This window comes from Lacerta agilis, chromosome Z (genome assembly GCF_009819535.1).
Source record: "Lacerta agilis isolate rLacAgi1 chromosome Z, rLacAgi1.pri, whole genome shotgun sequence".
In the NCBI taxonomy this organism is placed as follows: Eukaryota; Metazoa; Chordata; class Lepidosauria; order Squamata; family Lacertidae; genus Lacerta; species Lacerta agilis.
Window position 1 is genome coordinate 11,627,648 of NC_046331.1, and position 58,053 is coordinate 11,685,700.

At 46.2% G+C, this 58,053-nt stretch overlaps 2 protein-coding genes across 8 annotated transcripts; one reads left to right on the forward strand and one right to left on the reverse strand.

Annotated features, from left to right (window-relative positions):
• Positions 1-2,470: 2,470 nt before the first annotated feature.
• FKBP15 (FKBP prolyl isomerase 15) lies at positions 2,471-32,396 on the reverse strand. 5 transcript variants are annotated; one of them, XM_033137572.1, is made up of 26 exons: positions 32,272-32,395; positions 25,695-25,804; positions 25,196-25,328; positions 24,811-24,880; positions 23,329-23,403; positions 22,220-22,318; positions 21,811-21,960; positions 20,868-20,936; positions 19,857-20,000; positions 19,563-19,702; positions 18,976-19,024; positions 17,362-17,481; positions 16,629-16,710; positions 15,606-15,691; positions 14,370-14,460; positions 13,557-13,684; positions 12,439-12,546; positions 11,529-11,623; positions 10,870-10,972; positions 8,820-8,991; positions 7,635-7,771; positions 6,993-7,076; positions 6,121-6,228; positions 4,418-5,013; positions 3,521-3,617; positions 2,471-2,998 (listed from the first exon to the last, which is right to left on the reverse strand). In XM_033137572.1, the coding sequence occupies exons 1-26, from the start codon at positions 32,322-32,324 to the stop codon at positions 2,921-2,923; spliced, it is 3,177 nt and encodes a 1,058-aa protein (XP_032993463.1). In that variant the 5' UTR covers positions 32,325-32,395; the 3' UTR covers positions 2,471-2,920. The 5 variants fall into 5 exon arrangements, with proteins under 5 accessions (XP_032993463.1, XP_032993465.1, XP_032993461.1 ...); XM_033137574.1 differs by having other exon boundaries at positions 13,557-13,666; positions 32,272-32,388; XM_033137570.1 differs by lacking the exon at positions 2,471-2,998 and having other exon boundaries at positions 3,385-3,617; positions 32,272-32,396.
• Positions 32,397-32,659: 263 nt separating this feature from the next.
• On the forward strand, positions 32,660-57,190 carry SLC31A1 (solute carrier family 31 member 1). Of its 3 annotated transcripts, XM_033137423.1 has the most exons (7): positions 32,678-32,759; positions 36,307-36,477; positions 51,081-51,255; positions 52,130-52,132; positions 53,922-53,994; positions 54,468-54,636; positions 56,136-57,190. In XM_033137423.1, exons 3-7 carry the CDS (start codon positions 51,124-51,126, stop codon positions 56,335-56,337), a joined length of 579 nt encoding a protein of 192 aa, XP_032993314.1. In that variant the 5' UTR covers positions 32,678-32,759; positions 36,307-36,477; positions 51,081-51,123; the 3' UTR covers positions 56,338-57,190. The 3 variants fall into 3 exon arrangements, with proteins under 3 accessions (XP_032993312.1, XP_032993313.1, XP_032993314.1); XM_033137421.1 differs by lacking the exon at positions 36,307-36,477 and having other exon boundaries at positions 32,660-32,759; XM_033137422.1 differs by lacking the exons at positions 36,307-36,477; positions 52,130-52,132 and having other exon boundaries at positions 32,660-32,759; positions 56,136-56,337.
• The last annotated feature ends 863 nt before the right edge of the window (positions 57,191-58,053 follow it).

Here is a 58,053-nt window from a genome sequence, read left to right on the forward strand (position 1 = left end):
CTGGGTGCCTTGGAGCTGCCTCTCAGTGACTCAGTCCTCACTCTGGACGTGGAGTTCAACTACCAGACCGGCAATCCCATCTTCACTGTCAGTGGCATTGTGCCGGCGTATCCAGCAACGGGTTTCCATTCAGGGCCGGGCTTCCAGAGCTGGTTCCATCTGCAGGAAGTGCAGAACCCTGTCTTGGTGGAGCTTCCCCACAGAGCCTCCTCCCGAGACTCTGAGGCTCCTGCGTCTGTGGAGAACTTGAGACTTTGCTTCGCCGTGACCATCATTCTCCTCATTGTCTCAGTCTTCTTTGCGCTGGTCTTCTTTAAGTAGGGAGGCTGGGAAGGCAGCCTGGGGAAGACGAGTTCTCTGCCAAGAGGAAGAGGCACTTTGTGGGTCTTAGTACACACAGACAGTTCTCCCCAGAGATGCCTGCATGGCACCATATTTACATCTCTTCAGGTGCCAGGCAAAAACGTTTCTTTTTAACCAGGCCTTTGTCTTTTAACTATCAATGGCTTGATAGTTTAATGTACTGTATTTTTCTTCCCACCTAGGTTTAACATATGTATAGGGTCCTGAAGTTGAGGCTCCAGTACTTTGGCCACCTCATGAGAAGACTCCCCGGAAAAGACGATGTTGGGAAAGATGGAGGGCACAAGTAGAAGGGGGTGACAGAGGATGAGGTGGTTGGACAGTTTTCTCGAAGCGACTAGCATGAGTTTGGCCAAACTGCGGGAGGCAGTGGAGGATAGGGGTGCCTGGCGTGCTCTGGTCCATGGGGTCACGAAGAGTTGGATACGACTGAACAACAAATAGGGTTTTAATGCAAGTCATTTTCTAAGCTGCTCCGAGTTGCAAAAGGAGAGGGATACATTTAATTAACAAAAATAAAAATAGTAATTTAGGCATCTGTATGCAGCTTTCCAGCAACATTTTTTTTTAAATCTAATGCTTTCTCAGGATTGTGGCTTGGACTTAATTGGGAGGTTTTGAGAAGTTTTATCCAACAGCCCCATCCCTAATGGTTTTACTCAAAACGAGCCCTGTTGGTTCACCATACATTAGGTGCTGTCAGTACACTTCGGATTGCAGACTTTATTTGCGATGGACCAAGGTGCTGCCAGCAAACCCAGCTTCAATCTAGCTGCATGGGTCATGCAAGGCATATTGTAGAGCCCAGCTGGCTTCCAAAGTGCTTTGCTTTCATCTATCCAAGAAGCAAAGGCAGACAGCTATTGAAGGAAAATATTGAGTGAATGGGCAGCATCATAATCCTGGACATTCCAAGCAGTGCTGGTTTGCCCATGAGGCAAAGTGAGGCAACCGCTTAGGGCATCCACAGAGGCAGCAGATTCAGCCTACAAGGAATGCATCTCCCACTGCTGCTGCTGGGGTGAGAGCAACAGATGTGGCTCACTCCTTCCTGCTCTCTGGCGTCTCCTGCACTCTGCACCCAGCCAACGCAATTCAGAAAGTGTCCCTTTCCCGCCCATGATGGCCTTTGAGTCCCACTTCAACAGTTGGGTAAGGTTGGTTTGACTCTCCCCACACCCTTGTTCCAAAGGTAGATCTTTATTCCACTTCTTATTCCTAATGCAGAACTTCACTCACCCCTTCTTCCCTGGCCAGGGGGTGGCACTATTTGTAGATGCCAAAATGTCTTGGGCTGGCCCCAATTCCAAGATACAGCATAGCCAACAAGAAAAGGTGGTCTGGGTTTAGTGCTCTTTTGCATTTTATGAAATCTTTCACATGATGTAAAAGCTGCTTTGCGGAATCTACCTAAACTTCAGGGCTCATTCCAGGCAGGCAAACAAAATCCCAGCTCAGTGAAGGTGTGAAGAAGAGCTAGTGAGGGGTGTGTGTGTGTACTGAGATTCATGGGGGTCAGAAGGAGGGCTGCAGGTAGCCCCTGGGGGACAGAGCTTCCCCATCAATCACAGAAGCTGCAGCAGATTGGTTCTGGTTGTTCCAGAAGGAAAGACTAGAGCCAGCGATCAGAGGTAGGAGACAGCTTACAGCCAAACATTGGGAGAATCTTAATGTTGTATTAGCTGTTCAGTGGTGGGACTACCTGCCCCAGGATGGGGTGGGCTCTCCTTCACGGGAAATCTTTATGCAGAGGCTGGATTGTTGGAGAGATTGCAGTGGTCATGGCTTCCTGCATTGCAGGTGCTACATTGATGGCCTCCAAGTCGAGATGAGGACCAAGGCACCGCCTTCTGCCTATCATGAGTTCACCATTCAACCTTTAGGCAAGTCACTCTCTGTTTCAGACTCCCCATCTGCAGTACGAAGAGATTATTAATTCTGGCCTCCCTCGCAGGACTGGTGTTAATTCTTACCATATCAGGTGTATGTATGTGAAACACCTAAGGTGCCCTAAAAGTGATGAGTGGGTTTTTGGCATACATAACCACACAAATACCCCTCCCGTTCTTGCCTTGCTAAAGAGAAAGAACTGAGGCAACAGGGTTCATTTATTTTAATTGCACTTTATTATTATTATTATTATTTTCAAGATCCGGTTTTGCCAAGGTTCAAAACTGGAGGTGAACTATGGCAATAGGTTAAGTTTGGTTTCCACAGAGAAGAGCTGTTTAAGGTGATACCCACTGCTACTCCCAACAGCAGCTGGCTCAAAAGGGTGTAGGGTACAGGTGTGTTTGGCAGTGGTGAATTAAACAGTCAGGACTTGGGAGCTAGACAAAGTCCCCAAATGACATTTGCTACCGAGAGAGAGAGAGAGTTAGTCACCCCTCTTCCTGCCAGCAGCCTCAAAAACCGCACGTTAAGGCCATCTCAGCCCAAATGAGCAATCTGGGGAGGCCCACAGGAAAAACCCCAGCTCCATCCATCTCAGCCCCAGATCAGCAATCACTGAAGCTCTTCAGAGAAGAAAGTATTGTCATGGCATTTGCCAGGCCGCTCATCCCAGTAGGTACAGGTCATCATCGTCATCATCATCATCAAAGAGTGGGGTGGGGGGAGGCCGACCCTTAAGGCTCTGAAACCGAGAGAATGAAAAGCAGGGTTAGGTCACTGCTGCTTGGCAGAGCAGGCTCTGACTCGGGTGGCCAGCTGAGCAGGACCATCAGCAAGGCAAGCGGGAGAAGGAAGCCAAGGATGTGGGCTCTAGCTTTCTCCTAGTAAGTCTCAGGGTTGCCCCTTGTGGGACTCAGCAGGGAGGAAGAGGGCAAAACTGGAAATAGTTGTCTCTGCTGCCTGTCAGTGACTGTGGCTCCAGTGGCCATTGACCCTAATAAAATGATTGGACTGATTGGACTTGTTAGTCACTTGTTACTCAAAGGCCATAGCAGCTGAAACCACGCTTGAAACATAAACATGAACATGCCATAAAACCATAACAATACAGCGCCCATAACAGCCACAGGGAAAATTGGTGGTGCCCTGGTAACAAAACACCACCACTTTAGTTCATCAAACACCTATTGAGGGCATCTATGCCTTCCACCTTAAGCCGCCCCAAATGGCACCATACACCACTGCACCCCCTCAAAGCTCTTACCACCTCTTCCTCTTCCTCGTCTTCTGCCAATAGAGTTCCCAATGCAGGTGGCTTGGGAGTGGCAACTTTGAAGGAACTACCCTTGTCCTCAAGAAGACTGCAAAAGAAAAAGACAGAAGGAAAAGGAGAGTCGGCGTGATGCAGTGGTTAACAGACCAGAAAGAACCCTGGGAGACCAGGGTTCAAATCCCTACTCAGTCCTGAAGCTCAATGGGTAGTGCCTACCTCACAGGAGACCAGGGGAATGAATCCCAGGTGACGCTGCAGTTGGGGGGAGGCACCAGGCCTTGGCGTTACCACCCAACAAGGGGGAGCCAGGCAGGGGCAAACTGCCCCGGGTGCACATGAGCTGCACAGTGGTTTGATGGCGGCGGCGCTCCAGAGCCGTACGGATGGTGCCAGGAACCTCTGCTTGCAGCTGCAGCCGTGAGCGGAAAATCCTCCATTCGGGGCTGTAGCGGTGATGGAGGGATCCAATCGCCGTCCGTACGGTGCTTGAGCACTGCCACTGGCAAATTGCTATGTACAGCACATGTGCAGTGGCGCTACGTACAGCGCATGCACGTGACGCTGCACATGTGCTGTACATAGTGGTTTGCCGCCGGTGCCAGGATCCTCTGCTCACGGCTGCAGCTGTGAACGGAGGATTGTTCACATGCGGCGGCAGCGTCTTGATGGTTGCTCGCGCCACCACAAGCCCCCGCAGGGTGCCTTCTTGTCACCCCCCAGACGTAGCACCCGGGGTTAACCGCCCCCACCCCCCGTTGTGATGCCAATGGAGCCAGGCTCTTCCTTTGTGCCTTAAACCCCATGCTATTAGGGATGGGGGGAAGGCACAGAAAGGCAAGAGACTCATTATGGGTACCGTTCTTGTTCCCCTCCCGCCCTAGCACTGACCTGGAATCCGCTTGCATAGGGCTGGACGCTGGTTTTGAATGTGAGGCTCCAGCCGAGTCCTGCTGCTTGTCGGCTAGAGCAGCTTGAGGGGTGGGGCCAGCGGTGTGCTGACTTGCCCCTCTCTCCTCCTCGCCCTCTGGACCCGTTGTGGGCCCCTCCATTGCAGATGCCATCTCACCCGCCACTGGTTTGGGAGGTGCCAGAATGGCAGCGTCTGTTGTGTCCATTTCCCCCTGAGTGCTTGGCTTCTCCTTCTCAATACTGGCGGAGAGCCTTAGAGGCAGCTTTGCAGTTTGAGCAGAGGCTGCAGGAGTTTGTTCACCCGGTGCTTCCGAAGAATGAGCCTTGGGAGCTGCAGAAAACAGTCTGTCTTGGGCTCCTTCGAGAGCAGTGAATGGAGGACTGCTTGAGCTTTCCTTCCGAGTAGTCAAAGGAGCGGGGGATGCCACTGTTGCTGGTTCTCGGACAGAGTTGCTCTGGGGATCCCCATAAAGGGGTGCGGCACTTGTCTGCTTCCTTTCCGTAGGTCCTTCCTCCTTGGTGCTGCTGCTCCCCCTTTGTTCCTCCTGACTCTCCAGCAGCTGCAGAGTTGTTGTCTAGGAACAAGTAGAGAGGAGGGGAGATTATTTGCCACAAAAAGACTGCAGCCTCTGATGAAAGTACTGTGTAATGGTTGGTCTCTAACCAGGTACTCAGGAGATAAGGGTTTGAATCTCTACTCAGCCACAGTCACAGCTAAGTGACTTTCACTTTGTAGTACATTAGATACAACCTGTTATTTCTAGAGAGCTGGGCTTCACCCTCTTTGCTACTCCCATGATTAGTACGGTGCAAGATTCCAGGGGCCTTGGCACTTACCCATAGTCTGTGTTTCCTTTGGAAATGAGGCACAGTGTAGACTGTGGTGTCATAATGATATATAGTTTATTTACACCTGAGCCTACAATGGAGGGCCCCTCCAGCATTACACTCCAAGCATTACACCCCTCCAGCATTACACTCTGTTTTTCTCATTGCTGCAACCTCTAATTCAAACTGTCAGTCCACATTGTGCTCTGATCCTGCCTCTCCAGCTTGCTGCATTTAACAGACTGAAAGCCTTTTTTCTTTTGATCACACTATAGCCAACTGAAATCCTAAAACTTCCTCCTAACCAAAACTTTGGCACTGTCTTCAAACTCACTATCTCAAAACTCTGGGTGGGGCTTCACCCACCTGCTGGTTGGTGGAGTGTCTGTCTTGCTGATGGCTCATCTCTCTGTCTGCAGCACATACTGTATATTAAAATTGGATTGATAAAGAGGTTAGTATGGCCTCTGCAAATTCATGAAGTGTTCCATTTTTAAAATATGTTTAATGTTTGGCTATGTTTTATGTATGTGTTGGAAGCCACCCAGAGTGGCTGGGTATAAATAAAATTATCATCATCATCATCATCATCATCATTATTATTAGTTCTCTAATGGCCCAACTCTCAAGCTATCTCAACACAGGAAGCTGAGTCCAGCTATTAAGCGTCTGACTTTCAGTTTCACTCTCCAAGCTCTCATTAAATTCTAACACTTACTAAACCCAGTAGTTATGGGCATCTTGCACCCCATACTCATGACATTTGGAACCATACAAAAAGGAAGAGAAATGATAGACCAGTTCACTCAATTTGCATCTTATTCAGGTGTCAGTCCATCTGCCCTGGGCTGTACCTTGATGGTGTTCAGGACGATACCCAGGACCTCCTGGCCGGTATAGGACTCTTCCAAGTTGAACTGGCTCCGCAGGGACTGGAAGACCTCATTCATGATCTTCTTCACCTGGGGCAGGATGATGCCAAAGAGTCAGAAGGCAGGGAAGCTACACCAGCAAGGGCAGTGGGCTTTGAAGAGCTTCTGGATAGCCAAATGTGGTTGTTGTTGTTGATTTCATTTATTCATTTATTTTACAACCAATACATTATCTGGATAGCATCCACATGCCAAGAGATGGATGACATTGTATTGTGCTGTTCAGACTAACAGGTAACAAGTTACAGAAGTCTGGTTTGCCATTGCTTTTGCTGAACGTGACTAAGTTTTCTCCCCGCTGTTTGTCCCCCCAACCCCCCGGGCTTTCCTTAACACTTCTTATTTCAGGAGCACCTCAGGGGTTATTACAGAGAGAGGAACACATCTGTGTATATTTTTAGGATATGCCTTATTTGTGAGACTGTAAACTGTTTGAAAAAGGGTTTGACTGCTGTTGCCTCTGCCAACATGGTGCCCTTCCAAATGTTTGGGACCAATTAGGCAAGCCACATTTCACACTGTACTGTGGAACGGGAGTCCTGTTTGTCTCTCTACAAATTGTATACAAGGTAAAATCCCACCCAACTGCCTGCATAGAATTTTTCAGGTCCTCCAGCCTTTGACAACATGCAATTTATGAGTTGCTTTTTCAGATAACGCTAAGCTCCATATACATTTGCACCAAGCAGTTCAGTCTCTGCATCACTACACACAGCACAGATATGTAACAAGCCCATGGAGCGCATTAGAACGGCAGACCCTCCATCAAGACGTTTTAAGGGAGCCTCACTGACCTTGCCTTTCACAGGCTCTGGCTGCTCCTGCTGTGGTGACAGCTTCTCGTTCTCTGAGCTTCTTGTGGTTTTAAGCAGGGAAAGCTAGAAGGAAACCAGCATTAACTAAGTGGTGCTCCGCAGACAACAGTTCAGGAGCCCCCGTAATAAACAGTAAGCAGAGAGGCCTATGGCAGACATGAGAACCCAGCAGAGCGAGCAGAGGTGTTCCAAGGACTGGTGGCTCCTGCCCACTGAGGTGGGTGGGGCAGAAGGCAAGGAGCCCAATGACAGGCAGAGCCACATCCTGATTGGCTGTAAGGAAGAAAGCAAGGAAGTGGTGGCTGGGTGAAGGCAGTGCCCCGTTTGCCTAACAGACTAGCCTCCACTGACTATCACCTCTTGGGGGCTGCTTGCCAGTAGTAAAAGTAGGCGGAGCAACACACGTTAATTTCCCCACTTGTCCCTTTCAATCCTTCATTTAAGAATGAAAGAAGCATGATCAGAGTTCAAGGGCATCTCCCAGGCAAGGAGGCAAAGAACAGTCAAGGGTGCACATCGGGTGTGTGTGTGTGGCACTGGGATAATCCTAAGGGTCAGATAGAGGTTTCCAGGGAGCCACTTCTGCCCTCGGTGAAGACTTTTGCCACCCCTGGGCACTACCTTCTCCAGATTCTCCTTCTTAATGCGGATATCAGCCAGCTCCTCTTCCAGGGCTGCCACCTTCTCATCCAACTGCTTCCCGCTCAGCTTCTCCTCCTGGTATCTGCTTTTCATGTCGTCAGATGACTTCTGAAGTTCTGTGGAGGTGGGGCACAGAGCCGGTGACAGATGAAGCCTCTGCCACAGTGCATGTCCTTGTTTCCATCCACTGCTGTAGCTAAGCCAGGCATAGGTAAACATGACCCTCCAAATATTTTTGGGACTACAATTCCCATCATCCCTGACCACTGGTCCTGTTAGCTAGGGATCATGGGAGTTGTATTTCCAAAAACATCTGGAGGGCCGAGTTTGCCTATGCCTGTGCTAAGCCTACCGGTAAGTACAGCCCCATCTGCACTATATGCTTTAAACACAGCTTCCCACAAAAAACTCTGGGAATGGGAATATTCCGTTAAGGGTGCTGAGAGGTGGTGGGACACCCCGGTCTGCCACCACCCCCGGCTACAATTCCCAGACTGTTAAAACTATGCTGAAAACGGCTGCTTCAGCAGGGCTCGCCACTTCAGCACAACTATTGGCAGCCGGAACAAACCACATTTCCCAGGATTCCTTGGGAGAAAGCCATGACTGACTGCAGTGGTATGAAAACGCTAGATAGTGTGCACGGGGCCTCCGTGTAACTTTATAGACATATTACATGTTTTTTCTCACTCTTACACTGCTCTACTCTTGCATGCAGGGCAAGGAAGGTCCAAAATCTGAACAAACCCATTTTCTATTATGTTACATTATGTTATTGTTATTTATTGTTTGTAAGCTGGGGATTCATTTCAACAAAAAGCAACACAGAAATACAATCAAGTTTGTAGAGATCAGAAGCTTGCCTATTTTAAACGGATGGAATTAAAGTCAAGAGTCTTCGAAGGAGATTTTGTGTCTGAGTTTTTAACAGCTACACTGCAGGAGGCCCTAAGGAGCAGGACCTCCAGAGGTTGCTGGATTCCAACTCCCATCATCCCTGGCTACACTTGCTGGGGCTCATGGGAGTGAAGGCCAGTAATACTTGGGAGGGCCACAGGCTCCCTACCCGCAACCTAAAGAATTTCCTAGGGTGACAAAACTACTCTGCACATGCTTGGATAGTGCTCTTCTGCCATTTCAGCGCCTCCCCTCAGCTTCCCTTACCAGCCAGCTGTGCATGCAGTTGGGTGACCTGGGCTTTTTGCCTCTCCGACTCTGTTAGGGCTTCATTCAGTTGGGAGTGGAGATCCATCTCCTGCTTCCGATGACGGGTCAGCTCCAGCTGGAGCTGGGAGATCTGTGCCGTGGCTTCCGCTAGCTCCTTGCTGACCATGACCTGCAACGCAAAGGAGCAGAAGAGACAGGAGAACATATGGGGAAGGAGAGCGCACAAGACCTTTCCTGGGAGGATGCAAGAGCTGTGCTTTTGGAGGCTCCTAAATGCTAAGAATGAGTCTCCCAGGAAACACCATGCAGGACTGGTCTACTGGCAAGGCTATGAGGAGCGGGGGGGCGGCACAAGCCTTGGGCTTTTTAGTTAGTTCAGTTAGTTCAGTTCCTTTTGGGACATCTGGTTGTGAGAATAAGACAGGCTTTTGGCCTGCTCCAGCCAGGCAAAAGCACTCAAGGAGGGTGCAAAGTAGAACTGGTGAAGGTGTGTGGCTTGGAAGGAGTTCTGAGGGCCAGACACATAGGCCTGGAAGGTGGCCTTTGGTCCAGGGGCCTGGAGTCCCCCACCCCACCCCGATTAAGCGAAACCCATTGTCACTGAAGCTGGGATGCCAAGGCACAGAGAGGCATTGCAACGAGAGACACCTGCAGGAGGCGTGGGGTTTTAACCTGCTGAAAGTATGAAATGGTGACCTGGAAAAGTATGATGGGAGGAAGGAAGTGCTCATGTAATCAGGACACCCAAGGACAACGCCTCACCTGGTCCCACCCCCGATCCAGTGGCAGCATGTGCTAGAGAGAAAAGCGGCAACAAGGAGAGGAAAGTTAACACCACCAGAAGCAAAAGCAGCAAGAGGGGAGAAAGAGTTATCAAAAGAGGCAATGGCATTCTGGGATTAAGCGCACTCTGCTTATTCTGTGGTCCAAGGGCTGATTATATCACTGAAAATCCCAGTGGCCTCAGGGTAAGATGCATGCAAGATCCCCTAATGGCAGGGTTTGCACACTGATGCCCAAGCAAGAACAGGCCACAGCAAACCTTGACTTCCATGCTCTCCCCTTACATCTCCTCCTCTCATGCGGACAGGAACCCTGACACTTATGTTTAGCCATGGTTTGCTGTGTTGCCCGGTACAACGAGCTGCAGTTAACATCAACTATAGCTAATATCAAACACACCAACTTCAAATGTTTGTTTCAATAAGCTAACTTCAGAAACTAATTCTACTTAACATTAATGGCTACTCTCAGTTCAGACAACAGAGGAAGCAACGGTTACCTAGAGGAGGAAACTCTCACACCCTTCTTCCTGGCTGCATAGGAGCAGGTGAGGGTGACGCTGATCGTGCTTGCTCACGTCATGCCAACCCCCAGTTTAGCATGGCATGTGAATGCAGCCAACAAGATCTTACTGTAGCCCAATGTGGTGCATTTATTTTCTTAGCCATTCTGTTAGATCAGGCACGTCCAACAGGTAGATCGTGATCTACCGGTAGATCACTGGACGTCTGTGGTAGATCACTGGTAGATTACTGGCTCCTCCAAAGAAGCTCAACAAATTTGTCTCCCCTAAGAAAAGCTCAACATTTTTCCCCTGAACCCCTAAAAAACTGGGCTTTCCTCCTCCCAAAAAATACCTCAACAAATTTGACTTGAACCCCCCAAAACAGGGGGTAGATCACTGCCAGTTTTTAACTCTGTGAGTAGATCGCAGTCTCTTGGGAGTTGGCCACACCTGTGTTAGATTTTAAAAGGACATTCTGTTGTTCTCTCATATTCAACCTGAGGTGCTTTTCAAAGGATTACCTGAAGCTTATGAATCTTTTTCCTGTATGTGCATGTATACCTAGACAGTCGTTTTTTTCTATTTTGTTGCTGCTGCTGCTCAGAAACGTAACTTATTTCTGGCCTGCAGGCAAAGGGGAATTGTGACCTGCATTAGCGATTGTGAACTCAAGGACTGGATCCTGGGATAGCACTTGCCCTCCCCACAGCCTCAGTCACTTGCCCTTTGAGTTGTAGCTGTCACGCTGCCAGGGCTTACCTTCTCCTGTTCAGCATGTAGGACCCTTGCCTGGGTGTGCTCCATGGTCCTCTGCAGTGAGGTGTTGTTCTGCTCAGATAACAGGTTGCTCTGCTCCACATAGCTGGTGGGAAAATTGTTTTTTACACACGTGAATGTTTGCATGATTTGATACTTTCCATCCTCTCATGTAAAAAAAAAAAAAAATCAAGGCAGTATCATATATAGATCTAACTTTTCAAAAGCCACCCTAAGAGAGCTTCTATACTTTATATCAGAATCGTAATAGTTGTTCTTATTATTTTTTCTTTATGTTCCATCTTTCCTCCAAGGAGCTCAAAGTGGTTTTACATAGCTCTCCCTTTTTTATCTTCACAACAACCCTGTGAGGTAGGTTGGGCTGAGAGAGAGTGACTCGCCTAAGGTCACCTTCATGGCAGAGTGGGGAATGGAACCCTGGTCTCCCAGATCTTACTCTGACAGACACTCTTAACTGCTACCCCACACTGGCTATATTCCTGTATTCCTCTATTTGTCCATCCAGCCCAGTACTGTCCACTTTGACTGGCGGCAGCCTTGGGGTACCTGGGGATTGAGCCAGACCACCTGAGCTTTAGCCTTCAGCCACAAATACCAGCTGTTTCATAGAGCATTAAAAGTGAGCAAGAGTCTCCCCTCACCGTTGGTTGCGGTCAATCAGTTCACCAATCTTCTTGTTCTGCTCCTCAATGCGGCTGCTCTTCTCAACGATCTCCTGTTTCAACCTCTCATTTTCCTGTGGCACAAAGAGCAAAACGGAATGTGTCAGAGCCAATCACAAACTCTGATACAATAAACCCATCTATTCTACTCAACTTTAAAAAAACAACACCATTTCAGCAGGTATAAAACTTGATCTTCATAAGTGACACCTCAGGAAGGAAAGCCCTCCAAAGCAAGCATGCTTTCAAGAGTCATCTAAATAGCATCACACTAAGCCCTGGTCTGATCTGGGATGGAAACTGATTCTTGATGTCTGGAGGTGCGATACTAAATGCCCAATTGCTAGTGCAGCCTTAGAGGAACTGGGACAGAGGAAGTTCCCTTAGCTCAAGCCAGATAGTTGTGTGTGTCCAGCTCAGTGCAGCCTACAACAGGGGCAAAGAACCTCTGCCAATCCAAAGGCTGCCTTGCCTCAGGATCAACTGTCCAGGAGTGGGCGGGGCTAGGGACAAAAGTGGGTGGAGCAACAGATGTGGCTATAATACAGGAGACAAGAAGTCTCTACACCGATTGCTCCACATCCAGGCTAGCAAGGGGCAACAGTTCACAAAGACACTTCCAGCTGGCCAAAAGAACTCAAGGAGGGTGCAGAGCAGGAACAGGGAAGGATAGGGCAGCATTTGTGCCCAAGGCTCCCCACTGAATGGCAGAGTCTCCTCCAGGGTTTCAGGCACGGGGTCTCTCTCAGTCCTGCCAGGAGACGCCACTGGGGATTGTACCCAGGATCTGTTGCCTGCGAATCATATGCTCTGCCACTTAGCTGTGACCCTTCACCTGAAGGTAAAGCAAGGTTCTAGTCCTCATGCTCTCAAGCACACAGCTCGTTACCTGCAGGATACGCTGGATGTTACTCATGATCATAGAGGTTTCCATGGTAACAGAAGAGACGCCTGACAGCAAACCGGGGCCAGAGTTTTGCTTCCGCAGTTCCTCCAGCTGCAAGGGTGTGGGGAGAGAAAGGAAAAACAAATAGGAGGTGCAGTTTGACGCATCAGCATGCGGGAGAGAAGAAGTCAGATCAGGCCTGGGCCCTTTGTGCTGCTCACTTGTTTGCCAAGGAGAGAAACTGCTGGGAGCACAGGAACCTTGCTCAGTATCACACCACAGGGTCCATCTAGCTCAGTGCTGTCTACACTGGTGGGCAGCATCTCCCTGGGTTTTCAGAATGGGAAGTTGCCCAGTCCTACCTGGAGACGTTAGGGAGCTAACACGGAACCTTCTGCATGCAAAGAGGTGCTCCACCACCTAGCTGAAGCAACTTCCCTAGTCCCAAACCTCCCCCACCATCAGAGATTAAAAAGACAATTTACAAGCTTACTATAAAAGCAGCTAGATACAGTTCTCCAAACAGTATGAAACAGAACCAAAACCTGAAGAACAGGTAGATTGATTTATTATTTCAGAAAATGTATATACTGCTTGATTTTTTATTTATTTTTTATGGACACTAAACCCCAAAGCTGTTTAAAATCCTTAAAACAGTTGAACAACCATCAGTATCAGGCAGGCACCTTCACTGTACAGGCAACTCCCCATCTGTGTGCGATGGGTGGGCACACCATTTTTGGCCCTGCAGGGGTGCGGGGCAGGCTGATATGCACAGTGCCCCAGAACACAGCCCCCATGTAAATAGGGAACTGCCTGTACCCTTTTCGGCACATGCTTCTTTACATCTCTAGAATGCTGATACGTTTCTAGTTTAATTTTTTGAATATTTAAATAATTTTTACTAATCATTCTATTGTTTTATTCTTTTTGTAAAGTGCTTTGTTTTGTTTTTTTAATGAAATAAAATAATCAACAATACAAAAGCAGCACCTCAGGGGTGGGAGCTTTTCAGCCCACTGGAAAAGCCTGTTGCAAGAAAAACACCTTCCTATTGTTTCCAGAAAGTGCTAGCAAGGCAGTTCTTAAGTAGCTTCCTATCCCGAAAGTTCTGTTATTACCTTGACTGACAGCTGGTCCATCTTGTCAGCCACCTTCCCAACGGCCAGGCGGATCTCTGTGTTCTGCTGCCGGGTCTCTGTCAGCAGGAATGAACCGATGTCTCCAGCTGCTGTGACAGGAAAGAAAACTTTGCAAGGTTGTGTTTGTTACTGTTGTTGTTTCAAAGTGAGGCTGCCAGCAGAAGCAAATAGAAGTGGACGGGGTGGGAAGAGAGGGGTCACACCAATCAGAAAGGGCAGGGAGAAAAGAACACAGTTGTCCTTGAGCATCTTAACAAGCAGCCGTGAATCTTCTAGGGTGGGGGACTTTAAGGCAAGTTAGCTGCCTAGTCCCAGCTTTTAACCGGCTGGAATAAGGCAAAAGGAAATGCTTCTTTACACAGTGCAGACGTAAACTGTGCATCTCTCTTCTGCAGGAGGCAGTGATAGCCACTTGGATGACTTTAAAAGAGGATTGGACAAATTCACAGAGGAGGAGAAGGCTATCAATGGCAACTAGCCATGATGTCCATGTTCTGACTACACAATTGGGGGCGTTAAATGCCTCTGAATACCAGCTGCTGAAAAGCACAGGATGGGAAAGGTGCTCAGATCCTGTTTGTGGGTTTGGGAAATATGGATGTCTTGATTAATACTGGTGTGTCACCATTTCTTTCTCTTATTATTTATTGTTCGGTTTCTTCATATATGGCAAGCCTCTACCAGACTTTTGGGTTGTCAATAATGTTAATAAAGGGTTTTGCTTTTTTTTTTTTTTAAAGTTAACATTTGAAAGCAGCTCCCAACGCTACACAGTGCACAGTTTGAACATACCTTGGAAAGGAGCTGGGCACAACCCAACAGGCTGGAGCTGGGAAACTGCAGCGCTCATTTGTGGGTAAGCATATGGCATCCCTGCATAAGGCTGAGAACACAGGTGGGGGAGGGAAAGGAGAGTCAGGTGACTTGTCACACTGACCAAACAGATGGCAAACCAGTCCCCCATTAAAACAGGATTGCTTAACCTTGCTCTCAAGGGCTAGATAACCCAAAGGCCGAGGACTGCAAGGGATTCTCTCCTGCAGAAGGCAATGACAGACAACCATTTGGACAGCTTTAAAAGAGGATTGGGCAAATCCATGGGGGAGGTGCCTATTGATGGCTACTGGCCTCGACCTCAATGGTTGAAAGAAGGAATGCTACTGAATGCCAGTTGCTGGAAACTGTAGAAGGGGAAAGAGCTCTTGCACGCAGGCACTGTTTGTGCACTTTGCACTGGGGCATCCAGGTAGCCACTGAGAACAGGTGCCCCCATGTGAACAGGAGGCTGGACTAGATAAGCCATTGGCCTGATCTAGCAGAGGTAGTTCTTACATGCTTCTAAAGATCATCCAATATATAGAAGATCCCTGCTGGATTTGGTGGAAGCTACCTCAGCACTGGGCAGTGTTCTCAAAGCTACCAACATGAGTCTGACGAAACTGCGGTAGGCAGTGGAAAACAGGAGTGCCTGGCGTGCTCTGGTCCATGGGGTCACAAAGAGTCGGACACAACTAAACAACAACAACCTCAAAGCTATGAATGCTGCTAGGTCTTAATCTAGCGCTTTTGGGATTTGCACCGAAGGGCTATTACCTTCATGGTTATGCTGCACCCTCCCTATTTTGCAAACGAAGACCTGACACTGATAGAAAAGAAGAAGAGTTTGGATTTGATATCCCGCTTTATCACTACCCAAAGGAGTCTCAAAGCGGCTAACATTCTCCTTTCCCTTCCTCCCCCACAACAAACACTCTGTGAGGTGAGGGGGGCTGAGAGACTTCAGAGAAGTGTGACTAGCCCAAGGTCACCCAGCAGCTGCATGTGGAGGAGTGGAGACGCGAACCCGGTTCACCAGATTACGTGTCCACCGCTCTTAACCACTACACCACACTGGCTCACACAGATTGAGGACTCAAGCCTGCTAGTCACATGCCCCTGTCTTGAGCAAACTAGGGAACAGAGAATGATGTTGTGGCTCACCTGGCAACCTATGAAAGAAGCTTTCCCTGCCTACAAATAACTCCTTACCTGATAGTTTTGAGGGGTTCTTGCAAGGGGTGGGTGTGGCTGGGGGGCATTAGGCTCCTGGAGCCCCGAGACAGCTGGATGAGGAGCTAGGAAGAAAGCAGAGGCATCAGTGTTGCCCATCTCAATACAAGCAGTCCATCATCATCATCATCATTAAAATGTTTGTCTCTATTTCCACCCAAAGGAACCCAGAGGAGTAAGCACACAAACAACAGATCAATTCAAGCATTTAAACACACTGCCTGTGACAGATGCAGATTGGGAAAGATCTCTGCTCAAACTGATCTACAGCAAATGAAGGACACTGTGCCCCCATCCCCACACATCCAGATTTCCTCCGCTTTCCATGCACAATCACCATGCTGGCCTCTGGGCTGTGTCCAACTAAATTCTACTGAGTAGAGCCACTGCACTCAAGAAGAGCCCTGCCAGATCAGGCCAGTGGCCCATCTAGTCTGGAATCCTCTTCTCACAGTGGCCAACCAGGTGCCCCCATGGGAAGCCTGCAAACAGCACCTGAGCGCAAGAGCCCTCTCCCCTCCTACGGTTTCCAGCCACTGGCATTCAGAAGCATTACTTCCTCCAACCATGGAGGGAGGGCGCAGCCACAGTGCCAGTAGCCATTGACAGCCCTCTCCTCCATGAACTTGCCTAACCCTCTTTTGAAGCCACCCAAGTTGGGGACCATCACCAAGGCACAACAAGGGAACACACTCAAATGAACAATCAAACCCTATACTGATCGCGACCTCTCACTGCCAAAGAAACACAAGCAAACAACAGAGAACCAACACAAGCGACGCTGATACCAACTCCTACATATATTAAGGAAAATAGAAACATCATCTCCCCACCCCACCCTCCCACCCACTTCCTTTCCCCCCCCTCTCCCTAATATCTCAACGACTAAAATTGATCTGTAAAAATGTTTTATGGAAAAATACGAGAGACATTATACACACTTTGTAAACCAAGAAAATCTTTAATAAATAAATAACAAAACCAAGGGAACACACTTTGTACCTTGCGTTGCCCACTGAGGAGGGGCCATTGGACGGTAGTCATTCGGACAGAAGGTTGAAAATTCTTGCACGGCATTCGGCTCCTGAAGAAGACAATGCACAATTAACCCTCCTGGGAAGTGGCAAGGGACGCTGGAGGTTTCAAATCCCACATTAACGAGAGAGAGGGATGCCAGAACATTTGTAGCTATGGTGTGTGTGTGTGTGTGTGTGTGTGTATATATATATATATATATATATATATATATATATATACACACACACACACACACACACACACACACACACGTCGTAAGCCGCTTTGAGCATACTGTAATTTTAACTTTGGAAAGGCGACATACGAATAAAATGATTGATGATCCTTACAAGGCTTTCCCTCAAATTAAGGTTCAGACCCAAAAACTGTTTGGGGTGAATACTAGATCTAGGGAGGGCAAGACCCTCAGTTTCATGCAAAAGGCCCCAGGTTTGATGCCCAGTAGGCAGGGAATGCCCCCGTCTGAAACCCTGGAGAACCAGGTAGGTTTGTAATTAACTAAAAAAAGAGGGCCCTCCCCTCCTTCACTGCCAGTCAATGTAGACAGTAGGGAGCTAGGTGAACCAGCAGTCTCACTCGGTATAAGGCAGCTTGCTATATTCGTCAACAGTCATCCTGCCAACCTACCTGAATTTCAGGAACAGCCAACCCCCCCCCCCCCACTGAAAAATAAACCTGAGAATTGAAGCTAACACACCTCTACCTCCTTGTCAACTGAGTCTTGCTGGGGTGCAAATGTGCTGGAGAGGACAGGTAGCATAGGCTGACCCATCTTTGCCATACGGGAAATCAGTTTCACTTTTGCTACATCAGGATTCTGGCCAGGGAAAGAAAGAGAGAGAAGGGCGAGAAGATAAGGGAAGAGAAACTGGTGTTATAATTAATTGGCCGTCCAGGCTTTTCAGAAACAAAGTTATTGTTACTCAGAATATTACATCAGGCTATAAAACAGGGAGGGTGATTGAGGGGACCTTCCTTCTAGATGTTGTCGGCTACAACTCCCCAAGCCAAAGTGACCTCATTGCCCAGCTAAGGAAAATAAAAGTGGTTTACAAGTTCATACAACAGCTTATATTGCATTTAGATTTCCAATCTTTCTGCATTAGATAACTTCAAGGTTGCTTTAAAAAAGAGAGATTCCTCTTCCCATATCATGGGATGCATCCAGTAAAACAAACCTCTCATACCCTTTCAAAGCCTAACAGTGGGATTTCAAAATGGTGGTGAGGGCTGTCACATCCCCTTGGCAGGATTAAGCCAAAGGTACCAGAGCCCAAGCAAGATCCCTTAAGTCTAAGAGAAAGCAGCTAGTTTGTCCTTCTCTCCCCCCCCCCCCTACTGTGGATTCCTTTGTGTGCCTGACAATGCATGTCAGGTGCTCAGTACTTAGTTAAGGGCACATCAACCAGCAGAAAATGGCGGCAGCGCTGAGATAAATTCAACAGAGTAAATAATTCTTGATGGGTGTAAAAGTGGGAAACTGATTTGAATGGTTTAGTAAAATATGCAGGAATGTATAATATATAAAATGAACCATGGAAGGAGAAGAAGGGAAGTGACTGGATATTTTAAAGTTTGTAAAATGTTTATTTTGAAATGTAAAATAGAAAACTTAATAAAAATTATTATAGAAAAGGGCACAGCAACCTTCACCAACCTGGTGCCCTACAACTCCCATCAGCCCCCAGCCAGCATGCCCTCTAATAGGAAACAGGAATGAAATACACAGATAATCAACTAAGATGTTGTAAACATGCACACCCATTGGGGGGAGATTACATTTATAGAACCTTCCAATGCGGAGGGGTTTTCCCCTGATGAATGCACCATTTCCTTGCTACATTTTCACTCTAAAACGATGAATGAAAGAGCCTTAAAACTGCATTTTTAAAAGAACAACAACACACCACTTAGAAACCCATCTCAGAAGTTTATGCAAACACAGTATCAAATGTTAGTTACCCATGGTTACTGATGATATGCTTTTCCTGTGACATACCATATTCTTCCGTGTATAAGACAAGGTCCCCCCCCCCAAGAAACAATGTCAAAAATTAGGGGGCGTCGTTAGACACAGCTACATCTTCCCCTATTTTCTTAAATCTGAGCCCCCCAAAATAGGGGGCGTCTTATAGATGGAATAATATGGTGTACCTTTATTACGTGGGAGCTTTTATTTTTTTAAAAAATCACAGGATCAACAGGGAAATGTAACCTGAGTTTCTCAAAAAATGCTCACCATCATTGCTTTGGTCACAATCAACAGGAACTATACAGTCAATAGGCAGATTTGGCTCCAATGGGGACTTACCGCTAGCTGTTCGCTAATTGAGCTTGATTTGGCACGCACAGCTGGCTCCCTGCAGTATGGAAGGAAGGGAGTTAACAAACCTGACTACTGTAGGAAGAGTCTATTAAGGGGTAGAATACTCAAACTGGCCTTTGGGATTCTGCCTCGGCCATTACCCTCACCACCGCCACCTCATGACCTCCCCAAGGGAGCTTTAGCCTGGCTGGAATGTGTCCTTGAACTGTGCATTTTCTGGCTGCACAGAAGGTAGGAGCAGCATCTGTTGCTCTGGTTCAGCCCTGGAATGTGGCCCCTGCCAGGTTGTCTATGAGACAAGGTGGACCTCAGGACTCTTTGGAGGAAGCCACAGCTGTTGAAAATGGCATGGCACTATTTGGAATGTATGATTTATCGAATTTGTATACCGGACTTCATCCATAGTAGATCTCAAGGTGGTACAGTGCAGATGGGGCCTGAGTTATGCAGCTGAGGTGAAGGCCAAAAGCCTCAAACGCAGAGGTGGCCACATATTTACTGCAGAGTTAGGATGCGACAACTGGGAGAATGGAAGGCTTAAAAGCTAAGAGCACCCTCAATTTATTTCTCACCCTGGTTTTGGAGTGGGAGTTGGAGTCAGCCATGCTGGGTCTGTAGCAGGGCTTTCTGATTGTGACGCCGGTGAAGGTGTGAGGGAGTCCCTGGGGCCCAGGCTCTGTCCAGCGGAGCCAGCGTCCTTTGCAAACCTCACCTAAGGGAGCAAAAGAGGGGCATCATGGAGTCTGGTCAAGGCAACCACTACCTCCCTTTGTAGAACTTTGTAGAATCCAGGCGGTAGGCCGACCACCCAACAACCTTCCAAGGCTCTCTTGGTTGCTAACATGTTGGGAGGAAGACACACTCACCCGTTTGACTTCCACCTCAAAGGCCAGGGTTGAGTCTGGAGGAATGCGTTCAGCTTCTCCCGAAGGCCCGTAAGCCAATGCTGGTGGGATGAGGAGGAACCGCCTGCCTCCTTTCTTCATGCCAACCATCCCATCTTCCCAGCCCTTCCAAGTTCCAGAAATGGAGAACCAAGCAGAAAACAAGTTTGGGTGATCGCCTTCTCTAAGTGCCGGAACCACACAGCCTTCGCCAACCTGATGTTGTCCAGATACCTTGGACTCCAACTCCGATCAGCAGGCGCTGGCTGCGGCTGATGGGAGTTGGAGTCCACAGCATCTCTGTGTGTGTTTGTAAAGGCTGGTTGAGAGCAGGGCACAGGAATACCGACAGTTCTCTTGTAGTCTTGAGGGAAGTAACTTTAAAGCAGGGATGGAAAATCATTCCTTCCGGGGCAACCTTCCTGGTGGGGAGGAGCATGCCAAGAGTGGGTGGGGCAAGAGGGGAAAGTGGGAAGGGCAATGAATGTAATTTTTACCTTTGTACAATAGGCTACTTTAGACACCCACTCACACTCCCCCCTCTGTCTCTCATTCAGGACAGCAAGAGGCAACATTGGAGGTCCAGGACTGTTTTGGTCCAGGCCACAGAGCAGGCTTGGCAAGGGGCATGGTGTGGGGTGAATCCTGAGGGCCAGTGTCAGTCCCTGCTGAGCCTGAGGTTCTCCACCCCTCCTGTAAAGAAAGGGCAAACCCGATTGGCCAGTAGGGCAGGATGAGGAATTTTGCAGGGATCGAGGGACCCTGTTGGGCCCTCCCACTCCAGCAGATCCTGGCAAGCATAGACAAGCTGGGACAGCTACCTGCCTGCGGTTCTTGAGGAAGCCATTTGATCAGGGTTTGAGCTCAAAAAACATCACTGCTATTCAGCCTTCCACACAGCCCTGGCTGCTGTACTCTGTTTAGATGTGGAACTGGAGGCAAGAATCCCTAACCAGGACCTTGCAATGCAGTGGGAAGGCAGCGCCACCTTACCTTGATGACTTTGCCAGAGCCTAGCTTCAGGCGCAGCGACTTCTCTTTGTTTACATTCGAGTCGAAAACCTGTTCCAAAAGTGGAAGGTCGATGGGGTGAAATTACTTTTAACACGGAAGGTAATAGGTTCACGTTCTGCTACTCCAGTTGCTGAGCCCAACAAAAATGAGTATCGAAGGACAGGGCGCAGCTCAGGGACACAGCACCTGCTTTGCAGGCAGAAGGTTCCAGGTTCAACCCTGGCATTTCGAAGTAAGGTCAGGGAAAGGCTTTTGCTTGAAAGCCTGGAGAGCTACTGCCAGTCAATGTGGGCGATGCCAACCTAGACCAGTGGCCTGATGCAGTGCAAGGCAGCTTTCTATGTTGAATCCCCTACCTAGCGGTGCCTCCCATGTTGCAGATTGGGTAAAATGAGGTTGAGAAATAGGATCTAGTCCTTGGAGACAGGTGTAGCTCAGGGTCTAACAGCATGTGCTTCCCAAGAAGAAGATCCTGGGTTCCCTCCCTGGCATCCCCAGTTGAGAAAGGGCTGCAAGGCTGGGAAAGGCCCCACCTCTGGAGAGCAACCAATGCAAACCACATGAAAAAGCCTTTTTTTTCTATAGAAACAGTCTGGTGCACTGGCTAGAGCTCATTAAGGCCTCAGTGAGCAAAGGTCAGGTTCAAATGCACACTGAGCTGTGAAGCATGCTGGGTGAGCCTCATCAAGTCCCTCTCCTGTTTCAGGGGGAATTTCCTTGCAATGTTATTGAAAGGCAAAAAGACAGGTTTGTGGGAGAAAAGGGCTGTATCCAAACTATAAACCAGGAGTGGGAAAGCTGCGGCCACGCAGTGCTGCTAGAGACTTCAACTCCCATCATCCCCAGCCCCTGGAGGATGCCACAGAAGTGCCCCATACTCAGTATAAAAACAACATCAGCCAACCCCTCTGCCAGGTCTCACCTGCCCAAGACTACCGTTCTGGAACAGCCATCCTGTAAAAGTGATCTCCAGGGCATCTCCAGTCTCCACCCCTTGACCGTCTCCGAGAACAAGATCCTGGTACAACACTGAGTCAGGAGAAGGGCTGCTGTTATACTTGGCAATGCACAGCTGTGAAGAGGAAAAACCAAGCCCTGCATTGTCATCTGCACCTATGCAATCTGGCCCAACACAGCACTGGCTGAAGACCCCGGGGGCCTGAAAAGGCCCCAACTGGCTACACCACCATTCCTTGCACTCCCCGGATACTACTTAGTGGTTGGCAGAGAAAGCATCTGGCGACCGATGCAAGACTGAGCTCCCGTCCTGCACTAGCTCAGTGTCTGGACAGCCACCGCCCACTCCAAAATGCAATGCATGCCTCTGGCACCTGCTTGCTGAAGTCCACAGCCACCATTTCTGATTCAAACATGATGGACCAATTCTGCCTCTGATCATCATAAAATGTGCAGTAGTTGTTGGGCTGCACCTGTGGAAAGAGAAAGGAGAAAGTGGAATTCTGAGCAGCGGACAGCCTCCACTCAAAACAACTTTCTTCCTGATGGGTATTGCTAAAGACTTTGGGTTGTGTTCCAATGTTAGCACTACTCAGAGAAGACACATGAAAATTGATGGACATGATGAACTTTGGTGTATTAATTTCAGTGACGTCTACTCTGAGCAAACACAAAAAAAATCAACAGTGTGTCATGTTTAGAAATGGAAAAATGCTAAAGGATTTCAGGGTGGAGGGCTACCCCAAGGGACGTTAGTTACAGTAGGACAGAGGGCAGAATGTCATCTGCTTTACTTTGTTACCTCCATGTAAGTGTTTTAACCATAGAAGCACCCCTTGCTGTTAACACCACTCAAATCTAATGGGTTGCAACAAGCATTAGCCCTACTCAAAGCAGACCCACTGAAATTAATTGATCACAGCTGAGACCTCATATGCAATGTGCATTTCAAACAGTATCATATCACCAAAGAATCCTGGGAATTGCAGTTTGCAAACTGCTGAAATGTTGTTGGGAGACGCCCCCTACTCCCCTCGCCACAGAGCTACAATCCCCCCAGCTCTGTAGGAAGAGGGACTGACCGTTCAAACAAAGATTGCTGGGTGTGACCTTCGGCCAGTCAGTGCTTCTCAGCCTCATGTACCCCCACAGGGTGTTTGCGGGGATTAAACGAGGAAAAAAGAGAACCACACATACCACCTTGAGAAAAAGGAGGCATAGAAATGCAATAAATAAGCAAAAAGGCAGACCATTCCAGGATTTTTTTTTGCAAGAATTATTCTTGCTGACCTTCTGGATACCCAATACCTGGCTGATTTCTATTACTACATGAGAGATCTCAAGGCAGCCCCACAGGGTTCCTGGAAGGTCTGCTGTCCAGGAGCCAACCCACTCCACAGCTGCTTAGCTTCAGCAACATGGGTTGCATCGTGTATCCTCAGCCTATGCCATGGTCCTTGCACGTCTTAGCATCAAAGCTTACCGTGAGAACAAACGAGGCATGGATCCTGGCAGTCGCAATCTGCTGCAGCTTGCTGATATAGAGAAGCACTCTGTACTGGATTCCACAAGGGACAGAAGGACAGAAGAAAACAGGAGCAAAAGTGAGGAATCAAAAATTACGGGGTTGGCTGTTTTCAAAAGCACCTGGAGCTGTTCTTATACCAGGTTGCATTTCCACAGCACCCCAGCAGCCAAATGACACATTAACATACAAATACATCAGAGGTGTTGATTGTAGAAATTGCTTCTGTTGCTTCTTAGTTACATGTGGAGTGACTTCGTTACAATGGAGCAGGTGTGGGGAGCCTTTGGCTCTCCAGGTGTTGCAGAGCTTCAACCATAGCTGTCAACTTTTCCCTTTTCTTGCGAGGAATCCTATTCGGAATAAGGGAATTTCCCTTAAAAAAAGGAAAATGTTGACAGCTATGGCTACAACACCCATTGGCTCTTGCCAGCATGGCCAGTGGAGAGGGATGATGGGAACTGTAGCGACATCTGGAGGACCAAAGGCCCCCTACACCTAGACTGCGGAGAAACCAAGGGGTGAGGTCTGTCCTTTTCTCACTAAAAAAAAACGGGAATGACATCCCAGTGTTTTATTCTGTCCCCACAACCCTCACTTGCAACAGGGTAGTGGGACAAGGCAATTATACCAAAGTCTTCCTGGAATAAACACATATGTTTCCTGATGTATTTTATCCGTTGATTGTAAAGCACCTGTGAATCCTTTCATAGCAAAGTAGGGAAGAACAAACCACTTAAGAGCTAGCTGACTGGGATGAAAAGGACAGAGGCTGGAAAAAAATGAACCCCCTTTCCAACATAGGCTGCTGAAACCCCCTTCCTTTTTTGAGTGAGGCAGAGAACGTTTATTGATTTTTCAAGCCAGACAAAGTTACTGTCTCTCCTCCCTCTACCCACTCCGCACACAATACCCCCTAGGCCCTTCTTTTGTCAAGATTCTAGTCTACATGGTTCTAGTTAAATAAGAGCACAGGGAGCTGCCTTGAACTGAATCAAACCACTGGTCTCTCTAGCTCAAGACTGCCTACTCTGGCCGGCAGCAGTGTCCCCAGCCCTACCCAGAGAAGTTAGGGATTGGATTTGGGAACTTCTGTCTGCAAAGTGGATGCTGTGTTATTGAGCAACAGCCCCTTCCCTGTTGCGAATACTTTTTGTAGAGAAGTGAGGTAAGAATAAGAAAAATGGGAGCTATAACCTCTGTAAGCTGATTGGGCAGAAAGGGACAGGAGCCAAAACAGGACCTTTGGTTTCCCCAGAGTAAGACACCATCAGGAAACCAGGATTCAGACAGAGGGAAGCATTTGCTTAGCTCAACCTATATCAATCCGGTATCCTCCAGATGTTTAGGACCAACAGCAGCTGTAGTCCAAAACATCTGGAGGACAGCAGGTTGGCAGAAAGCCAGGCTACTTCAACACACCACACCTCCTCCTCTTACCTCTTTGGTTGCATTGCTGCCCACTATGGCTGCTCCATACTTGCCATGTTTCACATATTTCCCATTGGTACTGGAATGAGACGAGAACACCTCTTATCTTCCCATAATCGTTGCCACCATCCCAACCCCATGAGTTATATTAAGCAGCTCTTTACAAAGACTTTCCCAGGGGTTGTTTGGCTCCCATCAGCCCAGGTTGGGGAGGCGGTGCCCCATTCACCCTAATCGACCACCCCCCACTGTTGCTCAGTTCCACCTCTTTCCGAACAAGATCCTGGTGGCACAACAAGCCAGGCAAGATGGAGAGATGATTGCAAAAGATGTGAGCACAGGACTTGGGTAGCAAGAACACAATGCAGCTCATTCCCTCTGCTGTAGTACTCACAACAAATATGCATGAACAGCTGTAGCGAAGAAGACTGACTGCACTGCTGCAGTGGGTGCAGCAGCAGCAGCGGGCACAGCAGCAGGTGCAGCAGCAGCTGCAGGAGGATGCTTCTGGGTAGACAGACCTGCAGCTGGAGCAGCAGATGAGAAGGGTAAATGCTCTGTTGCAAACAGAGCATTTGCTTGCAAACATCAGGCCAAGGTAACTCCCTTGTTTTGGGACTAAGCCAGTTGCTCAGATTAATGGAAAACAGGAAGTTGCCTTGTATGGTGTCAAATCATTGGGTCCATCTCCCTCCGTGTGGTGAATACAGGCCACCAGAACCTTTCTGGGGCCCCAGGTCAGGGGTCTATCCCCCACACTACTTGGGAGTTGCCACAGACCAACCCAGTTGATTCTGTGGGGCTTCAGAACCAAAGGCTGGACTAGATGGGCCACTGGCCTGGTCCACAAGGGCTCGTCTTATGTTCCTAGGCATTGTGAACAATTTACTTACCGGTAGCTGGTTGACCTTTTTTAGGCTGCTTGGGTGGCATGTATTGGAATAACACATTTTCAGATTCTGTAGCTGTCTGATCCAGTCCAAAGAGAGAGGCCAGCCTGGTCCTGTGCAGAGAGAAAAGTAACCATTCACTTCACAGAGAGAGGCAAGCGGGTGGGAACAGCAACGAGACATGTATGTGCAAGCACAAAGATGCTCATGTTTCACTGCAGGTTGGCGACTTTGTTGCAGCCTTCCCCAAAGACCAGAGTGTAATGGATTCAAAAACTAGAATCCTGTCAGTGATTGGCCACCCCACTAGGTCATAATGCTTGCCGAAGGGAGCTTTGCCCAGTCTCTCTTGGGCTAACCAGCCTCGCAGAGCTGTTGTGAGAAATTAATGCACACAACTAAAAGAGTGGACACTGTGGGTCTTCTCTAAGCAGAACTTAGTTGGAGACAATCCCTTTCCCCCCCTATTAATTCCTATAACTTCTCTTAAGAACAAAAGAAAAGCCTGCAGGATCTGGCCAAAGGCCCAGCGAGTCCAGCATTCTGTTCTTACAGTAGCCAACAGAACCTGAGCACAAGAGCCCTTTCCCCCTCCTGTGGTTTCCTGCAACAGTTATTCAGAAGCATTGCTGCCGCCAACTTGGTGAGCATAGCCATGGTGACTAACCATCACTAGCCTTCTCCTCCCTTACATTTTTCTAATCCTCTTTTAAAGTCACCCAAGTTGGTGGCCATTTTCCCCTACAGACATTGAGAAGTATCTCATCTGAGGGTTGTTCTGGGATCAGAAAATTACCAGTTACCACACATCCTAGCCCACTTCCCCGCACTCCCGAGAGCTAGAAACTTGCAGATTAAAACAAATGAACAAACACTAAGATCCAAGTATCTTCAAATATTAAATTTCCAGCCTTAGCCCCAAACTCCATGCTATACTGAACAGCAAGCAAAAATATTCAAGGGGTGAAGTGCCCATTTTAAAATGCCTGAGAGCACCCCAAACAGCTGGTCCAGATGAAACAAACCCATGGACTGCCTGCCATAGGTACTCTGTCCGCCGTGGGTCTGACATCGCTGTTCAAGTGCCCCAGTCGGTTCTCCAGCTCCCACCCATTCAATATTGGCAGCTGTTTTCTCGTGTCATTACACCTCCCCTCTCTTTTCCATACTGAAGCATCAGCAAAGTAAGGCGTGTGCTGTGGGGTGTGTGTGTGTGTGTGTGTGAAATAAACAGCTAAGGTTTCCAAAGGCAATTCTGCGTTTGCACAACAGCAATCCTCTGGAATGGCTGCATGACCTTGTGAGAGATACGAAAATCTATCCCGTATAATCCCTAAGCAGTTCTTATAGGATTCCAGCTAGAGAAAAACCACAAGCAGCAACATGCATGTTTGAAGAAGCGAGTGGAACAGAGATTGTGAGCTTGGCTTCTCCTTCTAGGGACAGTGACATTCTGTGATGACATAGATCCAGCTCACTCCACTCATGTGCCCACTTGGAGGCAGGGAGAACAAACTAAAAATGAGGAAGTAAAACAGGAACTGGAGTTGGCAGGACCCTCAAAGCATTCATTCATTCATTCATTCACCACACCCCCTTGCCATAGCAGCAAACAAGTGTGTGATATATATAAAAATACAATAAAAACTTAAATAAAAACAGAATCTGTTAAAAACATCTAAAAAGCATAACAGAACATCTAAAACCAATTTAAGAACAGGAATCCAATCATGTGCCTGGAGAGGTCTGTTAAAACAAAGAGTTTTCAGCAGGCGTCTTAGAAGAGAAGTGATAGTGCCTGCCTAATGTCAACAGGCAGGGAGTTCCAAAGTTTGGGTGCTGCCACACTAAAAGAAATGAACCAGGGAGTGGGCATCATCTTGGTAAAGGCCTGAAGAACTGAATTCCAAAGGATCTCTCTGCTACCACATTTGTACAATAACTGAACTGATGATGACTAGTTTCCATTGGCACTGGTGGGCTGGAAGGCTGGGAGCCCAACAGTAGAAGGAGGCAAAGCCAAGAAAGTCTGATGTTGTCCCCATCCTCTTCTGTCCTGCTGAGTTCTACGAGGGAAGCCATTGAAACCGAGGAGAATAAACTGAAAACTAGAGCCAACCCTTGGACTCAAGAGAGCAGTTCTGTCCTCCTTAAAATTTGATATCAATATTCTAACAGGATTAATCACGTTTTCAAGCTTCTCTTCATATCCTTCAAGGCTAGATAGTTAGATGATGATGATGATTTTGTAAAGGCACAACCATATGTGTGTGTGTGTGTGTGTGTGTGTGTGTGTGTATATATATACATGTATATATATGTATATGTATATATATATATATTGACTGCGTCAGACCAACACGGCTACCTACCTGAATCTATTCTCAGTACAGTATTTCTCAGTTCTATGCCAAGAACTAGGCTCTGAGCACAGTGGTGGTACAATTGAGGAATTCACCAAGCTCCTAAACCAGCATTTCCTCAGTGTTTGCCCTTCTGAATTCTTTTAGATTCCTGTCCCCCCCCCTGAAAATCCTTCCCAAACTAGAAACTATCACCAATGATCTTTCCTATTCCTTAATGTATTGCCAATGATGATGCAATGTTCCTTGCTGGATCAGGGTTCATTTTTAAATGCTTCCTCATCCAGGAATCCACTACCACAGGAGCAGCCAAGAAGTCAATGAATGCCACCCCAATCTTGCTAAACCCAACTGTACTTGTCCCTTTTGTGAAATCAGTGTTTGCAGCATGCTTATCTCACCAAATTCTTGCAACACTCGCTCGGGGTCCAGAGAGTTAACCTCCCCCATTGCCACCCTTAAGAGTTCCAAGGCAACGCAGACACTCTCCAACACCATCATGTCCGCTCATGATATGTGATGGGGGGGGGGCACCTGCAGTTCTCCAGAAGTTGCTGGACTACAACTCCCACTGTCCCTGGCCTTCAGCCATGCTGGCAAGGACTGACAGAAGCTGGAGTCCAGCCGCAGGTTCCTCATCTCTGCCTTATGCCCTCCTTGTGGCCCTCTGACATGGCAATGCCCATAATAATTCCTTGATAAGAGCTCTAGCCACCTTGCTCTGGAAGAATATTCTACTGTGGGGCAATCTCTCCTTTGGAGGCACAGATTTGGGAGGAGGTAGTTATGGAAACAAGACAGAGCCTTCTCCCCACCAACCACCATAAGACACGAGAGGTGAATACCAAAGGAAAATGTCATACCTGAAAGGAAAAAGATCAGGAACATAAGAAGCTGCCTTCTATCAAACAAGACCCTTTGCCTATCTAGCTCAGTACTGTCTACTGACTGGCAGTGGCTTTCCTGGATTTCAAACAGGGGCCATTCACAGCCCTACTTGGAGATACCAGGAATTGAACTTAGGACCTTTTGCATGCAACACTTAATTTTGTACCCAAAGCACTCCAAAAGAATCAACTCACCTAATCAAAGGACTTTACCTTCAGCCTTGGGGCGGGGGAAGCTGCAGCTTGGGGAAATGTCTTTTGCAGAAGGAAAAACAAGCTGAGTTGAGCTGCAAAAGGCGCTGCCCTGATTTAGTTTCCCAAGGAGACTGACAGACACCCCTCAACTCAAGCTGAATGCCCTTGCAGAGGATTCTCATTGCTTTACCAGAGAAATGTGGGGTGGAGGACAATTATGTTTAGGTTTTGTATTTCCTGCCTTTAGTTGGATAAAGCATTGAATTTTTGTTAGTTTACTTGTCTCTGTGGTTCCATAATAATTTGGGGAATTATTTTTTTAAAACCTCCTTGACTTGCCCAAGCACCCCAGCCCAGCTTGAAGGCCATTCCTGCATGTTTTTGTGGTTGGATGTCTTCTTTCTAGGAACATAAGTGGCCTTACATTGAGTCACATCCTTGTTCCATCTAGTTCAATTTCATCTATAGCAACAGCTCTCCAGGGTCCCAGACAGGGACCTCATCTGCATTATACATTGGAAGCACTATTACACCTCTTTATGCCCTCATGGCTTGTCCTGCAAAGAATCCTGGGAACTGTAGTATGCTAAAGGTGCTGAGAGTTGTTAGGAGACCCCCTATTCCCCTCACAGACTTACCATTCCCATAGTTCCCTGGGAAGAGGGACTGCAGTCACTCTGAGAATTGTGTGTGGAAGCAAAAACTATGGACAGCTGTATGATACTGTTTTAAATGTAAAGTGAAGATGAGATCAGGAAGTTTCCCCCAGCCTTATCTGCAGATGCTGGGCATTGAACCCAGGACCCTCTACATGCAAAGAAGATACTTCACCACCCTGTAATGCCTGTGTTGGAAAGTGTGGGTTACAGAGGTTAGGCCCTGCAGGAACAGAGCACTTAGCTACATGGGCTCTGGGCCTGATTCAGCAGGGTTCTCCTTATGACATTTACAAGTCTGTGATGTAGACCAGTATTCCCAGTCTTATAGGAAGAAGTGACCAAAGCCTGAAAGACAGCAGATTCACTTAAAACATGTACATTCTGAACTGGGGACTTTCCAAGTGGTGCCTTTTTCTCTTGCCTACTAAGGATCACACCAGTTCCTGAAGCAAATTAATCAGCTACAAGTGTTAAGAAGAGTGAATCCTAGCTGACCAAGCTGCAGACCTACGTTACCCTCCGGATGAGTCGTCCTCTCATGGGGCAGTTAGGGTTCAGTGGCCACTTTATTCAGGTGGCTATAGGTCACTCTGACCTTTGCTCACTGCCAGCGTTGCCAAAAGCAACAGTGCAGTGCCCTTATTTTGAACACCTAAAATGTCACAGTGTAAAGGGCACTAGAAATCTTTCTTAGGGTCCCTTTTGTAGAAGGAATCTAAGACCACAAAACACCTCCATTCAGTCCTGTTACTGGCAGCCACTTTAGTGCAGGAGTTAGAATGCCAAACTGTGACCTGGGAGATCAGGATTCAGATCCTCACTTGGAGATGAAGCTCACTTCGTGACTTGGGGCCAGTCACTCTCTCTCAGTGTAACATCAGCAAAGAAGAAGTGGAAACAGAGAGCTAGAATCAGGGAATGGGAAAATATTTCACCACAGCACAAGCAACTGGTGGCATTTGCATGCAAATCAACCCTATGTACATTCATGGGGAAGTTCAGTTGAATTCAGTGGAGTCTACTCCCAAATAAGTCTTGCTTTTTAAGAATAATCCTCCTTTCCCCATTAACCCTTGGGCCAATCTCCCTAGTCCCCAACCACTACTAAAACAATGTATTCCCTCACTCTACAAAAGGTGTGGGGTACCTTTGGCCCTCTGGATTGTTGCGCAAGTGTACTCCCATCACCAGTGGTGTAGCGGTCTGGGGTTGCGGAGGTTACTATTTCTGCAGCAGGGTCCCTGCCTCCTGCACCCAATCATCATGAGAGGCAAACTTTTTAGCCGCTGCATGCTCTAAAGCAGGGGTCAGCAACCTTTTTCAGCAGTGGGCTGGTCCACCGTCCCTCAGACCATGTGGTGGGCTGGACGATAGTTTGAAGAAAAAAATGAACGAATTCCTATGCCCCACAAATAACCCAGAGATGTATTTTAAATAAAAGGACACATTCTACTCATGTAAAAAAAAAAAAAAAAAAAGCTGATTCCCGGACTGTCTGGGGCCGGATTGAGAAGGCGACTGGGTCACACCTGGCCCGCGGGCTTTAGGTTGCCTACCCCTGGTTTAATATGTAGTCCCCAGCTGTTTGTTTCTGGTGGAAGGAACAGTATAGCCCAGCGGAATGGCAAATGCTTTGAGCAGAGATGATTCGTGGTTCAATTCCAGTGCAGGAGTTTTATGAAACAAGCTGGAAACAGAAAAGACCAGGGGTGAGCAACCTTTTTTAGCCATGGGCCGGTCCACCGTCCCTCAGATCATGTGAGGGGCCAGACTATATTTGGGGGGGGGGGGAATGAACAAATTCCTATGCTCCACAAATAACCCAGAGATGCATTTTAAATAAAAGCATGCATTCTACTCATGTAAGAAGACACTGATTCCTGGACCATCCGTGGGCCAGATTGAGAAGGCGATTGGGCCGCATCCGGCCCACGGGCTTTAGGTTGCCTACCCCTGCTCTAAAGCTAAGCATGTAAGAAACAGTGAAAACACAAGGCACTTCTGTTTCAACTTAATGCTAGCCCTGCTCAGAGTAGGTCCACTGAAATGGGCGGGCATAACCAACGCCTAGCTTTGTCGGATGCAACCCACCGTCTCCCATTTCATCCTTAGCTGGACGAAACCCCGCCCATTTCATCCTCACCAACAACCCTGTGAGGCAGAGAGAGAGAGAGAGAGAGAGAAAGATCAAAGACGGCTACCTCAGTTGAACTTCGTATCTCCCTTAGCGCCTAACAGCACGTATTTGCAGACAAAGCCCTCTGCATATGCTCGGAAGCACCCTTAGCAAGCCTGCACGCACACACACACACACCCCAGCCCCACATACAGTCCCAGACTCCCAGGCCCCCCCCCATACAGCTCTAGTCCCCTCACACAGCTCCCCCACGGTCTCCGCCCCTTCACACAAACCCCCACGCCCACAGCCCAGACACACGGACAGAAAGACACACGCAGAAAGGCGCCGCATTCTCACCCTCCCGTCGGAAGCTGGAAGGCCTCGTCTTCTTCATCCATGTCCCCATACATCCTAGCGGCCCCTCGCTCCCCACGCCCCTCGGCGAAGTGCGGTGCTGCAACTTCTCGGCCGGGTCGCAAGCGCTATAGGCTGTGGAAGCGAAACTAGGAAGCGAAAGCGGCCGGCGGCACGTGATCACGTCCAAGCATTACCGGTCACCAAACGGCCCAAACTTCCTCGCGGAAGAAAAAAAAAACGCGTCCGGGGGAGGCGCTAGCGATCCGCTGCTGCTGCCGCCGCCGTGATTTTAGCGGCGGGGCTCTTAAGTTTGACAGAAAGGGAGGGGGCACGGCTGGACCAATGGGAAGCTGGTTTCCGGGAGAGGGAGGCGGGAGGGCGCGTGACGCTCGCCCGATGCTGGCCAGTGAGGTGGCGCCTCCGCTCGCCGGGCGAAGAAGGGACACGTCTGAGGAGGTCGAGGGAAGGAGAAGGCGAAGAAGGAGCAGGTATGCGGCGGCGAGCGGAGGGAGCGAGTGCGAGGGTGCCTTTGCCGGCGCATCACTCCGGGGGGGGGGGAGGCTGAGGGAGGGAGGTGGACGAGGCAGGGAACGAAGATAACTGGAAGCAATTCCGTTTTTATATGTGTCCATATAGCTTATATGTAATCGTGCAAAATAATAAAACAAATATGATCGTTACCTCAAGAATAATGAATAAATCCCAAATGACAGAGGAGCAAGGGGAACGGAGGGAGCCCGGGGGCCTGATGGTGAAAAGGAGGAATGAAACGGGGGTGAAGAAGGGCAGGATTCCGAGGGGGAGGCAGAGCGCAGGAGGGAAAGGCGGGTGGCTGGAGCTCGGGAGGTGGGAAGTGCCGTTGTACAGTATTCCGATGTGTGGCATTTTAGTTCTTGTTTATTATTGCTTTCGTCTGATTTCAATAACTACCTTTGGGTGCATGTGCCACACAGTACACTGAAGTCACATTCAAAGCACATGCCTCCCTCCCCCAAAGGATCCTGGGAATTGTAGTTTGTTCCTCGTGGAGCTACATCTCCCAGCACCCTTAAAACTTAAGTTCCCCGGGCTGCCTGCACACACACCATACGTTTTTTTTTGAAGCATGCGTCTTTCCCCCAAAGAACCCTGGAAATCGTAGTGTACTGGGCTACAGTTTCAAGCACCCTTGAACTAAAGTGCCCAGGGTTCTTTGTGGGGAATGTGCTTTAAATGTATGACATTTGTGCAACCTACATACATTAAAATTACATTTCACCCTTCAAGTTCCCCAAACCCTTAACAGACTACAGTTCCCAACATTCTTTCGTGGTGAGGGGGAATTGTGTGCTTTTTAACAATGTAGTGTGTACACAGCCTCAGTTGTTTTACTGTGTAAGTTACTTTAAGGCAGTGTTTTTCAACCACTGTTCCGCGGCACACTAGTGTGCCGCGAGATGTTGCCTGGTGTGCCGTGGGAAAAATTGAAAAGTAATTATAAAATACTTTCTTTGTGTTTATTTGATTCCTATTCAAGAGAATTACTTTATATATAGTCAATATAGGCACAGAGTTAATTTTTTTAACATTTTCTAATGGTGGTGTGCCTCGTGATTTTTTTCATGAAACAAGTGTGCCTTTGCCCAAAAAAGGTTGAAAAACACTGCTTTAAGGTATCTGAATGCAAAAATGTCACTAATAACTGTAAAATAATAATAAAAAAATGAACTGAGCAAAGGAGAGCAAGGATGGGTGAAAGCAGGAGATGGGCAGAAGAACTCTGTTGCTGGATCATGCCAAAGGCCTATCACATCCAGCTTTCGGTGGTGACAGAGGCCAACCAGATGCATGTCCTCATGGAAAGCCCACTAGCAGGAGCTGAGTTCAACTACAGTGCTCCCCACCTGTGAATCCTAGCAGCTCATATTCAGAGGCAGACTGCCTCCAACAGTGGAGGGAAGACATAGGCATCATGGCTAGTAGCTGTTCCTAGCCTCTTAAAGTCATCGTGTGTGAAGGTGTGTGCGGAAAGGCGAGAAGGATGGGACCTGAATGTTGAATAGAAATGGGATTTGTAAAGTGTAGGAAACTGAACGGAATGGGTGACAGGATGAAGAGGTGGGTTAAGGGAAAGAACATGAGAGTGAATGATAGGCGAGAGACAGAGGCCGAATGAGAAAGGAGCGTGGTGGTAGAGAATGATCAGCTGGCTGGACTAGTAGAGGTTCCAATGTAACCTGCCATCCTAACTCTCTAGTTCTTTTATGTCCAAAAAGTTTCTTTGAGGGATTTTTCTTTTTAGGTTTTTCAAGACTGGGCTAGAAAGAATCTCAGTTTCCAAGCTGGTGAAGAAGTGTTTGCTGATTTGAAAGACAAACAGGCTCAGAATACAAATAAATCAATAAATCTGTATTGTATAGGAGTGGATTGTGTGAAATGTTTTTTTCCACCCTTGCTTTGGAGGTGGCAATATTGTAGGGCACTTCCTAGATAGGCGGGCAGGAGTAGGTGGATAAACATTCCAGGCATCTGGTTTCCCAGGCTCCAAGAAGTGTAAAGGTGGCACCTAGAGCTTCTCAGGCTTGAACTATCATGAGTGGTGCTGACTACTAAGGAGTAGGAAACCTTTTTTGCAGGTGTAGTCTAATTCATTCTGCCCAGAAATGCACCCTTCTGTTTTCTTCTTCTGTGCCTCAGGTTCCATTTCTGGGCTGTTGTCCAGGATCTCCTGGTTTAGAATGCCTGTGTGGAGAGTTGGCTAGGCACGTCTCCCAGAAGAATTAAGAACTGATTTTAAAAAAGGCTTTTACACTCTTGGAGATTAACTTTGTAAATCAAAACAAAAAAACACCTTTCTATAATAAGAGTCCCTCTCAAAATGTGATTTAAAACTTGAGAGTTTAGAAGCCAGCTGTATTTTCCCTGTCAATTGTGTCTTTGAAAACTGCATCACCAGAAACAGCAGATTCAAATTCTTTGTACTCATTCAAATCCTAACAGATGTTGGTTAGATCGGACAAATAGCTGAAGAGGAAACTGAGCTGGTGTAGCCAATAATGTGGGATTTGGTGATGCATCTTACTCTAAACACCCATGACATGTCATAGAAAATAATCCAACTCTGGGATCATCTCTTGAGTTTAATTCTTGCATTGAACAAGTGGTGTGCCTTTCATTCCCACACACTGCTCCAGTAATGTTTGCAGCTGAAGCCTACATTTCAAGAAAGTTCCAGGAATCAGTTAACAGAAGCATTGCTGATCTTTCTACAATGTCTTCTAACGAGATTGTAAAGTTTGTGTGGTCTGGGTAGCCAATTCAAAAATTTGTGGTCACCAGAACATGCCCTTGCTACAAAGGGCTTGCTGCACCACTAGAACACAGTGCAAGATGAAGGACAAAGATGCAAGGGTGTGCTGTCTTTCCCTTTCTCTGCACCTGCATCATCTTCCTCCAGCTGAGAGCCAGAAAGGTAAGACAGAGGTTTGTTTTGGCTCTTTGTTCACACCCAACAAGTGCAGAACTAAAGCAAGCTGTAGGCTTCTAACCATGTTTGGGACTGTGGAGAGAGTAATTATTTCTACCCCTCAGCAGCTCTAATGTCGGAAGAAGGCCTCAGACTTAAATCATTCACAAGGGCATGTCTGACTCCTTGCCCTGATAAAGAGAGCAAGCACACCCCAGATGTAGGGGTGGGGGAACCTTTGGTCCTCCAGATGTTGCTGCACTCCCATAATGGGAGTTGTGCTTCAGCAACCTCGGGGGGGGGGGGCAAAGGTTCTTCACACCTTTGTTAGAACAGTTGTTGTTGTTTTAAAAAAAACCCAGAAACCACATTGCCCTGTTCTAGCTGTTTGATTCCAGTCACTGTGCTATCCATCTGACCTTGGACTGTGTATTTGCCAGATTGAGAGTGTTTTCATGAGAAGAGGGCACAAAATAAAAATCAACACGAGGGCAACTTTCCTCCTTTTACTATGTACCTGCCCATGTCCCTGTGGTTCTTAAAGGTGGTATTCCTATTGACTAAACAGTCCATTTTTTCTTTCTTGGCAGTGTACAGAAATCATCAATCTGCTGCCAGGAGTTGGAGCTTATGCTTAGGTGTTCGGGAGCAGGGCTGAGCAAACAAACAACGGATAATTACAGTTGGTATAGATTGTAAAATTTACACAGGATAAGAGTTTTCTCTTCAGTTGTAAACTTTTGAAGTCATCCATAGTTAAGGTAAGCTTTTTGGTCTATTTTTAGCTTGCTAATTAATGCTTGTTTATATTCCAGCAGTTCATTTATTTTCTGGACACTAATTAGCTGGCAGATAGAGAATCCAATTAGTTCTTCTAGTTTCGTGAATAGTTAAAAGAAGGAGGTATTGCCGACCTAGTGCCCTAATTTATGAACTATTATGCAGTGTGTGGACTTCATTAATGTTCCTCACTCAAGGCAGTTCTCCACCTCCTAAAACCTCTTTGTTCCCATTGTGATGAATGTCTTATGAGAGGTTTATCTCTGACCCCCTTATCTCAAAAGGGAGTTTTGTCAATATGCCATGGTTGCCTTTAATCGTGGCATAATGATCTCTGCTGACAGGAGTGCCAGCAGCTAATAACTAAAAAAAAAAAAAAAAATCCTTCCAATAACACCTTAGAGACCAACTAAGTTTGTTCTTGCTCATACCAAGAACAAACTTAGTTGGTCTCTAAGGTGCTATTGGAAGGAATTTTTTTTATTTTTTATTTTGTTTTGACTATGGCAGACCAACACGGCTACCTACCTGTAACTGCAGCTAATAACGTAGTTCGCCATCATTCCTCCTCGGAAGTCGAGTTCAGTAAGGCTTTTGACAGTTCCCCATGATATTCTTGCAAACAAGGTGGTAAAATGTAGGCTGGATGAAGTAACTTGACTGGTTCACTGACTGAACCCAAAGAGTGCTAACTAATCATAATCATGGGAAAAAGTGACAAGTGGGGTACCACAGGGTTCTCTCCCGGGTCCACTGTTATTCAATGTCTTTAAAAATTACTTCGGTGAAGAAATTGATGGGGATGTTCATTGAATTGGCAGATAACACCAAATGGGACAGGTAGCTAATGGATTCCAGATGACCTTAACAGATTGGAGAACTGGACCCAAACTAACAAAATTAATTTCAATAGGGACAAATGCAGGGTTCTACACTTAGGCAGGAAGAACCAGATTCACAAATATAAGATCAGAGACACTTGTGAAAAGGACCTAGAGGTCTTAGTGGACCACAAGCTTAACATAAGTCAACAGTGTGATGCAGCAGCAAAAAAGCTAATGCAATTCTAGACTGCATCAATGGAAGTATAGAGTCCAGATCAAGGGAAGTAACAGCCCCACTCTATTCTGTCTTAGTCATACCACACCCAATATATTGACAAGCTGGAAGGCAACCAAGATGATCAAGGGTCTGGAAACAAAGACTTCAGGGGAACAGTTGGAAGGAGCTGGGTATATTTAGCTTGGAAAAGAGGAAACTGAGAGGAGATGTGATAGTCATATTCAAATATCCCAAGGGCTGTCACATGGAAGATGGAGAAAGCTTGTTTTATGGAGGGTAGGACTTGAACCAATGGCTTCCAGTTACAAGAAAGGAGATTCCAACTAAACATCAGGAATAACTTTCTGACTGTAAGAGCTGTTCAACAGTGGAACAGACTCTCTTGGGAGGTTGTAGACTCTCCCTTCTAGGAAATTTTTTAGCCCGCTGTCATGGATGCTAGATGCTTTAGTTAGGGTTGCCATATTCCCAATGGTGAAAATCTGGACAGAATTGTTGAGTTGTTGTTTTTCTTTGGATCAAAGTTGCTGAGCTTTTTTTTGGGGGGGGGGAGCATCTCTCTTTTGAGGGGCTTTTCTTAGATTTTTTAGAATATTTTTTTAAATAGCCCAACTTGCCATACATCCAGGTTTCCCCAGACATTTTGCCAATTCAGCAAAGAATCGCCCAGACACCATTTTCTAAACAATTCCTGGACATATGGGAGCCCTAGTTTAGTTGAGATTCTTGCATTGCAAGGGGTTGGACTAGATGACCCTTGAGGTCCATTCCAACTCTATAATTCTATGTTTCTATGAAATACTCTGGTCCCAGACCATGTACAGCTTCATAGAGGATAAACCATGGTGACTAGCCTAGGTGCTTCTGCTTTTTGCTTCTTAAACATTTTTTATTTCCTTGCAGTGGCATCCAAAACAGGCCTGTTTCTGATAAGAAGGGACAGTCTAATTTGTGCTGACTTGTCTGCTTACCCCAGAATAGACTTCATGTTTGTTGGATTGGGTGTTGTCAATTAAAGTTAAATCTAATTAAACTCAGAGTAGAGCAATTGAAATTAATGGACCTAATTTCATTAATTTCAATGGGTCTATTCTGAGTAAAACAGGTAAATTCCCCCCCCCTTGGTTTTTTCTTTCTTTTCCTTTTTTCTAGAATCCCAGGATCTATCAACCAGAGTCAGATACAAAGGATACACAAGATTTAAAGGGCATGTGTCTAAGTGCATTTTGAGCCTAGGGATTTGTTCTCAGTACTGTACAAGAACTGAACTGAGCTCACAGTCCTCTTGGTTAGCCTTCAGCTTTTTTCATTTCAGCAGATATGGAAAGAATAGTTGTTTGTTAAGCAACCAAAACAAAACAAAACAAAACAAAACAAACACCTTGTCGATCAACTGCAAGTCACTCAAATATCCACCAGTAGATTCCACTTTCTGACCCCCCCTAGTCTGTTCTGTAGTTACTCTTCGTAGCAGTAGGGTGGGAGAAAGCCTTGAGAGTACACAGTGATAATGCAAAAAGGCTTGCCTTCACAGGAATGATTCTCTTCTCATTGGAAAAATCTTGGCAGCTCTCCTCAGAGTGGGTGTTACTTGAACATAGGGTCCACAGCTAGAAAGCAGTTGCAAAACCCACAAGCGACCCATACAGAGAGTCACTCACAAATGTGCATCACATGCCTATATTCATGTGCCTTAAAGTTAATCTCTTCTTGTCCCTTGTTAGTGTCATTTACCGATGCCTGTATGGAGGCTTCCAAACAGAAAACTATTTTTCACTTAATCTAGAGTAGCCTGTGGAGTTATTTGGCGGGGCAGTTAGGTTTGGGTCATGTGACTTTCTAGGCTAGCAGTGCTTAATCACAGGTCATACAGAATCTTTAATTGCTAGAAATAGTGGCACATTGAGGAAGCAGGCTGACTTGCTTTTGGTTAGTTGCACCCCCCTTTTTTTGCTTCTGTTGCCCTCTCCCCAAATATCTCTATCAGAATGAGCTCAAGTATCAAACCTCCCTGGGGGTGATGGCTTGGAAAAAGAGACACTGTGAAGCTGAAGCAGCTTTTGGGGAGTTAATAATTACCCTCCAGGTATACACAGTGGGTCTGGATGCTGCACGTCAGTGCCATTGAAAGCTGCTGTGTGGAAACTTTGATCTGCTGGGGGATTGTTGGCAAGGGCGGAATGCTGGTCTCCTGCCAGCTGTGAAATGGGGAAGCAGATGGGGAGAAAGGAAGCCCCCAACCTTTGCTGGCCTATTCAGGATTTCTTGAAAAGCCTTACGTGTTTAAGAAAGTCAGGAAGCTAGATTATTGGAACTTGCAAACCTTTATTGTTCTGACACCAAACAGGAGTTCACTCTTTCCCTGTGCTGATTGGCAGCAGGCTCTCCCAAGACCTCAGGTCTGTCCCAGCTACCTGACATCCCTCTTAACCTGGGAGTTCCTGCATGTGAAAAATCAGCTCTTACATTGAGCTATGAGTCCTCTGGGGACCATGTAGCTTGGATTGCTAGTGGCAAAGGCAAGCTGCATTTCCTACTGGCTGTGCCATATGTGCAAATCTTTATCTTCGACCACTGCAATACCTTTTTTATGATCAAATGCATGGCATTTTGTCACAACATGGCCTAGCTACCACTTTATCTTCCCTCCCTGCACAGCCCTCCTCCAATCAGCTGCTCACCTGACAGATAGAGGGTAATGTTCAAAGGCTATAACCTTTGAATTCAAGGAAAGCTTCTGAAGAAGGCGCAGTCTTGAGAGGCTTCTTTAGCAAGGCAGCAAAAATGCACCACCAGCTTGACACCATCCATTGCAGAAACAATTTTTTCTTTGTTAGATTCCCCCCCCCCCCGTCCCAGAGCTCTGTACCCATAACTTTAATGTGTGTTTTGGCAGATTGAATAATCTGCCAAAACACAGAGTCTGCCTGTCTGCTGTTCTCTCTAGGGGGTGAGAAGGACCTTCCTAACACAAACCGAACTGCTCATTGTTCCATTTGGCTGAGGCCCTTCCAGGTTTTGAAACCCGATGATGCCTACAATTGCTAGGTGATATACTAAAATAAAGAATGGGTTTACATACATTTGTCTGTGTTTAATGCTGAGTCTTTACAACACAGGAAAGGGCCATAGCTGAGTGGGAGAGCATTGGCTTTGCATGCAGAAAATCCCAGGTTCAATCTCCAGCAGCACCTCCAAGTTAAGGTTAGGAGAGAGCTCTGCCTAAACCCATGGAGAGCCACTGCCAGTCAGGGTAGACAGTATTGAGCTAGATGGACCAATAGTCTGGCTCAATCCTATGTTCTTGCTGTACAAAGTGTGTAAGATGCTGTAGGGGTACTTTGCCATTCAACTCTGAATGGAACTTCATGCCTCATTTCTCCCACCTTGCCCCATTTGTCCTCCTTATGTTTCTAACTTTTCTGTAAATTGTCAGAACATACTATCTTCCGTTATGTGGTCCTCCATCCAGATTTCACTGGCAGTAGTGATGGTTCATAGGAGGTACCTGCTATTCACTGCTCCTGGCTGTTGGCCCCCACAGACACCTGCCCCAGCAAGCAATGGACTTGCGTCAAAGGCTCTAATCTGCCAGCCCACTGGCCTTATCATGCCAAGACAAAGTTGGGTGCTGTTCCAGAGTTCAAAGTTGCACAACAGTTGCCTGTAGCCAAAGGGTTGCAGCGCTTCTTTGGGAGACGGGGGGTACAGGGACGGGTCAGGACCATTGCTCCTGTTTTCTTCTGATCCTGCAGTGGCTTTTGGCAGAACCCCACTGTAAGCAGGTTTACCATCTTTTTTGTGGGTCAGGCATGGGCAATGGTCTAGAGGGTGGAGCTTGCCAACTGGATCTTTACAGCCTGTTTCAATAGCTGTAAATAATAGCGGCAGCAATTCCTTTACAATGACATTCTAAAGGCTTAGTCAGAGGAGAGGTGCAGAGGTATTGTTTCCCCTAGTAAGTCTTACGTTGTGCAAGGGCACAATGTCCATTCTCTGTCACCTCATGAACAACAGTATTGAGTTTGCAAAATATCTGTGGGGTTTCAGGAAATAAAATTGCTCCTGCAGCAGGAGCCAGTTTCCCTGGTGTTTTTCTTCCTGTAACTTAGATTCTTGCCTTGATATGGTCATTAGTGTACCACCCTGTGCCTCTTTAAGTTCTCCCAGGGAAAAATAGTGATGATCTGCTGAGGGAAGAGGGGTTTGAATCTCTTACAATATTGCTCTGTGCCCTGTAGTGTGGTTGACATGGCTTTATTGCTTACCTGGGTCCACCTTGCACATTACACAGGCTCTTGTCTGGGAGGAGACTGTCTGAGGAAGGGCTGTAGCTCAGTAGCAGGCAACTTCAGGTAAGGCTCAGAGAAACCTCAGTCCAAAAGCCTGGGGAGCCTCTGCATGTTAATAATAATTTCTTATTTATACCAGGCCCGTCTGACTGGGTTTCCCCAACCACTCTTTCTGACTTTGTATAAGTAAGTATCCTATGTTTCTCTCAAATGTTAAGCACACTCTTTGGTGCAGAAAGCCTTGGTGTGTGGCCTGAAAAGCCTTTCCTCTCTTGGTTTCAAGAAGTCAGATATTGTTCTTTTCTGTCCTCTTTTTTCCTGCCTGGTCTGTGCTGCTTCTTTCCAAATGGCAAGAGTGAATGCAGCAGCCTCCCCTCGATGATCCCCTGGGCTAGGTCAGGAAAAATTGCTGCAGTGCTCGCTCATTGTTTGGAGAGTAGAGTATGTGGTGCTGCACTATAATGTCTGAATCCTCTACCTCTTCCAATGTGAGCAGATGAGGAGGAGGAGCTTCTGCTGTGTCTTAGATTGGTTGTGTCTTAGATCAGAAGAAAACACAACAGTATTTTTTGCTGTCTGGGGAACACTTTGCTGTAGGATATACTAATTCTCATCCACCTGGGAGGAGAGGAGGAATTATTTGCTGACAATGAGCTAATTGCAGCTATGAAGCAAAATATACAGACCAGTTGCCTTTGAGGTTTGGAAGAAATTGGGGATTGAGGCCACAATGTGTGAGAGACTGTATTTCAAGAATTGAATCTGAGCTGTATCACACATTAGAGAAGCTGTAAGGCACCTCTGAACACTCATGAGCTTCTGTGTTCTGACCCCTGACCTCAGGTTCCCAGTAGTAGAGGCAGTGCTCTCCAAATACTTTAATCTGCGCTAAAAATATCAAAATTGTCAAGTGTGGGATTGGAGTGTGGGAGAGACATTAAACAAAACAAACACGACTGAGCAAAATCCTTATCAACTTCATGATTATAAACATGCAGAAACATGATCCTAATAGTATTAACTTCTTTTTAAAGTTTAAAGATAACCTCACTGGCAGGATAAGTTGTAAAACCTGTACCTCTGGTAAACGTAGACCTTTAGATTATTTCAATGCAGCTGGGTGTGACTTGCCTTTCAAGTATGTTGCTGCTGCTGTGATAATTGTCCCATCATAAATACTTTCTGGGCTGGCAGCTGATTTCAGGCTTTCGGAGTAGCCAATAGCAGGGTGGTAAGCTTCAACTTCCTGCCCATGGAACTTGGTCTCTAGGTGCATAAATGTGCATGCACACATACAAAAGGCCTAATAGAAGTAGTGAGCCGCTATAAGAAATGACTCACAAGGTCATGCCTCTGTACTGTTCAATTAGTCCACATCTAATACACAGGACTAGGGCTGAGCTGAAATGGAAAAGCATATTTCGTGGGAAACAATCACCCCTTGTGAATGCTACTGTATTTTTCTGTCTATAGGACGCCCCCGTGTATAAGACCTCCCCCTGTTTTAGGAGACTCAATTTTAGGAAAATGAGGAGAGATGGCACAAAGTTGTTGAGCCTCTCCCCCCCATGCAGCTGGGGGCAGGAAACACTTCCTAGATCGTTTCCCGCACACAGCAGCATCGAGGGAATTTGCGCTCCCGCTAGCCATTGCGCTCCGATGCCACCGCGCGGGGGAAAGAATCCAGGGAGCGCCCGCCGCACACTGCAGCATCGGGGGAAGTTGCGCTCTCACCAACAAGTTGGCTGGCGGTGCGCAGCTTCCCCCCCCCCCAACGTAGCTGCCGCCAGAAAACATCCCCCAGATCGCTCCCCACTCGCGGCATTGGGGGAAGCTGCACTCCCGCTAATAAGCTGGCTAGTGGCACGCTGCTTCTCCCCCCACCCCCATTCCACTATCCATGTATTTGTGGCAGTGTGGGCAAACACTTGGATCAAATCCTGTTGTGGCTCTTTCCATAAATATTCTTCCCCTCAACAACTCCTTTTTGCAAACTGCTGAGGTTCAGGGCTTGAAATGTGGTAGTATTTACTTTGGAGAGGAAGTGGTTAATACTTGCAAAAGGATGTCAGGAAATTGAATAAACTGGGAGCAGCATTCTGGTCTCATGATGTTGAGATTAAGAGTATCCATTGCAATTGGCAAGAGAGAGTGTGAATTAACAGCTCTGGGGTCCCTCATCTCACTTTAGCGGCAAAAGGTTAGTCTGAAAAGAGCTTGGCTCATAGGTAAGAATCCCTAACACTGTGTTTACCTGCCAGCTTCTGCCTCACCTGTATGTATTGGCTGTTATTTCTAACTCTGCATGTGTAGTAGGGAATCTCTTCCGGTTAACAAGGACAGAGGGCTAATTAGATGCTCCCCAGCATTTGTTTGAAGTTTATATCATTTGTCCTGGGAGATAGAAGGGGAATAATTTACATATGTGTGTCTGAGCTGTGGACTATCTGCTGTCTGCTTATAGGATGGATCAGAGCGCCAGAAATAGCAGCTGTATCTCACTACAATCTGGAGAGCATTCCTAACTAGCATTGTCTGCTCATGTGGAATTGCTGCAAGATGGGAACATCCCAGTGTGGCAAACCATTTGTTATCTGCCTCATTGCATGGCTGCTATTTTTCCAAACTTGGGATCTGGTGGGGAGGGAAAAGGTTATGTGTGTGTTGAACAATCTGGTCACAATGGAAACTCAAGAAGGTGATGTTTAACTCTTGTTCTTCTGGGAAGACCTGAGGGCAGTGATTAAAGGGCAGAGGGATATGTGAGTGTTGAATTTTTAAAAAAATATTGTATTCTGCATTTGTAAATGCTCTGCATCTGTAAGTGTGGGGTGAGAAGGAAAGTTGATTTGTGCTTCCTTGAACAGATACATGTTGGAGGAGGGAAGCTTCCTGGTGCTATAATCTCCTTAGCAGTGTAGTGTTTTGATTTAAGAGATTTTGTTGTTAACCATTGGATGTGTGCTGCAGTAAAGCTTGTTAGCCACTTGATTATTATTATTATTTTTATCTTAAGGGTTTTGGTTCAAATCTATTTTTACAGCTGCACATTGTCGGCTGAAATCCAAAGCCCTACTTAGACTCACCCAAGTGTTTCCTTAGACCCAGTAGGACTTTTCCCTTTTGAACAGCTGATGGGCTGTGCCGCAAAACTGGTTTTGTAACTCCCCTGCAGTTTTGCTATTGAAGTGTGTGTGTGTGTGGGGGGAGTACTTTAGGTGGTTTACATGTCCTGTATAAGATAAGCAAAATTTATTATGTTTATATGTGGGGGGGGGGGCTTTTTAAAATAATAATGAAAAAAACAACTTGTTCTGATTCTGCTGGTCCTGAGGAAGGAGTGAGATCTGGGCAGGACACTTTGTCCACTGGATAGTTGATTTGGTTTTTGCCTGGTACCAACATTATCAGCTTTGTTGTGCTGAGCCTGTTTGCTCAGGCTTTTGGTTTTAATTTAGATCACACTTAGATCAATTTATAATCTGGGTTTTTTGTGTTCATCTTCTAGTTGGGTGGGGTAGGATTTGTTGTTTTTATTTTTGTTGGATGGACACCTATAGGCATTCTTGTTTACTGTACAGTGGTACCTCAACTTACGAGCGACTCGACTTCCGACGTTTTCGACTTCTGAATCAGTTCCGGAAGCGAAAAAATGGCCACCGCTTCCGAAATTTTCGAGTTACGAAGGGGAAGCGGCGGCACAATACCTCGACTTATGAGGTTTTCAATGCAGTTTTTTTCGACTTGCGAAGTTTTTTTCCGTTCCGAGATGGCGCCTTCGATTTACGAAGATTTCAGCTTACGAGGGCGCCTTCGTAACGGATTATCTTCGTAAGTTGAGGTACCACTGTATTCTTATTCTATGTATATAAGGTTGTATCCAATGTTTGGCCTATTGTAAAAAAGCAAATACATTTAATTCTTCTGAGCTTCTAGGTAATGCCTTTGTATCCTCTCTAAATTAATTTCCCCCCCCCCACAAGCTGAGCCATTTTGTTTTCTCTTTTCCAACTTGTTGAGGCAAGATATTTGCTCTTCATATTCTCTCTCTCTCTCTCTCTCTCTCTCTCTCTCTCTCTCTGCCTCCTCTACTGGTCCTGTAAATCGTTCCTGCCAAGATAAACCTGCTTTTGCATTAATAAAGCCTTTGAACTCCAGAAATTGTGATTATTTCAATCCAATTCACTCAAGCTACAAGCTCTCCAAAACTTACCAAGAGTTGTTGGCATCTGTCTCGAGAGACAATTGAGTTCATCTCTGGGGGTAAAGTCATTCTGCTGTGTTAGCAGCACCAAAGTCACCTCCCCACAGTGTAAGCCCGGGCAGTGTATATGGAGATCCTGGGCTGCCCAGACAACAAGAATTGCCTCTCAATCTCGCTGTTGTTGTCCAAAGGAACACAGAGTAATAAATACGTTTGGTACCAGCTTAGCTGCAGGAGTTACCAGAAGGAGGCATGCAGGGCACCATCCGAGTAGACCAATTGAAATTAATGGAGATGCCTAACTTAGGTTTATTAATCTCAATAGGTCTATCCAATTTAGTTGAGTGCAACCGAATGTTTTAAATGATTTATGAGCTGTTGGGTATTTTTATGTTTTTGTAAGTTGCTTCTGAGACTTTTTTGTAGAAAGTAATGAATAAATGTAATTAATAATAATATTTACCCCACACTTCCCCCACTTTGTTGGTGCACATGCAAAAATAATCCTACAAAATGAAAAAAAAAGTATTAAGGTTGCAATCTTGTGCCTTCTAGGGCTTACTTACATGGGATTTGTGTTGTAAATGCATAAATAATTTTCATAAAATAGGAATAGTTCTAAGACTCAGGCAGGTAAAACTGAATCTAAATAAAGAAGTTAAAAGTCATGTAGTGACAGTCAAAGCACCATTGAAACAAAGTTTTCAATACATGAAAAAGCGAAGTGGCCTGACAAATCTCCAAGTGGGGAGGTGCCACTATTGAAAAGGCCCTGTCATGGGTACCTTTGTAGCTGATTTTCCCAAATGGGATAAACAGCAGAACCTCCAATTTGGTCCGGTTTTAAAAAAAATTTAAAAAAAGTTCAGTGGGACATGTTAAACATAACTACATTGGCTGCAAGATACCATTTATATGTTGATAAAATTCAGAGAGAATAAACCTGAACCAGTGGGTTCAAATTGGAAGAAAAATTATTTAGACCGGGGATGGGAAACTTCTGGCACTCTGGGTAGTGTTGGTCTCCAGTTCCCACTCGCCCCTGCCAGCCCAGACAGTAACCAGGGATGATAAGCATTGTAGTCCAATAACAGCTGTAGACTAGTTTCCCATCTCTGACATAAACATTAGGAAGAACCCTGATGTTACAGTAAGCGGAGGTTTGATGGACATTTATTAGACTCCCTGTATGTAGTACTACATTTACGAAGTGTTAGACTACAGATTCCTTCAAACTCAGTGGCTCTATGAGACCCTCTGCATGCAAAGCATGTGTTCCGCACCAGGCTACAGCCCTTCAAGGACCAGTTTCTGTATTTAAAGTTGCAACCTTGGAGCTATACACAGCCCTTTAATATGCATGTGAGTACATGGTGTGCGCTTGTAGCGGGGGAGGTTGCCTAGCACTGGAACACATTCAGCTCTTGATCTTCATGCTTTTTCATCATTTATGCTAATGTGCAGAGCAGACACAGTGTCGAGAGGTAGAGCCCCTCCCTGCCCTGAGATTCAGCTGCCAGGATTCACTTGGTTGCCCAGGCTGCTTGGAAGTCCTGCCTGCGGCAGACAATAAGGTGCTTTCAGGCTGAGCCACTGGCTTCCTGTCAAGAACCACACACTTTGCTTTGGGGGCTGTAGCTCTGCTTCTGCACTTGACTGGCTATGTTGTGCAGGGATCTCCTTTTGCAGTAGCTGGAAAATCTCTGAGCATCTGGTATTGCTATGTAAGGTGTGGGCCTTGGCATGTTTGTGGGGCAGGAAAGAGGCTCTCACCACACATCAACGTAAGTTACTCACTATTATTTTCGTATATTCTTATTTGATACCCACCTTTTTGCCTGATGTTACGCAAGGCAACTTACGGATAAAAAACAAGAAGGCTTAAAAACATAGAAAAGGCAGTACCGTATATACCCGAGTATAAGCCGACCCGAATATAAACCGAGGCACCTAATTTTCCTACAAAAACCTGGGAAAGCTTATTGACTCGAGTATAAGCCGGTTCACCTTTGCCGCTGTGGAGGAGGAGGAGGAACAAGCAGCCCGAAAGCAGCCCTTTGGGCTGCTCCTTCCTGTTCCTCCTTTGCCAAGTTTGCATTTTTGCGAGCAGTTCAGGAATGGAACAAGCTGCCTGGGGAGAGTAAAGAACCACTGTTCTTGTACGCTTCTTAAGGAATGGTTGACTGGGGAGAGCGGGTGGCGGCACGAGCGGAGAGAAAGGGCTTCTTTCTTGCCGCCCCCACCACCCGCCTCACTCAAGTATAAGCCGAGGGCAGCTTTTTCAGCACAAAAAATGTGCTGAAAAACTAGGCTTATACTCAAGTATATAAGTAATTAAAAACAACTAAACATTCACAAAATTAAAAGTGTGTGTGTGTATAAAATCTATTAAAACCATATCAATAATTGCAATAAAAACAGCACAGCACCAGACCTTTCATTAAAAGCAGTCAATTCCCCCAAGCCAAGCCTGTTGGAACAAGAAGGTCATCACCTGCTGGCAGAAGGACAACAAGGAGAGAGCCAGTCCAGCTTCTATAGGGTGGGAGTTCCAAAGTCTGGGAGCAGACACCGAGGATGCCGTCTCCCATGTTTGTACCAAGCATGCCTGTGAGGGTGGTGGGACCGAGGGCCTCACTATTACTACTGCTGTCGTCACCATATCGAAAGTCATTCAGAGCTGGGTTGGACCCTGTAACATTCCAACCTTTTACCATAGCTTCCACCCTTGTTTTTGGCCTACTTGGGAGACTACTTGGTTTGCCCCATGCATAGGGATTCTGTGGCCCTCCTGATGTTATTTGACTCCCCATCACCTTAATGGACAGGGGTGGTAAGAGTTGTACTCCAACAATATCTAGAGGGCCACAGGTTGTAAATATTTATTAATCTGTGGATTAACATTGCAAGGTGATTTGTGAACATATTCTTAAAACCAGTTTAAATCATTTCGAAAGCAATAGAACAACTGTGTATAGGTTTAAAAGCAACACAGGATGAACACCTAGGCAGAGACCTTTTCCTCTTGTTGAAACAAAGATGAAAACAAAAAGTATTCAATTGTTTCTGGAAAGTACAGATGGCAGGTGCCTGAAATACTATTATTATTATTATTTATTATTTATTCAACTTATACACCGCCCTATACCCGGAGGTCTCGGAGCAGTTCACAAAATATCTCAAGAGGAAAACTCAGGAAGGACATGGCTCTCTTCCTGCCCCACTCCCCAAATATGTTACTCCTTGGAAGTGCCATGGCATTATAAACCATAGATCCCCCTTATCTAGCTGAGTTTTCCTGACTCTGAGAAAAGGGGGGAGGCAGGAGTTTGTGTCCAGTGTCCATCATTACTAGCTTCCTTACAGTACCTGTAAAGTACCTTCTGTACTACATAGTTTGGACCACTATATGGTAAACGTTTAAACATCTCCTTGCTTGGATTTCTTACCACTTTTCCTCCTGTGGAAACAGCTACACCTTGAATGTTGGGAAGCCGCATTTTCTCTCTCTTTCCCTGGAGACTATTTGATTATCTGAGGCAATGAGATTAAAAAGATTTCAGTCCAACCTTCTGTGCACTTAACCATCTCCCGCCTCATTAAATTATGAAGACATGGGGGAGGCTGTTGCTCTGGCAATGGGGACTAGATGGCTGGGGGCAGCCGATGTCCTTTTCTGCTGCTGGACAACGCCTTCACCTAATGTGACTGTAGAGATCTGTTCCCCATAAAAATGTCCAGTTGCCAATTAGAGGGGAAAGTTTCCATGCATTTGACTTTTGAGTTGATGTAATTTAAAATAGGGCTGTAGCATAATTAAACCCTGTGGCAACAAAGTTATCTTTGTAGATGTTTGTGGATAACTCCTGAAGTTCCCAAGCAGAGATTTGATTAAAAAAAAAAAAAAGCATGTCCATTTTTGCTTATTCCTGCTCCCAGTTGCGTCATAGAATTGTGGGTCTGGCTACAAGGTGACCAGGTTCCCTTTTGTCCTCTCTGTGTCTATGCAGTGTAGGAGGGTGCTCATTGGGCCTGGTGGGCCAATGTTATGAAGAACATCAGTAGGTGGAGCCTGAATCAATAGGTGGAGCCACCTGCTGAGTTCTACAAGGGCAATACTGAGACTAAAAGGAAGAGTCTGGGCTGGATGTAAGTAATGAGACAGGCTGGGGCTGGCAGAGGACAAACTGTGTTTGGTGGGGCTGTCCCCTGTTTGCCTTACTATGTCTATGACAGCCTTGGAAATTATTGCGGAATAGTTCCTTGCCTGCTACATACATTTAACTACCCTCCAGCACCCCATCCTTCTCCACTTCTTAAATGCGAATTCCTTCTGCCAAGCTACTAAGGGACTCTTCCATGGGCTCGTTGCCCTTCACAGCTGGGAGAGGTGAATGGGATAGCCTTGTACTGCTCTGTCCATTATAATATTGGTCAGGGGTCGGCAACCTAAGGCCCATTGGCCACAAGCGGCCCACGGGGGTCATTTAACGGCCCCCCCGAGCTGAGCAACTACTGCTTCATGGCCCGATCTAAAGTAGGCTGTAGCAGCATCACCATATAAATATATGGGAGGGAATGAAAAAGAACTGGGTCCCCAAATGCATGCTTGAGTTAAAGTTGGGTCCCAGGTCTGTAAAGGTTGAAGACTACTGCTGCATGTGACTTTGGGCCACTCACCGGCTTTCAGCCTAACCCCAGAGTGGTTGTGAGATACAATGGAGCAGAGGGGGGAAATGATGGAATATAAATAAAAAGCACTTTTAATGAATGCACTTCTCCATATACACGTTAGCTGTTCTCACATTGCGCAGTCTTCCAGAACTGATTTCCATCTCCTTATAAGGTCTGGAAACTTGGTTTTCGGGGGGGGGGGGATTAAAAGAGTAATGAACATTCCAGTGTTTGTGTAGAATATCCATAGGCTTGGCCTAATGGCCAAGTTTCTTAAGATTAGCTACAGGTATGCCTCTTCCTCTAGAGGTACTCTCTTCTTAATTTCTTCTATTGTATGTGTGTCTTCCAGGCTTCTACAGCATCCCCTGCCCTCTAGTTCCTTGGGGGTCAAAATGTCCAACCATCACATGGCGCACATGGGCCATGATATGAATAGCTCAACAACGCCCACCCCAGATCCTCACGCACACCATCATGCCATGACATCATCGGGGCATATACATGACGGAGGGATGATGATGATGGTGAGTAGAGCTCAAGCAATACCTCTGGTGCAGAAGCTGTGTGACAAATTTGGCCTACCAGGCCTCCGCATTGGATGTCAGGTGTAGGGCAGGCAGAGATGTGCTGCTTGTGCACTTGAACCTTGCAGAAAGTAGGATTTAACTCCTGCTTTCTGAATGGTAGGGTATATCAGCAACGTCACCAGATCTACTAAAAATCTGTCCAGGTCCAGAAGGACAGAGAGAAGCAACAGCACGCACATCCCACTTGGACTCTTCAACGCTGTGGGTGCCGACTGCCAGTCTTATGGCCTGTTTGTGGCCCCACCAAACTTTAAGCAAGATGCTGGTCAACACTAACAGCAAGCCCTGTGGCATCCTGATTGGTGACTTTTTGGTGAAGGTGATCCCTGCCTGAAGCAGGGCTTGCTGATTGGTGCTTGCAGCAAGCCACACAAAGGTCAGCTTTGAAGTTGGGTCACCTGACAACAGGGTGATGTTGAACGATTGACAGGTAATTTCAGAGGGTCTTCAGACCTTAGTGGAACTGCAAGTGTCTCTGAGATGAACCTCCTTCCATCTCATGAATTGGGAGTTCAGCTGGTGAGTGCAAATGGCAACTGGAGAGTGCAAATGTTGACCACCCTCTTCTCTCACATGCGCACATTCACCACCCTTGGATCATGCTGGTAAAAAAAATAAAAAATTGTCCAATATTATAAAGAATTATACAATAAAAAAGATGAAAATAAAGAGGAGATAAGGCAATATTTGTAAAAATACAAAATTGGAATTAATATAAAAGAAGAAATTAAAGAAATAGACACTCCCATATCAATACAAGAAATAAAAAATTTAATTGAAAAAGGTAAATCAGGGAAAACTCCAAGACCAGATGGTCTTCCAATAGAATATTATAAAAAGCTAGAAGATATTCTGGTAACCCCACTACTTGAAATAATGAATTACACATCCCGGACACCTGGAACGAAGCTTATGTCACACTCCGGCAAAAACCAGATACGGACAATGAAAAAATAGCAAACTAGAGACCAATTTCCTTACTAAAAGAATGGGTAACGTTGGAAATCCTGGGGATATTAGATCTTGAAGGATTCGATAATCAATTCAGTTGGCACTCCTATTTGTTATATGATAAGGTTAAGGTCCACAGGGGTTTTCTAAATCATCTAATGAGAAAATCTCTATATAATATTTGGACGAAATATAGAGGAATTTTGAAGCCGAAAATACCCTGTGGGCCTCACCAGTAGAAGTCATCACAGTAAGAAAAACGAATATGGAGGGGAGGTGGGCCACATACAAAATACTACTAGAAAAACATCAAGAGGAATGGTCTTTAAAGAAATATGAAGATGTTAAAGAATATCTGAATGCCTGGCTACAATATTATCAAATCCACCAAAGATTCATAATAGATAAAAAATCGGGTCTTGCAAAAGAAAGATCAAAGTTTGAAAAAGAATTGGTATATAGTAAAGGAAGATATATTTCACGTATGTATGATTTATTGTTAGAATGGGATCTCAAAGAGGAACAGGTGAAATCGACAATGGTTAAATGGGCGCAAGACCTGGGTCACAATATCTTAATGGATCAATGGGAAAGGCTATGGCAGGTGGATATAAAATTTACTGCCTGCTATTCTCTGAGAGAAAATGTTCTAAAAATGATGTATAGATGGCACCAAACACCTGAAAAGCTAGCCAAAATGTATAAAAATAGATCGCCTTTATGTTGGAGATGTGATAAAGAAAATGGATCTTATATGCATATGTGGTGGCATTGTTCAGAGGTTAGCTTATTTTGGAATAGTATCTATGAGGAATTGAAGAAATTATTGAAATGTACATTCAAGAAAAAACCAGAATTATTTCTATTAAGTATCGTTCCAGATGAGCTAAAAAAATCAAAAAGAACATTACTACTGTATGGGATAACAGCGGCCAGAATATCAGTAGCCAGAAATTGGAAAAATAAGATATTACCTAATATTATAGATTGGCAAAATTTAATGTTGGAATGCCTACAGCTAGGAAAAACTACTGGAAGGGTAAGAGAACAGTTAAAACAAAAAGTCCATAAAGAGTGGAAACTATTTAAGGATTATATGGTGGATAATGGTATAGGAAGATTCCTATTAGCAGAATTAGACTGAACCAGATGAAAAATTAAATGAGAGTTAAAAATAATGAAAATAAAAGTGTATAACTGTGCGACAAACTCAGATAAAGAATATCAGATGCAGCGAGACTAATTGGAAGTCTTTTTATTTAACATCAAGAATATTTTACATTTTGGAAATTATGTTAAAAAAAATTCTCTGAATTTTGTATTGGTTTGGTCTTTCTTGTTACTATTGTAATTTTCTTTTCTTTTCTTTTTTTTCCTTTTTTGATGTGCTTCATCCTTATTGTTGTTGTGTTTGTTATTTGAATGTTCTTAAAATAATAAAGTTCCATACAAAGTTTTTTTTTTTTAAAGGATCATGCTGGTAAAGAGGGAGGCAATGGGGTGGGGCTGGGTGAGTAGGGTGCCACTCCAATGAATTTGCAGTCTCTGTGGTTCTAGTCCCATGCAACCTGTTTGAAACTGTGATGCCCATAGACCCTGCCACTCACAAAGTTGCATTGTGGCATTAAATTGACTCTTTGTTTCTTGCGCAGGATATGACCTTCCACTTTAGTTATAACAACGTGCCTTTGCTGTTTTCCGGGCTTGTCATCAACACTGCTGGAGGTGAGTGAGTGATTTACTAGGTGCCATTGAGATGGGTCAAAGTATCTGTTGCCCAAGCCACAGTCTGGTGGAGGAGTGGGGGATGTTGGGCCAAATTCAGCAACAGGCAGGAAAAAACATCAAATAATCTGCCAATACCCTCAGCAGTTTTCAAGCGGTTCTTACATGGGGGAGATGGGGGAGAGAGTTTGGGAACTGTTAGATTTACTGATTTATGTGTGGTAGATCAACTTCAAGACTTGTTCCATTATCCAGACCTCCTTGGAAATGTTAACAATGGGGATGGGCCATAGCTCAGTGGTATATCATATGTGGTCCTTCTGAATAACTTAATGCTGGAATCAATGTTGCTAAGTAACAACCTCAGCCAATCAGATTGTAGTATCACTTGAGTGCTTTACCTGCCTTAACTGGAGTGCTGATATCTCAGCACGGAATAGATCCAGGAACTTTCCTCCTTCCCACTCTGCTAGAAATGGCTGGTGCATTTGTGGCCATTTTCCTCCTGGCCATGTTCTACGAAGGCCTGAAGATTGCCCGAGAGAGCCTCCTCCGGAAGTCGCAAGTCAGCATCCGCTACAACTCCATGCCAGTTCCTGGACCAAATGGCACAGTCTTGATGGAGACACACAAAACAGTTGGGTACGCACACTCTTTCCATCTACAGGGGACTTTAACATGGGAAACCCAAGAGGGGCATAACAAGTTCATGGTCCTTTCTGACCTAACTCGCAGTACTTGTGGTATCTCACAGCTTTTTTCAGCCTGGTGCCCTCCATATGTTTTGGACTACATCTCCCATCAGCCCTGACCACTGGGGTCATGCTGGCTGGGTCTGATGAGAGTCAAGAGTCCAAAATTATCTGTGGAAGATACCAGGTTGGGAAAGGCTGCTGTAGAATCAGAGATGAAAGACAGCCGGATCCACAGTGCAGGTTGCAGCTGCAGTATCCCTGGCAGATGGTTTTAAATACCATCCACACAGAAAAGTCCACCACCTCTTGAGGCAGACTATTCCACCAGGTTATATCCAATGTTAGCTGTCCTACTCAGAGCACCCGTTGAAACTGATGGACACATCTAACTTAGGCTCGTTAATTTCAATGGGTCTCCTTCGGGTATAACCTAATTGGATACAACCCCTCTCAAACGTTTACCCCAAAACCTGCTTCCTGCCCACTAATTCGTCTTGTTTGCTACATTTATTTATTGCCTTTTCTTCCAAAGAGCTCAAGGTTTGGCATACATGGTCTTCTCCCTCCCCACAACAACCCTGAGAAACAGCGACTGACCCATGGTCACCTAGTTAGCTTTGTGACTAAGTGAGAATTTGAACCCTGGTCTCCCATAATCAAGTCTTACACTCTGTTTCCCACTCCACTCTTGTTCTCATCCTGTCCTCTGGCGCAATAGGAATCAAGCCCACTCCATCTTTTGTGTGACAGCACTTCAGATATTTGAAGTTGGCTATGATGCCTCTCCTTAATCTTCTCACATTCAGGCTGAACATTCCCAGTTCTTTCAACCACTCCTCATAAGGCTTGGTTTCTAGACACCTTACCATCCTGGCTGCCTTCCTCTGGGCATGCTCCAGTTTGTCAATGTGTGTCTTAAAATGTGGCACCCAGAACATGGCTTGACCAATGCAGAATAGAATGAGCTGCTATTTTTCATGTTCTGGATGCTTTGCAGCCTAAGATTACGTTAGTGTTGTTTCTGTACCACCCTTCAAGTTTAGCTTGTGATCCACCAAATCACCTAGATCCTTTTCACGAACGCTGCAGCCACCCCAGTCTCCCACATGCTATACTTGCAACCAGATTTTGTGTGTGTGTTTCCCTAAACTTCACATTTATTCCTGCTGAACTTCCACCCTGCTGGTTTCAGCCCTGTTGTGTCAGAAACCAAAGTGGGCTGCTCCTTCTCTAGTGGGGGTGGGGTGGGGGTCAGGAGCCATTCTATGCTAGATGTGTCAGTTTAATTCTATCTTATTACACCTTGTTGCTTCAGTTCATAGGTCATTTATAGATCTTATCCCTTTCTGGCTCCAAAGTCTGCCATTTGTAGTCAGTCCTTGCCCACCCACCCAGCATGTACTGAATGTTTCCTTTCTTTCTCTCTCTCTCTTTCTAATTGGTCAGGCAACAGATGCTGAGCTTCCCTCACCTCTTCCAAACCGCGCTGCACATCGTCCAGGTGGTGGTCAGCTACTTCCTTATGCTTATCTTCATGACCTACAATGGCTACCTCTGCATTGCCGTGGCAGCAGGCGCTGGGACAGGCTACTTCCTCTTCAGCTGGAAGAAGGCTGTGGTGGTGGATATCACAGAGCATTGCCATTAACACCAGGCAACGGGTCCAGGCCTTTCCCTACAGCCTCTGGCAGGGACCAGGTGCAGCCCCAGTATTACTGGAAACCAGGCCAAGAACATCCCATGTGATGCCCCCCCCCAACTTTCTGGGGATGAAACCTGTGCCTCTCACTCCCCCCCCCCCCATTTCCCCCTCCTTCCCAATAAACATGGGCTCCTGACTGGTGGAAAGAGTGCTGATTGCCAGCTAAGATAGCCTGCTTAGGATGGTTGGCTTTATATGCTAGATACAATTAGTGTGCTTGATTGTGCTTTTTTGTTTTTAGACTGTACCATGATTGAAAATAGCTGGCAAGCTGACAGGAAAATTATTCCACGTACTTTTCATAATACTTTCAAGTAGCATATGCTCTCTCTTTTTTTTGCAGGGGTGGGGTGGACAGGGTGCAAGTGGATGGCCATACTCAAATCAGTGGTAGCATAAAGGTACAGAGAGCTTCAGTCATTGTGCCAGTACTTCTTTCTGGTAATATAACAGAGGCCTGTGCCATTTGCTTGGAGGCTCTTGATCACTTGTTTCCTCAATGTTTGAGTCTAGTATTGTGCTCTTCTCCCAAACCCCCAAGCCAAGCAGTTTATGCTGCCCTGGTTTTGGGCAGCCTGTTGCCTCTGGTCCAGGAACTGGTGCAGCACCTGCTTTCCAGAACAGCAGTGGGCCTCTACACATCAGCCAGGGGTAATAGGCCAACTGCTAGGAACAACACATAGCTCATGTGCAACTGGGACCTGCTGATTTAACGATGGGTTGTGCAAAAATGAATGCAAATGAAACCAGTTTTCAAAGTAGCAAGTTCTATTTTAAATAAACTGATGGAACAAAACACTGGCTTCGTTTCAGCTTTTGGGTAGGAAGAGTGTCTGTCTTATACAAACGGTTTGCATATTGACCCACAAGATTGGAACTCCCTCAGACCAGGCTGGAGTGGGGAAATCTTTAGGCAGTTTCTGCTCCAGCGATCCATCTGTTGTTCTTTTTTGAGGAAGGAGTAGTGGGTGGGTTTCGCTCCTCCTGGTACATTTCTGCAATGACTTTTGTCTATTTCCCAGCCCCTTTAAGATAAAGACCAGCACAGGAGTTTCTGGGGAGCACACACACCTATTACCCCCCCTCCAGAAGTTGCTGAACTACAACTCCCATCATCCTCCCTAGCCATTGGCTGATGGGAGTTAAGAGTTTAGCAGCATCTGAAGGGCCAAAGGTTCCCCACACCTGCATTAATCCATTTACAGGTAGGCATCTCAGTTTGCAATTTCAAGCAGCAAGCTAGCTAGGGATCAATGTCTTTGAAATGTCTAATCATTATAAGAAAGTTAGTTTCCCTCCTAAGAACACTACTGATTTTCCCTGAAGTAACACTATCCCAGAAGAAAGTGCAGGTTGTGCCGGTGGTTCCTGGTATGTTCTAGATCCAGCCCCAAAATAATAGTGCACGTCTCAGGATGCTGAATTTTTTATTATTATTATTTTCAAAGCAACCATGTGACTTTTGCCTTTCTTGCACTTCTTTTCTAATGTAGGTTTAGGGCATAACCTAACATACTTAAGAAAGATGGTGAAGACCACCTGAGTGTTGTTTTCTGGAAAAGTGGTACACTATTAGCACAGGGCTATCCAAAATGAGATTTTATAATTGTGAACTGCTTTGTATACCCAAAAATCCCAGTAGAAATGCCATAACCCCATCCC

What these genes read in the sequence shown, in the direction of transcription:
- SLC31A1 (XM_033137421.1), top strand. Translation starts at nt 32,668, where the DNA reads ATGCTGGCCAGTGAGGTGGCGCCTCCGCTCGCCGGGCGAAGAAGGGAC. An exon ending in AGAAGGCGAAGAAGGAGCAG is followed by an intron (nt 32,760 to 51,080) that starts GTATGCGGCGGC and finishes TGTGTCTTCCAG; the next exon opens with GCTTCTACAGCATCCCCTGC. An exon ending in GAGACACACAAAACAGTTGG is followed by an intron (nt 54,637 to 56,135) that starts GTACGCACACTC and finishes CTAATTGGTCAG; the next exon opens with GCAACAGATGCTGAGCTTCC.
- FKBP15 (XM_033137570.1), bottom strand. Translation starts at nt 32,324, where the DNA reads ATGTATGGGGACATGGATGAAGAAGACGAGGCCTTCCAGCTTCCGACG. An exon ending in GCTGTTCATGCATATTTGTT is followed by an intron (nt 24,881 to 25,195) that starts GTGAGTACTACA and finishes GTCTCATTCCAG; the next exon opens with TACCAATGGGAAATATGTGA. An exon ending in TCCTCAGTGGGCAACGCAAG is followed by an intron (nt 15,692 to 16,628) that starts GTACAAAGTGTG and finishes CTTTCTTCCTAG; the next exon opens with CTCCTCATCCAGCTGTCTCG.